The 72089-nt window shown below is 40.4% G+C and overlaps 3 protein-coding genes across 8 annotated transcripts; 2 read left to right on the top strand and 1 right to left on the bottom strand.

Moving 5' to 3' along the window:
• Window positions 1-3942: 3942 nt before the first annotated feature.
• LOC146502453 (5-hydroxytryptamine receptor 3A-like) lies at window positions 3943-8391 on the top strand (the record flags this gene model as incomplete). The annotated part of the gene is made up of 8 exons (XM_085133357.1): window positions 3943-4125; window positions 4288-4332; window positions 4452-4561; window positions 5138-5307; window positions 5871-6031; window positions 6535-6745; window positions 6915-7202; window positions 7444-8391. Coding segments are annotated over 8 exons (1386 nt in total), but the record flags the coding sequence as incomplete, so codon positions are not given.
• A 24458-nt stretch (window positions 8392-32849) lies between these two features.
• LOC146502452 (5-hydroxytryptamine receptor 3A-like) lies at window positions 32850-43136 on the top strand. 2 transcript variants are annotated; one of them, XM_085134085.1, is made up of 9 exons: window positions 32850-33098; window positions 33630-33790; window positions 33895-33939; window positions 34289-34395; window positions 35459-35628; window positions 36729-36889; window positions 37172-37382; window positions 37860-38069; window positions 41051-43136. In XM_085134085.1, exons 1-9 carry the CDS (start codon window positions 33044-33046, stop codon window positions 41365-41367), a joined length of 1437 nt encoding a protein of 478 aa, XP_084990211.1. In that variant the 5' UTR covers window positions 32850-33043; the 3' UTR covers window positions 41368-43136. The 2 variants fall into 2 exon arrangements, with proteins under 2 accessions (XP_084990211.1, XP_084990212.1); XM_085134086.1 differs by lacking the exon at window positions 33895-33939.
• Window positions 42822-71084, bottom strand: rubcn (rubicon autophagy regulator). Of its 5 annotated transcripts, none has more exons than XM_085134073.1 (22): window positions 70660-71084; window positions 68664-68817; window positions 67036-67119; window positions 64646-64805; window positions 64425-64531; window positions 64004-64229; window positions 62475-62906; window positions 61822-61869; window positions 59751-59846; window positions 56943-57058; window positions 56567-56762; window positions 55293-55400; window positions 53965-54039; window positions 51325-51385; window positions 49429-49564; window positions 49207-49352; window positions 48824-48888; window positions 48490-48728; window positions 48128-48189; window positions 47885-48038; window positions 47685-47778; window positions 42822-44927 (listed from the first exon to the last, which is right to left on the bottom strand). In XM_085134073.1, the coding sequence occupies exons 1-22, from the start codon at window positions 70695-70697 to the stop codon at window positions 44791-44793; spliced, it is 2934 nt and encodes a 977-aa protein (XP_084990199.1). In that variant the 5' UTR covers window positions 70698-71084; the 3' UTR covers window positions 42822-44790. The 5 variants fall into 5 exon arrangements, with proteins under 5 accessions (XP_084990199.1, XP_084990200.1, XP_084990203.1 ...); XM_085134074.1 differs by having other exon boundaries at window positions 49429-49561; XM_085134077.1 differs by lacking the exon at window positions 53965-54039 and having other exon boundaries at window positions 70660-71083.
• Between the last annotated feature and the right edge of the window lie 1005 nt (window positions 71085-72089).

The following is a 72089-nucleotide window of genomic DNA, read 5'->3' as shown; positions in this document are numbered from 1 at the left end:
GTAAATGAGAGCAGAAACACGGATTCTGCACAAAGACATAAACACACAGCGCGGATTCACCCGACGGCACGGACCCGCGGATCAGAATCAGTGAGATGTTGCCTTTCTCACCCGACGGCACGGACACGGTCGCGGCTGAAACTTTTCCTGTTCCCACAGCTCTCTCTCTCTCTGTACTTCAAGAACAGTTTCCCGTCTAAAAATCTGTTTTCTGCATTATTTGCTTGCTTGTTACGCACAAGTCTACCGTTGTTTACAGCCTGTCGGACGCTGTTTGTTTCCTTTCACTTACTTCCGAAAAGTAAGCCTCATTTCTGCCGTTCAATACTGAACAATTTTAAACTTTTTAAAATTATGCAAAATGCAAAACGCTTAGCCGTGTCTCTAATAAAACCGCTGTAACTTCAGAGGTAATGTTCATATGTTGATTAATGGTTTTCTTTCGTTTTTGATGTACTGCAGAATATTTTTATAAAATCCCAGGCCAGGAAAATCACCTTCATGTTTTTCTGTGTTTTATCTTCAGCTACTTTGACACAAAGGCATCTGCTGTGATGCTCGCACCTGTGATAAAGTCTTGGTGTGTCAGCTTCCTTTTTATAGATACAAAAATATGTAAATGTACTGATCTGAATTATAATATTTCTGACTGTCAAAATTTCCCAGATTCGAATCGAATCGAATCGTGGATTGAATCGATTCGGGACCTTGTGAATCCGAATCGAATCGATTCTAGAAACCAGTGACGATACCCAGCCCTAGATGCAAACTTCATTCAAGCTTGAAGGTGTGAGTTTTGAAGTAGGGGTGTCTTTCCTGATCGGTACCTTGGGTCCTTGTTCTTGTCTTTGTTTATGACAAAATGTACAATTTAAGAATCATACATTTTAAGCTATGTATCAGGGTCAGAGCCTGTCATAGGTTTTCAAAAAAGCATAAATCCAAAAATAATTGTGTGGATCATTAGCACAGTTCACACCGAAGGGTATCGGAAAAGACTGCTACTCCCACAGGTGGAGGTGCTGAAAAACAAAATGGGTGAACGGTTACTGTAGGTGTGAAAAACAAGTTCTGTGCTACCCTGTATGTGTTTGTGACACATTGCATAGACCACAGTTTTCTATTTACTGCTATTTTTGTTGGTGATTTTTGGATTTTTTGTTTTTTAATCTATTCACGAGGCCTCAGTGACCTCAAACAGACTGAAATAATCTGCCATTGTGACTGTTTGCATAATAAAACGTGTTAAAGGGTCCTGAAAGTTTGACAGGTATGCACAACAGAGTTCTAGCACATATATTGTTTTGTTTATTATTTTTGTTGTTCTTTTTTAGTGAAATCTGTTATTTGTGAGACTCTATTTATAAAATGTGTATAAAACATTGATGATTTAAACAATAGAGTCTTTATTAGTCTTAAGATTGCTGTTTTGTTCGGGGTAAGGCAGGTAGTGGCTGTGGTTAAGGAGGCGCTAAATCTCCAGAGGTTCATCATTACAATATTTCTTTAAGAGACAAAAACAAGTATGTGTGTGTGTGTGTGTATTATCAGGAGGAGCTTTTCACTGCACATTATTAAAAGGTGATGGTGGAGAAAGTTTAGTCTATCAAAAGCTTTCAGCATGAGCCCGTCTCAGCAGAGAATCAACTTCCTCACAGGATTACTCTTAATGTCAGGTAATGATAACACCTCTATTTCCTACTTAAGTGTTCATACTTTATTTTCTAAACCTAAGCAGGTTTTCATCTGCAACAAATGTTTTTAATAATAACGATAAGCATGACTGTTATTATTTTAATTATTGCTAATCTGTCAGGTTCAGGTTAAAATCGGTCTTACTGTGCAAATATATTTGTTTCTTTTCCCTTTTGTACATTTAGTTTATGTCACTGTGGTATGCTAGAATCACACTTTCTAAGTATAAGTACTGCAAAGACGTTTGTTTTTTTTACTGCTATAAATATTTTTTGTTATCTCATCTTCTAGTTGGCAACTGTTGTTATTGTTTAATGGCTTTTAATGAATAACATTTGATTAGACATTTGATGAATAACATTTGAATACAGCAGATCTCTTTCTAAAAGTGCTATAAATAAGTTCAATCATCCCCCCCCCCCCCCCCCCTTATCTTATGTGCAATACCACTGATTTCCTTTCTGATCTGATAATACAGTAAAATTCAGGCAGCAATACTGATCCAATACCGATACTTTGAACAAAAACTTGATGTGTTTGGATTAAAAATGAGAGTATTTCAAACTATACCTTTATAATGAATACAGGACATTAGACTCTTGTTCTTATTGTTTAAATATGAAAAATTATCATACAGTGTTAGTACATACATTTTAAAATATTCAGTTAAGAATCAAAACAAATCTGGCTGATTGAAAATGATAGAACTAAGTAACATTTTGTACATACACATTATTATCTGTCTTGATCCAATACCGATACTTTGTCGGTATTGGATAAAGTCTACAATCAGAAGCTTAGTGTAACTCATAAACACACATCTGAAAGCAGATAAGCTGTAAATTGGAGAGGAAAAGTCATCTCACTAATTTAGAAGACGCTTATTTAGTTTAAGAAAAAAGTTTGTTGCGCTTTAAAAACAAAAAATTAAAAACTCCTCGGTGAAACTAGGGCACTTATTATTCATTGCTGAAAAAAGAGAATAGAACCATAAGGTTTCTTTTCAACACTATAACCAAGCTGACAAACAGTCAGAGCACTGCTGAATCAAGTTTTTCTTTAATCGAAACAACCAATGACTTAATATTTTCTCAAAATACATTTAAACCATCAGAGAATAAATTAGTCATCACCATCTCACAGCTAATATTATGTACAGCTACTTGCACTACTACTGATATTTGTTTAGTACAATTCTCTCCAATGACCTTTCTGAATCATATCTACTGTATTTTTCACACTATAAGGCGCACTTAAAATCCTTGAATTTTCTCAAAAAACGACAATGCGCCTTATAATCCGGTGTGCTTTATGTATGAATTCTGGTTGTGCTTACTGACCTCGAACTGATTCTATGTGGTACACAGCGCTCAAAAAACTGTCAAAAATGTTTTAGTACGACTTTTGCTATGAAGCCGCACTGCTTGATGGTTTGTTGGAGCATTATGGCTACCGTAGTCAGGAGCCTCGCGGAGTAATCTGGGTCCAAAAATCCATCCGCCTCGGGTCTCAAAGTCAAATCAACGCTGCGGCATCAATGAGAGGTAAAAACTGTCTAAATTCTTTCATCTTTAATAAAATGATCAGCGTTGCTGCTTTACCAGATGTAACAATTACGTTTAACATCCAGGCAGCCGTGAAAACAGGATTTATTAAATGTAACAGAGTTAGAAGTTAGCCGTAAGTTAGCTCGCTAGCTTCCACCTAAACATGATATAGCATGTTCTGACTGAGAGATTTCTGAAACAATTCAAACGTACAGCTCTGCGATCACTTCCAACATAAATGAAGACAGAAAACTAAACAGCAGTGATGTTTGTAGGGTTGCTGAAGTTGGGCTAGCTGGTATATAATGATGTGCTCCGTGATCGCTAGCAGCACAGCTATATTAGCATAGCATAGCATAGCATAAACAGTGAAGCTGGAGGATGAATGCTAATGCTTGTTTTGCTTAATGCGCCTTATAATTCGGTGTGCCTTATGTATAAAAAAACAGACCCGTTCATCGACAGTGCGCCTTATAATCCGTGTGCCTTATAATCAGAAAAATACAGTAATTAATAGATTTCAATTTATTGTGCTTGCTCCAAGGGGGTCATTATTTTAGGGGTTTTATCTTACAATATAAAGTACCTTGAGGTGACCCTCTTGGTCACCCCATCTAAGCTGACACTGTAAGTAAAAATCCATAAAGGCAAAAACTCAAAAGCAAAGTTTCTTCTTTGTGTTTGGTTGTTTTTATGAAATACATTTTCTTTGTGGTCAGTGTCTGTATGTTACAGTATACTGTCTTGTAAAAATGGCCACAGTGGCCCAACACACGAGTCCTTGCAGGCTGTCTTTGACCTCCAACCCTTCAGGCCAGCCATTAACCTCAGCAATCCCACCATAGCCAACATCTCCTTCACTTTGTATGCTGTCCTCGGTGTGGTGAGTTTCCTTATTACCACTTTAAGAAATGCACCAAGACTTCTTAAGGAATTTCTCTAAAACCACATATTATTATCATACCTATTCTAATTTAATGGTGTTTTAACTCTAATTGAGTGGTACCAGTCAACAACAGGTTTACTCATATTCACTGTATTTCAGAATGAGAAAACTCAGATACTCACTACCTTCTTGTGGCTGAGACTAGTAAGTACTCAATAAATGTCAAACTTATAGTAAGTATAACCATGGACACTGTAAAAAGCTGCTCGCATATTTAAATGTTACACTGGAGGTTTAAAATCAATGCATTACTTCTGTGGCAGTACTGGCACAATGAGTTCCTGGTCTGGGACCCCAAGGAGTGTGATGGTGTCACGAAGATTTCTCTACCTGTGAAGGAGCTCTGGTTACCGGACATCATTGTTTATGAGTTGTGAGCACTTCAAATAAAACATTTTTTAAAATAATATCATTTATGCATTTAATCAGTTCAGCAAAATGAACCTGTAAGCACGAAACCACACATGCATAGTTTCCTTATGTACAGAGTGATTACCACGAGATGATCTGAAGAAGATATTTTTGTGAACAGGCTTGGACTCAGCCAAAGATCCTGAAGTCCAGTTACAAAATAGAAACCATGTGGATATGCTAAGATGTCATCTGCAGCTACATTATCGACCCTTTCACACAAACATTTTAGCTTGTCACAGTGGAGGAACCACAGGTGTAATAAGGATGGATACAGACCTCTTATGGTCCTAGTATTGTGTGTACTTGACTACTGTAATTACTTACAGAGGCACTTATAAAACTATGGAGTTATAAAAAAAATGCCGGTACTTGTATTTATTGCTATTTTTACTTTACACTGCCTCAAAACATATGTCTATTGTGTCTCAAACATATGTATCCACAGTGGGACTGATATAAATACTATCTCTCTTTTTTGTCATTGTTTTTGTTTAATATTATACTATTTCCTAATTTCCCCACCTCCCCCTGCCAGTGTGGATGACGATGTCTCCCAGGCATGTCCTTACGTCTACGTTAACCACACGGGTCACATCCGCTGGGACAGGATGATGCGTCTCGTCTCATCCTGCAATCTGGAGATCTTCAGTTTTCCTTTTGATGTGCAGAACTGCACATTTACATTTGGCTCTTACATGCACACCAGTAAGAATGGGCTGCTTTTAGCTTTAATTCAGAGGGTTTAACAAAAAAAATTGCATCAGCTGTTTAGGAATTACAGCCAATTTTATACATAGTTCACATCTTCAGTGGCTAAATAATAATAATAGGACAAAGTAACATAATTTTAAATATAATAATTGTTTTTAATACTGGGATACAAATTCTCTGACTGCCTGAAGTGCAGAAGCCATCTAACCAAATACTGTTTCCTCCCTTTCCTCCCTGCTAGGGTTTTACTGAAGCCACCTTCAGTTGCTGTTTGTTTGTGGGTCTTTTGGGGTTGTAATAAATAAATAAAAAACACGTTTGTTTGGGTTGAGATTAGGTGACTGCTATGAGACTGACTCCAATTAATTTGAAGGACTATGTTTGAAAATGTGTGTATTTCCTAAAGGGTTAATTGAATACCTTTAATAAACAACTTAAATGAAAGCCAAATATCTTCATTTCAATCACACAACTATCATACATTGTGTGCAAATTACAAAATTACTTTTGCATGTATACCTAACAGTGTATTGTGTTGCTGTGGTTTTCTTACATAGTACGGGATGTGAGGGTTAGTCCAGCTCTGACTTTTAAGGAGATGTCTCTAAACTCAAAACGATACCTGGAAACAAGTGGCGAGTGGGAACTGGTGGACATACTGGGAGAGACCTCCATACTTAAATTTGGAATCGACGAATGGGACATCATCACCTTCTGGGTCAGAGAACCACACTTTCACTGAATTTCCTACTTTTAAATAAAACAAATATAACAGACTGAAACTAATTTGGGCATCAGAGACTCCACAGCACAGCAACAATGGGACTGATGCTTACTTAATGCTATTTACCTCTAGTGTCTGTATGGCAAATATACAATGTAAGCCAGCAGTTATAGTTTAGCTCAACACAGAGTCTGCAAGCCAATGCATCACTGTAGGCCTTTAAAGTGAATTTTAGCTAACTGTTTCCTTTCTTACTTCTCCTATACAAACTTTTTGAACTGCAATAGGCAGATGGTTTTGTACATTCTCATCCCCAAACAGGAGTCGGTGAACAGTATTTTAGAATTTAGCATTTAATAATTCAGTATCTATCAGTTTATAGAAACCAAAAAAGAACCAACAGAAAGTAAATGCAAAATTAAAAACTCACTTTTCTGAATACAGAAGTCACACCTGTGAAGATGCATCTAAACTGCATGTGCTTTCTTGTTCACTAGGTGGTCGTAAAGCGGAGCCCAGTGCTCTACGTGGTCAACCTTCTGATCCCAAGCTCTTTCCTCATGCTCATTGACATCCTGTCCTTCTACCTGCCTCCCCATAGCGTCGACCGTGCCTCCTTCAAAATGACCCTCATCCTGGGCTACACAGTCTTCCTGCTCATCATGAACGACCTGCTACCAAGTACAGCAAATGGCACTCCCATCATAGGTGCATACTATTATAAACCACCTTATAGATAAGTAGAAGAAAATGGTTGGAAGGCTTATAGGTCCCAAATTTAGCTGCCTGTTAAAAGTACTGATAAACAACACAGCCAACATCTTAAAAGTTAAATGTATGACTGCTTTAATGTGTGTCCTTTGATTCTTCAATCTAGGTATCTATTTCTCAGTGTGTCTTGCCCTCATGGTTATCAGTCTACTGGAAACAGTCATCATTACCAACGTCCTCCACCATAACTCCTTGAAATATCGGGAGGTTCCAAAGTGGGTTAGGGTTGTTGTGCTCAAACATATAGCAAACCTCATCTGCTACCGCTGGCCAGAAGATATCCAGCTGCCTTCTACACCACAGAAGGATAAACCTGAAAACTCCAATGGCAGTTCTGGTCCTTGGATCATTCAACCAGCCAGCCGGGCACCTGACCAGCACCCAGTTAGTAACGGTAGCCAAACCTACATAATGCTCTGTCATTACTGCCATTGACCAATTGGTGCTGAAAAATCTTGTGACCTTAAAAGTATTTGAGAAAACATACTGGCAGGCATCATTTGGTTCACTCAGATACAAAAAGTTTACATGGGCAAATGTTCAATTCTGTATTAAATCAAAAGATGATATCTGTGGTGTTAAATATATTATGGAGTGCTCCTTATTTGACTTTTTAATCTCCACTTTTCTGCCAGGTACATCTGCTCTGCCTGAACTGCAACAGATCTGTCAGTACCTTGCTGAACTTCGTGCCCACCTCGTCTCTCTGCAGAAGGAAAGCCAGCTGTTGGACCAGTGGTGCCATGTAGGATATGTCCTTGACTTCCTGCTCTTTCGTATCTATCTACTGATCATCAGCTGCTATGCTATGGTTATTGTCACAATGTGGTGCATTTGGATCGCTCAAAACTAAATGAATATTGATATGATCCAGGATGGATGTCTTGTATAAACAATTAGAAAACGTGAATGCATGACAAGGACTGTCCAAACACATGCATGTTAGGTTAGGTTAACGGGTGATTGTAAACTGGCTGTGCATTTGGGGATAGATCATATTGCTTACGATGTGGTTTGAGTTTTGCATGATCAGTAAGATTTTCAAAGTGCTAATATATATATAGCATGCCTTTAGATTTACAGCTTGCTTTTTACTATTAATCCTGTACAGCAGTAGCTTCTTTTATTAACCTACCAGTTACAATTTATTTTAAATTAACCCAAGATCTGACGACAGAAAACAGTAATATAATAACTGAAGTGAACTATAACAATGCAATTTTCTTGTCTTTATGTGTGAAATCAGCTGAAGAAGAGTCGCGTGGTAATAAATTCTCAGACGCATTACATTTTTAATCCATTTTAAACACACACACATATATTTATTACTTTTATTTTGTCAAAGAAAGAAATTTTAATGAAAATAAAATCTTAATTAGTAATTCTGAAAATAAAAACAGTGATGCTTATCATTATTTTTAAATCAAAGACACAAGTCACAGAGGAAAATCTACTTGAGAAAAAGTATGAACAATAAAGTAGGAAATAAAAATTTGTTATCGTTACCTGATATTAAGAATAAGCCATTAATAAAGTTGATCCTGGGCTGAGATGGACCCACAAAGCTTTTGATGGACTATTTATTCGCCATCACCACCTTTTAATAACATCCAGGATTTTTTTTTTTTTAAACAAAAACGGAAAATCTCCATTTTCAAAAATACCTGTGTACGTGTGGACGTAGCCCAAAGAAACAGCTAAGAAATACTGACCACTGTCAGTCCGGAAAGGGTTACAAAGGCATTTCAAACACTTTGGGACTTGAACTGACCGACCTACTAAAATTTCTCCAAGGCTACGTCCACACGTACACGGGTATTTTTGAAAATGGAATTGTTTTAAAAAGAAAATCCTGTTCAGCCGTGCAGTTTTGAAAAAATATCTACGTCCACATGTAAATGCTAAAAACTAAATGTTGACCAATCACAAGTCTAGAAAGACCCAAACGCATAGAAAAATCTGCGTTTTCAAAAATACCCGTGTACGTGTGGACGTAGCCCATCGACGTTTCATCCAGGAGGTCACAAAAGAACTGGAAATAAAAACCTAAAGGCTTCACTTGTCTCAATTAATGCTCCCTGAAGCCTTTAGGTTTAACAGGGCAATAATCCAAAACAGAGCAGCAAGATCATCTCTGAATCGCTTAAAAAACAAAATTAAGTTTTTGGCCTATTCAAAGTGCAGATTGGATCAAATTTCCTTCACTGTAAAGGACTCATCACCAATTATTACACAATCACTTATTAGGTTTGGAAAGCAATTGCATTTTTCACACATGGTGAGGTAAAGTTAGAGAGCTTCTTTCCCTAACTAAATAAAATCATCATTTTAAAAAAAAACTATAATCTATATTTGCTCTTACTATGTTTAAATTTAAAATTTTAAACATTTAAGGGTAAAAAATATGTTAAAACTTAAGAAGTCAGGAAGGGGCAAAAAAAGCTTTGTACTAAAAAAATGGGAGCATAATATTTTTGCACTGCATTGTAAAATAAAGCAATAATGGATTTATTCACAGTTACAGAGTGGAAAGTGTGGTATCCGGTCTTTAAGTCTGACGTCACTAGCCATGTCTGGGCTTAAACTCCGCTGCAGGTCCCAAAGTCAAATGGGACCTGCAGCGGAAAACTGTCTTTCATCTTTAATAAAATGATCAGCGTTCTGCTCTACCAGGTGTAACAATTGAGTTTAACATCCAGGCATCCATGAAAACAGAATTTATGACATTTAACGGAGTTAGAAATTAGCAGGAAGTTAGCTCGCTAGCTTCTATCTAAAAACAATATAGCAGGGGTGTCCAAACTTTTTTCACTGAGGGCCACATACATAAAAATATAGGAGGGGCTGGGCCACTTACTAGAAATTAGGTATATAACCTTAACTTTAGTGTATTAAAGTTAGAAAAATCACTTACAAGTGGTCGAATATATTATATTGTTGAATATAATTAAAGACAAAACTGCCTTCATCACAGCTTTCCATAAATGGATCTTTATTGATTTATTCAGAAAAAGCTTTGGTAGCTCATTCTCAGAACAGCAGCCTCAGATTTCTTCTTAGACTGAAGATTTACAGCACAGAGAAAAAACAATAAAGGGGAAAATGGGACGGGCACATTTCAAGTTTCTTATTTAAGTTATTAGGCTTAGCAACACACCTATTAACGTTCGTTTGAAACCGTTATCAACATTAACAGACTGAACTGGACAGGAGTGCATATAATTTTAGTAAATTATTCTGGTGAGTATCAGCTGCGCTGGGTATGTAAATCGGGACATCCAGCCGCGGTGCTGATCGCCACTCGTGCCAAAAATCCAGACAAATGTCACTTGATCAAGGAGCAAATCTGCATCAGATGAGATCAGCTGACTTTGCGTGTACGTGGGCAGTGCACAGCGGTGTGTACTCTGTGTGTTAACAAGAAAAGCGCATATAAGAAAGTGGTGTGCAAAAGCAGGGTAGTGACAGAATTGATGCGCATTATTGATATTTGAAGCATGTGTACCTGCACATTAACACACGGGTACTGTGGAATATATTTTTTACTCACCTAAAGTGCTCGTCCACTCCCCGCAAAAAAATAGCAGCTGTGCGGTGTCTGTGGCATCAGTGCTCTCATCGCATGCGATGGAGTAAAGATCAAAAGCACAGCTTTATCAGACAGTTGCAGTTTAATGTTGGCTGACAAGTCTTCAACAACTGGATTTCTGGACATGCTGACGCTGTTGACGGGTGCATTATTTCGGTGACTTTAACGAGGCCGTGTTTTATGAGGTCTCCATCTGAAAAAGGCTTGCCATGTCTTGCGATGAGTTGGGCGACCTCATAGCTGGCTATTGTAGCCTTTTCCTGGACAAATTACTGTTGCTGACCCCGCAGGAGAGCTACCCTTTGCTTTAATTTCTGCTCTCGCTCAGCACCAGTGTAGGATGCATAGGCCTGATGTTTGGTTTCATAATGACGTCGTACATTATACTCTTTCATAACTGCCATAATTTCAGTGCAGATCAAACAGACACACTTCCCCTTGAATTCTTTGAAGAAATATTCACTCTCCCACCATGTCTGAAATTTTCTGCATTCACTTTCTACCTTTCGCTTCTTTGGTTCTGCCATGTTTAGTAACTAACTTGGGCTAAATTTCTTCTGTGATTGTCCTTTTTGGTGGAGCAACTGTCTCGATCGACAGTAGCTCCCCCTGGTGTTAAAACTAAGAAGTGCAATACACTCAAGCAAAAGTTGAAGTGCGGGCCATATTCGATTCTATTCATAAAATTACTTGCGGGCCAATTAAAAATGGATCGTGGGCCGCAGTTGGCCCGCGGGCCGGAGTTTGGACACCCCTGCAATATAGCATGTCCTGACTGAGGGATTTTGGAAACAAATTAAAACATACAGCTCTGCTATCACTTCCAACATAAATGAAGACAGAAAACTAAACAGCAGTGACGTTTGTAGGGTTACTGAAGTTTGGCTAGCTGGTATATAATGATGTGCTATGTGACCGCTAGCGACACAGCTATGTGAGCATAATATAAACACGCTAACTTTTTTCCACTCGATAAAAGTTAACATGAGGATTCTCGGTGGTCAGGATGCTGTAAACAGACCAAACTTCAGCCAGGAGAACAACTGAGATAATCCATCCACAATACGAGGTTAGTCATTCAGTCTGCTGCATGGGCTGGGCTGTAGCTACAACGCGAGGTTTTAAAAACTGAGCTTAAATAAATAATTAGCGGTAATAAAAGCTGAGGGAGGTCAACAGTGATCACTGACTGTTTTTAGGAGCTTTTTGAGATTAAATAGAAGAAAATACAACACATTAAACATGTTAGCAACATAAAAGCCATATTAAACGCAGACTACTTTAGGCCCGGAAGCAGGATTTGTCATGTCATCACTTAAAGACCGGATTGTTTTACATAACACTTGTCATGGGCCAGTGTAAGGGGAAATCAAATTTGGGGGTCCGGTCCCCAAAGGGGGCTCCCATGCACTGGCCATACCTGCTCCCATCTCAGGTGTCCAGGTCCCCTGCAGCAGGCGCCAAAGAGTGTTGAGTGCAGATCCTGTGAAATCTCAGTAAGTGGGATTTAATTATCCCTGCAAATGTGTGTTTTGGGTGAAAACTAGATCTGAACAACAAGGCATGTGTATCTGTAGGTTTTGACTTTAATATCCAATTTGTGGTCATTCAGGAAATTTGGGCCCTTAAATGTGGTTGTGTCTAAAAAATCAATTGAGGATTTGTTAATGGTGGATTTCAGTTTGATGGAAGCATTATGGTCATTGAGAGTCCTCAAAAACTCCTCAAAGTCTTGCTCAGGATGTTGCCAAATACCCCAGATATCATCCAAGAATCGATAATAATATAATGGCTTTTTAGCACATTTCTCCAATGCAGAGGTCTCCCACTCTGCCATGAAAATGTTGGCATAGGCTGGGGCAAACTTTTTCCCCATAGCCGTACCCTTAATCTGTAAATAGAATTCCCCGTTGAACTCAAAATCATTCCTCATGAGATTTATTTCCAACAATTGTAGCAATTCTTTATCTGGTCTTCTCTTATCTGGATATTTTTGAAAGATTCTTCTAATGGAGTTAATTCCTTCTCTAATGTCTATGTTTGTATAGAGGCTGTCGATATCAATGGAGAATAAAAAGGCATCAACGGGGACTTCTATTCGTTTCCCTTTCTCTACAAAATCATACGTATCTTTAATATAGCTTGCATGCCTAATAGACAGAGGGTTCAGAAAATGATCCAAATATTCAGCTGTGTAATACGACTCACTGTCACAGTCCAAAACAATAGGCCTTCCTGGAAGAACCTGGAAAGGAATGCTCCATTTGGCAGGATCCTTATGGATCTTGGGCAGCATGTAAAAGAGCCGTCCCCTTGGTTCAGCGGAACCCAGTAAATAGTTCCTTTGTTTTATGTTAATGAATTTCTTTTGGTGGAAATTGTTAATGATTTTTTCCACCATTGGCACTGTTTCTAAATAAATCGGTTTATTTAATTTCAAATAATATGTTTTATCCTTTAATTGTCTGTAGCCTTCCTCCAAATACTGTTCTCTATCAAGGATCACCACAGCACTTCCTTTATCCTCCGGTTTGATGATGATTTGTTTGTTTTCTTTCAGTTCTGTTAAAGCTTTCAATTCGTCTGTTGTCAAATCGGGTTTAATATGGTCTATATGGAATTGGTTTTGGAAGTACTCATTCGGTATAGAAAAAAACCTCCCACATTTGCTGCAGGTCCCAAGTCATCTTCTTTTCTCACAGCAAAGCTCACACTGCTTCCTGCCCTTGGGTTGTATCAATCGAGAAGGGCCTGCAGCAGCAGCTGCTTGCACAGCTGTAACTATTCCTGCAGCGGCTGATGAGTGGGGATGGCGCCCTCTTTTCATTATGTGAGGCTTGACTATCATCTCTCCCACCTCTTCGATGTACAGCCTCCTCCTGTGCGGTTCCTGCTGCCAGGATGGATCTACTGACGTCCACAGCACATAGGCGTTGTACAGAGAAACATCTATCAGGTTGTGAAAGAGGGCCATTGACCACCGATTTGTCCGCCTCCTGCACAAGTAGGTGCCAACAACCCTAACAAAAACAACAGCAACAACCCCCCCACCCCACCCCCCTCGCCAGGCGGTGCGTCCACATGTCCCATACCTGGCGTAAGGCAGCCAATTTGGTATTATGGCGTCGGGGTCGGGAGAGCTTGTCGTCAAACCGCAGCGCCCTGGAGATGTGACAAAATCTCTTGTGGGACATTGTAGCCCGAAAAATGCTCCGTCCCGATTTTTCACTCCAGAGGCTGATGGTGGGTTCGTGTTTTGACCAGTAAACACCGGCCAAAATAAGCAGCCCCACATAAGCCCGGAGTTCCTCATTGTCCAAATCTCGCCAGGCTGGGATTGTGCGTCTCCCATGCAGGTTGGTCATGGCAACAATATGCTGCACGATCTCATCCATCAGGAACAACGCAAAGCTGGAGATTGGGTCAGTTATTTGGGCGGTGGCGTAGTGAGTAGGTCCCAGAATAAGCCCTGTGGCTGCTGGGACGTAGCGCAGCGTCTCGGTACTTGTGGGGGACCATATTATCTTGCCATTTTTTGATGTCCATCCCGCTGCTTCGTCATGCATCTCCCCTTCGCTCTCATCTCCAGAAGACAAATCAGATGATTTCAAAGAGGACCCCAGCTGATCAGTGTACAGCGACCAATCCTCCACGTCAATCCCGGAACCGTTGGCGGGTGACGAGGAGAGATCCTCTCTCTCAGAGTGCATTAGCATATCCACAACTTCCTCGGTGTTGTAATAGCGTGCCATCGTGAAAATGCCTACTCCCGCGCTACAGCTTATTCTTATAACCTCTGCTGCAGTGCACCTGCATAAACACGCTGAGCTTGAAGACAAAATTTGTCTAATTTGGTTTTTGTTCTTACTTTTATGTTAGATTTGTTTGTATTGCAGTGTGGACTTCAAAGAGAAAAGACTCAAACATACTTTTTTCTAAAGTTAGAAACAGACACAGTGCTTTAAAAGTGAAAAAAATGGCGCCACTATAACTCAGTTACTTCAAGTTACTTGTTACTTTCAAAGTAACTAGTTACTAGGGAAAGTAACTTTGGTTTTACTCAGAATTATCTTATTAATGTGTTGCTTTCCCAGCAAGGATGCCAGTCTTCTAGCTTGCTTACATTTTAGCACTATCATGCCACAGGTGCACTGTGCCACCTACCAACAGAAAGGAAAAAATAATGTGCATTTCCACGAGAGAAATCCCACGCCTGGACCGTTGTCGACTGCCGCCATGATTCTAGCCTACCTATCTACGTCACAGCATCATGTGCGCTTTTTACGTCCAACACGGAAACTGCAGTCGTGGTGCTTTCAATTGTACTCGGAACTCGGAAATTGTGCCTTCCAAGTAGGAAGATGTAGGTAACTCCAGACTGCAGATGAGCTGCATATGTGTTTAGTAGTAATTTGTTTTTGTACAGGCCTAGCAAAACAATATGGTGAGGGCGTCGCCATATTGGAATCCCGACTTCTCTGACGAGGCTAACCAGAACACGGTTTACTCGAGTGTGACTTCATTCCCAGGTCCGTGTTCCGATTTCCGAGGCAAGTCGGACGCAACACACGAAGTAACGAATAACGACGCTATGTAAATTACGATTAACATATTCCTGATTTTAGCATAATAACTAGTTATCGCGCTCGTTACCACAATAATAACGTAGTTACTGTAACGCGTTACTTAATAACGCCCTACACTGAATACTGGTAGTTTAGCTGTAGCATTTGTAGCTGAGGGCTTCACCTTCCAGGTAACAAGGAAATAACGTAATTCACGTAGATTACTGATTCGCAGCGCTAACTTGAAATTTCGAGTTACTCTTCACAAAATTTCGAGTTAATGAGTCAAAATTTTGAGAAAGATAACTTGAAATTTTGAGTTATGGATACTTTTTTTTTTTAGGGGTGGAAATATTATGCTGTACAATCACACAAAGAATAAAAGAATACAAAAATAAAAGACGGTACGTTACGGGCAAATTTACAAGATAAGAAAAAAATGAGAAATGTGACATCGATACAGATTACACTAATTTGAAAAAAATTACAGACTGTTAATTATATTTCTGCATCAAAAAGCAAATGACTATTAATACGAAATAGAAAATATGGGTGAACTTGCCAGTGTTTTTATTTCAGGAGTTTAGGTATGATTCAGGTGTGTTGACCAAGGGTCATATCTAAAACATGCAGGACACCAGCCCTTTGTCCACCACTGATATAAACAGACACTGTAGGGCTTTTGTCAGTGTAAATTGCCTCATTATGTTAAACCTTGAGGATTGACAGTGAGAAAATAATATTAATGTTTGTTTAACATCCACAGACATAAGAAAAGAAACAGGCAAAATGTAGTCTCATCAAGTTATGACAGTTTTATTTGCGTATTTCAGTAGATGTATTCAGAATAGAGTTTTTAAAAAAACAAACAAATGTCCTAAAGAAAGTTTGTGGGGATTTGGGGTGAGGGTAAAGAAGATGAGAGAGAAGAGAGAGAGATTTGATTTTTAAAAACACATTTATTCACTTAAAAGTGAACCATGCAAAATACAGCTCAAATCAACACATTCCTAAATAAAAGTTCAGAATTTGTTAAAGAAAACAGACTACCTTCATAGTCCCAAAGATTTCGAAAAACATCCAACTCATCCATTTTGAAATAATACTTATATTCTAACATCACTCTTGCTCTTAACATACTCTGGAAAAGCTGTATACAATCAGTATTTCGTCCATTATCAATCTTATATCAATCTATCTTATATTTTCTACTCGAATAAATTGCCACCTTTGCTTGACCCCGGATAAAATTCATCAATCGCTCCTTCTTCTTTCTTTTGTCATATGAGAAACAAAAAATAAAACATTGTTTTGTAAAACATTCTCCAAATGATTCCCAAATACCACTAAGTACTGAAAATAAATCCATTGGGGGGCGATCGTGGCTCAAGAGTTGGGAGTTCGCCTTGTAATCGGAAGGTTGCCGGTTCGAGCCCCGGCTCGGACAGTCTCGGTCGTTGTGTCCTTGGGCAAGACACTTTACCCTACCGCCTACTGGTGTTGGCCAGAAGGGCCGATGGCGCGATATGCCTCGCTTCTGTCAGTCTGCCCCAGGGCAGCTGTGGCTACAACTGTAGCTTGCCTCCACCAGTGTGTGAATGTGAGAGTGAATGGGTGGATGACTGGACGTGTAAAAGCGCTTTGGGGTCCCTAGGCGGGACTAGTAAAAGCGCTATACAAATACAGGCCATTTACCATTTACCATTAATCTGAAACACTGCACAAAACAATGAAAAATAGTTTCTCTCATTGAACAAAAAGGACATTTGTCTGCAAACCACAGGCTTAATGATGGACACAAAAGCATTAACCAAGAGAGAGAGATAGAGAAGAAGAAGGATAGGGTGAAAGAAAGGGGGAAAGAGGGGGAAGTTCAAGTTCAAATTTTATTCGCCACATGCAGTGGCAGGTTGCCCTGCAGTGGAATGAACCCACCCCCAACCTTACACACACAACACAGACAATCACATGGGGATACAAGTCAGAGAACGGTTGCATTACAGAAAAAACACTGAAATGTACACTACAATGGGAAAGTATAAGAGGAAAAAAATAGACCTCTACTCATGCTGGGCTAGGAGGACAGCATGAGAACAGGAAACAAAAAAAAAAAACTCCTCTGCACAGAAAGCACATAAATGTCCACAGTACAACATTATAGAGCATGTGACCAGCAACAGGGTTGGGTAGGAGATGAGGAGTAATCCCAGGCAACATAAGGAAGAAGAAACTATTGTTCGTCCTTTGTGGATCCATCATTCTCCTTAAACTTGGTGCTGCTGGGTCAATTTTTCCTCGGCAGTGCTCCAGAATCCGCTCCTATCCTTGGCTTTCTTTTCTTTCTCTTTTGCCTTCAGCTCTTTGAAGGTTTTGTTTAGCTGCTCCTCGGCGTCTTTAACTTTTTCTTTAGCTACTGTTTGGCCAGTTTTACTTTCTGTTTGAGGAGCTCTTTAGCTTCTTTTTTCTGCTTTTGTAGTTCTTTCATTGCATTTTTACAGTTCTTCTTGGTCACTTCAGTACCTGTCATTTCTTTCTGGAATCCCTTCACCTCAATTTTCTCCTCTGCAACTTCCTCTTGCACTTTCATCTGTTCCTTCTTAAGATTTTCACTTTCCTGTTTTGCCTCCCATTTTCCACGTGTTTTTTTTTTTAGTGCTGCCTGTGCTTCCAGCAACAACTTCTTCATGTTTTTGTGTAACTCTTTGTATCTTCCAATTCCTTCTTTGTTTCCTGTGTTTTAACACGAACACTGCCCTCTGTAAGGCAACGGAGAACAAAGGAGAAGGTGGAGGAGCAGATGACGATGATGAGAAGTTGGTGTTGGGTCACTCCAAACCCCAAGGTTTGCCATCGTAACTTACGAGTGTGGGTTGGGGTGGCGAAATACCCCATCGAGATTACTAAGGGGTCACAGAGTACCCACGGAGCACAGAGCGTCCCCGGTCCTCACGGAGCCCAGTTTATGCGTAACCCGGGGTCCACCCGGCTAAGTGCTCGCCAGCGAGGTGCAGGAGAACCAAGGAGAAGGAGGACGAGAAGGAGACGATGATGATGATGTGAAGTTGAGAGTTGTTTGCCCCGGCGCTTGGGGGTCCCTCCAGACCCCAATGTTTGACATCGTAACTTACGAGGGTGTGTTGAGGTGGCAAAATACCCCATCGCGATTACTAAGGGGTCACAGAGTACCCACCGAGCACGGAGGGTCCGAGGTCCTTGCGCATAACCCGGGGCTGATCCAGCTAAGTGCTCACTAGAGAGGCGCAGGAGAACCAAGGCGAAGGAGCAAGGAGGACGAGGAGGCACGGAGAGTCCAAGTTCCTCATGGAGGGGAAGTTACACGAAAACTGCCCTCTGTAAAGCAACGGAGAACGAAGGAGAAGGTGGAGGAGCAGGAGATGATGATGATGAGAAGTTATTGTTGGGTCACTCCAGACCCCAAGGTTTGCCATCGTAATTTACAAGTGTGGGTTGGGGTGGTGGGTTATGCATAACCCATGGAGGACTGAGGAGAAGGAGGTCGAGGAGGAATGGAGAGTCCGAGCTCCTCGAGGAGGCCGATTTACGCATTACCTGCGGCACATCCGGCTAAGCACCTGGAGGCGCAGGAGAACCGAGGAGAAGGAGGTAGGACTTTTTACGCGTAACCCACTGATCCGGCTAAGAACAACGACGACGATCATGACGATAATGATGATGATGATGATGTGAAGTTGGCAACAACTTGTGAAGTTTAGGGGTCCCGGCGCTTAGGGGTCCCTCCAGACCCCAAGGTTTGCCATTGTAACTTACGAGTTTGGGTTGGGGTGACGAAATACCCCCCCATCCCGACTACCCCTTGGTAGTCGGGATGGGGCAATCTCTCCCTAACAAGTCCACTTTATTGCGTGCTCATTTTCTCTCATTAGTGGCTCATACGTATCTACCTAGTCTAACCCTATCTTGGGAGCTTTTCAAGGATGACAGACTCCACTTTCTCTGCAGCAAGACAGCTCATAACTTTCTTACAGTGTGTCCCTGTCCTCATACTTCTATATATTCTTCTTTAATAAATAACTATACACTATCATTGCAATCAATCTACACTACAGCTCAACAGTTTGAAGTCAATTTTCACCTGGTTTATAACCATGTGATCTGTCCACACAGGAGCGATTTTTACTAAAAATGGGCCCATGTATAACTGTGTAGACATTTCCTAATGCATCATGGGTGATTTAACGTAAATGATTCATTAAACACATCTGTAAAAACATTTCTGATAAATTTCATGTAATATTATGTTAAAGTAAATGTAAATTATTAATGAAAAGACGACTGTTTGAATCTGACCACAAACGTTTGAGCAGTAGTGTGTGTTGTATGCATGTGTCTGTCTGTATCTGATCAGGATTTTGTCATCAGTGTCAACAAAACGCTCATTTTTTTAGCTGTGTCTATCATCAAAATTGAGTTGGAGTGTTTTAACTCTGACGGCAATCTCTCCCTAACAAGTCCACTTTATTGCGTGCTCATTTTCTCCTATTAGTAGCTCACAGGAGTCTAACTAATGCACTTTATGCATGTTTCCTAATCTGTCACGCTCATCAGTGGCTCATGGTTGCTTAAGGCCTATGTCTGTACTTGACCACAGAGGCAGAGCATCATTCAATCCTACCAGCTGCCTATCTTAGGAGCTTTTCAAGGATGACAGACTCCACTTTCTCTGCAGCAAGACAGCTCATAACTTTCTTACAGTGTCTCCCTGTCCTCATACTTCTATATATTCTTCTTTAATAAATAACTATACACTATCATTGCAATCAATCTACACTACAGCTCAACAGTTTGAAGTCAGTTTTCACCTGGTTTATAACCATGTGATCTGTCCACACAAGAGCGATTTTTACTAAAAATGGGCCCATGTATAACTGTGTAGACATTTCCTAATGCATCATGGGTGATTTGACGTAAATGATTCATTAAACACTAGGGGTGCAACGGTTCGGTTCGGTTCGATACTTTGGTGTCACGGTTCGATATTTTTTCAATACAAAAAAAATGTTCATGCTTTTTAATTTGTCATTTATTAAAATTATAAATATATATTTTAACTCAAAAGTACAGTTTTTAAATTTAATATTGCTGAAACAACAAAGTAATAAAAAATATATATATATATATTTATATAGCTCATAACCTTCTTACAGTGTCTCCCTGTCCTCATACGTCTATATATCTGATCGAGAAATCACTCATCTTTGGAAAACAGAGTTTATTACAGAGAAATGTCTCTTTCCAAAATAAAAGCTATACTATACGCTTCTTCTGGGCTATATTCTCAGCAGCATATTAAACATATCAGGTCCCCATAAGGAGAATCATGTGCTAACGGCTGTCTAAATGACTCGGGTAAAGTTTGTAGCATGTGTGCTTGTTGTTTTTGTCTGCTTCCACTTGTCTTTGCACTAGGATGATGTCGGAGTAAATGTGCAGTCATATTTGTTGTGTTCCCACTAGTGCTGTCAGCGTTAATCTGAAATGACGTTAACGCCACAACACGGCAAATCTCCGTCAACGAGCTACCCTGGATCGCCCCGTGCGTGGGGCTGGACGGCGTCAACACGTTAACGAGCTAACTGCGCTAACACACTAGTTCCCACCCATGTAATTGAGCATTGCGTGGCACATCCGACATACTGTTTTACTTTAGTCCATGACGCGCTTACCTTCAGGGTCATACTTCACATGAAAACCAAAATAGTTCCAAAGGCCAGATCTGAATGAGGGTGGGGGAGGTTCAATTTGCCATGTTGCAACGAGCTTAGCTTCTGTCTCGCTAGCTTGCCCTGTGCTCAGTGAATCTGCGTTCGACTACTCCGCCTAGGCTGCACTGTCGAGCGCAGATCCACTGAGCGCTCAACACAGACAGCATCGTCAGAAGGAAAGTTGATAAAATAAATTAAAAATTTTGTATTGTTCGATACATATGCGTACCGAACCGAAAGCACTGTATCGCACGGTTCAATATCGATACGAGTATCGTTGCACCCCTATTAAACACACATCTGTGAAAACATTTCTGATAAATTTCATGTAATATTATCTTAAAGTAAATGTACATTAATGAAAAGACGACTGTTTGAATCTGACCACAAACGTTTGAGCAGTAGTGTGTGTTGTATGCATGTGTCTGTCTGTAACTGATCAGGATTTTGTCATCAGTGTCAACAAAACGCTCATTTTTTTTAGCTGTGTCTATCATCAAAATTGAGTTGGAGTGTTTTAACTCTGACGGAAATCTCTCCCTAACAAGTCCACTTTATTGCGTGCTCATTTTCTCCTATTAGTGGCTCACAGGAGTCTAACTAATGCACTTTATGCATGTTTCCTAATCTGTCACGCTTATCAGTGGCTCATGGTTGCTTAAGGCCTATGTCTGTACTTGACCCCAGAGGCAGAGCATCATTCAATCCTACCAGCTGCCTATCTTGGAGCTTTTCAAGGATGACAGACTCCACTTTCTCTGCAGCAAGACAGCTCATAACTCTCTTACAGTGTCTCCCTGTCCTCATACTTCTATATATATATATACTTCTAAAAAAAAACAAGATTCATTTTTATATTTTGTAAATTAGTTGGGAATGCAAATAAATATTATTGCTTAAAACTTGCATTGATCACCAATTATGATTGATGTTTGATAAAATATTAATTGGTGTGTGGATTCAACAATAATAGTGAGTGTGTAGATTATATTACCTCTCCTCAGTTTATCACATTAAATCTCAGCTTACTAGTGACCCAGCATTTTTCCAAGTACAGCAGCGCTAACCAACATCCTTTTTTCAAGTAATATAAAATCAATTTTATATATTACCTTTTTAAACATCCCATTTTTCTTTCTAATGTCATTAAAACAGGTTTGCACGTGTGTATAACAACAGTTGGACCTCCAGATCTTTTAAGCTTTCAGTTTTTTTCTCAGTGTCACACATAGATTCGTTTTCGTCTCTTTCAATGAGAAAGTCAAATCTTCAAACCACAAAGCAATCTTTGTTTCTTTTAATTATTCCAATATTTTTCATCTCCTGTGATATAATTGCAGTTAACCAGGGCTTAGCTACTCTGATCTACAGTGATTTTGGGGGTGTGGATACCTATTTTTTTTTCACGGGTGCAGAGCCTTTTTCTACAAAATTACGAATAAACTGCATTTTTTTAAAATTACCATTAACACTAATGTAGACTGACAAGTACCTCAACATTTAACACAGTGATCAGTAGAGAAGAAAGAAAATAACCCATTTCAAAATTTCTATTTCAGATCAAAATTATTGTTCTGATTAAGGAAACAGTAAATCTGGTCACATCATTGTCCTGATCCTCCAATTTTCCCTTTCTAATGTGACTAAATAAAATTCAACTTTGAAAAAAAATAAAATAAAACCAGATGCACACTCGGATATTTCTTACAGTAAGAATCCTCCAACAACCTTTCAAAAGAAACATTTTTTTGTCTTTCCTCAATTTTGAGACCAACTGAACCCACACGCCTGAAGCTGCAGACCCCAAACTAACCAAATTTAATGTTTCCTTAATCAGCACAGTAATTTTTAAGTCTTTATGTGTTATGTTTACTCACAGTTTTGATGCTTGCTTCTTCGACTTGATCCACGATTAGCTCTGCACCATCGCTCTGCTGTTTCCTCTCTCCTCATGCTTCTCCTTCATGCGTCCTGTCCTCAGACATAATCCAACCTGCCTCCTTGTTTCCTCCTTGACTTGTATTCGCAAAATTTCCAGTTAAATTAAAAGAAATCCAGAAAAGTTTTCCTGCTTCAAAAGCTCTTCCAGTTGCCTGTCTTCTTGTCCTCCTTTAAATGTGCATTTTTTATATTTGTATTTATTTGACTTCATATTGCCATGACAACATAACACAGAGCATCATGGTAGATTAAGGCAGGGAGTTCTGTCCTGTGCAGAAATGCTGGTGTTCCATAGTGATGTAAAAGTATGTTAATAATCTTTAAACAGACACTCACTGATCCTGTAAGAGCAGGAATTTAACTACAAACCCTCACAGTCCCCATCAGTATCATTCATTCTGCTCTGCCGCAATGGTCACAGTGACTAGTTTAAGTACGTTTGCCCCATAGAAATCCACTGATGTTCAGTGAGTCCCTTTGATACATATTTAGACCTTCATAATTTTCAGGGTGCACGAGTTTTATATCTCCATCTCATCCTAAAGCTTTTCAAGGATGACAGACTCCACTTTCTCTGCAGCAAAACAGCTCGTAACTTTCTTACAGTGTCTCCCTGTCCTCATACTTCTTCTTTAATAAATAACTATACACTATCATTGCAATCAATCTACTCTACAGCTCAACAGTTTGAAGTAAATTTTCACCTGGTTTATAACCATGTGATCTGTCCACACAGGAGTGATTGTTACTAAAAATGGGCCCATGTATAACTGTGTAGACATTTCCTAATGCATCATGGGTGATTTAACGTAAATGATTCATTAAACACTAGGGGTGCAACGATACACAAAATTCACGGTTCAGTTCGGTTCAATACTTTGGTGTCACGGTTCGATATTTTTTCGATACAAAAAAAATGTTCATGCTTTTTAATTTGTCATTTATTAAAATTATAAATATATATTTTAACTCAAAAGTACAGTTTTTAAATTTAATGTTGCTGAAACAACAAAGTAATAAAAAATATATATATTTATATAGCTCATAACTTTCTTACAGTGTCTCCCTGTCCTCACACTTCTATATATCTGATCGAGAAATCACTCATCTTTGGAAAACAGAGTTCATTACAGAGAAATGTCTCTTTCCAAAATCAAAGCTATACTATACGCTTCTTCTGGGCTATATTCTCAGCAGCATATTAAACATATCAGGTCCCCATAAGGAGAATCATGTGCTAACGGCTGTCTAAATGACTCTGGTAAAGTTTGTAGCATGCGTGCTTGTTGTTTTTGTCTGCTTCCACTTGTCTTTGCACTAGGATGCTGTCGGAGTAAATGTGCAGTCATATTCGTTGTGTTCCCACTAGTGCTTTCAGCGTTAATATCGTTGAAATGACGTTAACGCCACAACACGGCAAATCTCCGTTAACGAGCTACCGCGCATCGCCCCGTGCGTGGGGCTGGACGGCGTCAACACGTTAACGAGCTAACTGCGCTAACGCAGTAGTTCCCACCAATGTAATTGAGCATTGCGTGGCACATCCGACATACTGTTTTACTTTTGTCCATGACGCGCTTACCTTCAGGGTCATACGTCACATGAAAACCAAGATAGTTCCAAAGGCCAGATCTGAATGAGGGTGGGGGAGGTTCAATTTGCCATGTTGCAACAGAGAGCTTAACTTCTGTCTCGCTAGCTTGCCCTGCGCTCAGTGAATCTGTGTTCGACTACTCCGCCTAGGCTGCACTGTCGAGCGCAGATCCACTGAGCGCTCAACACAGACAGCATCGTCAGAAGGAAAGTTGATCAAATAAATTAAAAATTTTGTATTGTTCGATACATATGCGTACCGAACCAAAAGCACTGTATCGAACGGTTCAATATCGATAGGAGTATCGTTGCACCCCTATTAAACACACATCTGTGAAAACATTTCTGATAAATTTCATGTAATATTATCTTAAAGTAAATGTACATTAATGAAAAGACGACTGTTTGAATCTGACCACAAACTTTTGAGCAGTAGTGTGTGTTGTATGCATGTGTCTGTCTGTAACTGATCAGGATTTTGTCATCAGTGTCAACAAAAGGCTCATTTTTTTTAGCTGTGTCTATCATCAAAATTGAGTTGGAGTGTTTTAACTCTGACGGCAATCTCTCCCTAACAAGTCCACTTTATTGCGTGTTCATTCTAACTAATGCACTTTATGTATGTTTCCTAATCTGTCACGCTCATCAGTGGCTCATGGTTGCTTAAGGCCTATGTCTGTACTTGACCACAGAGGCAGAGCATCATTCAATCCTACCAGCTGCCTATCTTGGGAGCTTTTCAAGGATGACAGACTCCACTTTCTCTGCAGCAAGACAGCTCATAACTTTCTTACAGTGTCTCCCTGTCCTCATACTTCTACATATTCTTCTTTAATAAATAACTATACGCTATCATTGCAATCAACACTACAGCTCAAAAGTTTGAAGTCAGTTAGAAACGTCTTTTTTTCTTAAAAAAACAAGATTAATTTATATATTTTGTAAATTAGTTGGGAATGCAAATAAATATTATGGCTTAAAATTTGCATTTGATAAAATATTAATTGGTGTATGGATTCAACAATAATAGCGAGTGTGTAGATTATATTACCTTTCCTCAGTTTATCACATTAAATCTCAGCTTACTAGTCACCCAGCATTTTTCCAAGTACAGTAGCGCTAACCAACATCCTTTTTTCAAGTAATATAAAAATCTATTTTATATATTACCTTTTTAAACATCCCATTTTTCTTTCTAATGTCAGTAAAACAGGTTTGCACATGTGTATAAGAACAGTTGAACCTCCAGATCTTTTAAGCTTTCATGTTTTTTTCTCAGTGTCACACATAGATTAGTTTTCATTTCTTTCAATGAGAAAGTCAAATCTTCAAACTCCAAAGCAATCTTTGTTTCTTTTAATTATTCCAATATTTTTCATCTCCTGTGATATAATTGCAGTTAACCAGAGCTTAGCTACTCTGATCTGCAGTGATTTTGGGGGTGTGGATACCTTTTTTTTTTTTTACGGGTGCAGAGCCTTTTTCTACAAAATTACGAATAAACTGCATTTTTTAAAATTACCATTAACACTAATGTAGACTGACAAGTACCTCAACATTTAACACAGTGATCAGTAGAGAAGAAAGAAAATAACCCATTTCAAAATTTCTATTTCAGATCAAAATTATTGTTCTGATTAAGGAAACAGTAAATCTGGTCACATTATTGTCCTGATCCTCCAATGTGACTAAATAAAATTCAACTTTGAAAAAAAAATAAAATAAAAGCAGATGCACACTCAGATATTTCTTACAGGAAGAATCCTCCAACAACCTTTCAAAAGAAACATTTTTGTCTTTCCTCAATTTTGAGACCAACTGAACCCACACGCCTGAAGCTGCAGACCCCAAACTAACCAAATTTAATGTTTCCTTAATCAGCACAGTAATTTTTAAGTCTTTATGTGTTATGTTTACTCGCAGTTTTGATGCTTGCTTCTTCGACTTGATCCACGATTAGCTCTGCACCATCGCTCTGCTGTTTCCTCTCTCCTCATGCTTCTCCTTCATGCGTCCTGTCCTCACATATAATCCAACCTGCCTCCTTGTTTCCTCCTTGACTTGTATTCGCAAAATTTCCAGTTAAATTAAGAGAAATACAGAAAAGTTTTTCTGCTTCAAAAGCTCTTCCAGTTGCCTGTCTTCTTGTCCTCCTTTAAATGTGCATTTTTTATATTTGTATTTATGTGACTTCATATTGCCATGACAACACAACACAGAGCATCATGGTAGATTAAGGCAGGGAGTTCTGTTCTCTGCAGAAATGCTGGTGTTCCATAGTGATGTAAAACTATGTTAATAATCTTTAAACAGACACTCACTGATCCTGTAAGAGCAGGAATTTAACTACAAACCCTCATAGTTCCCATCAGTATCATTCATTCTGCTCTGCCGCAATGGTCACAGTGGCTAGTTTAAGTACGTTTGCCCCATAGAAATCCACTGATGTTCAGTGAGTCCCTTTGATACATATTTAGACCTTCATAATTTTCAGGGTGCACGAGTTTTATATCTCCGTCTCATCCTAAACATTTTACCAACATGCAAAAGGCATACGTCCACAAGATTTTGATTTCTTTCATTTTAATTGAAACTTGTTTCATGCTGAATAAATGTGTGAGATGGCCCTCAGGCCTCTAAATCCACGTCCAGGTTTGGGTGACTGCTTGGATTAGGGGAGTATTATTTAGAGCAATGTTTGTCACTTTGGTTAATTGCTCAACTCGGGCTGTTTTTGTTCAGTCTTTTTCTAACTGAACTTTCACATTTAACATGCTAACTGAAGCCTGTAGAGTCTGAGATGTAGCTCTTTTATTGTCTGTATTGTACAGTCTGACTTAGGGGTGAATTTTCTGGGATTGGTGACTGTGTTGCATGTTTTGAATAATCTTCTTCAGACTTTTGGTGTAAGCTGATAGTGAATGAAGCAAAACTATAAAAAGCTGCTGTGGTTTTAATTTTCCAAGAGAGGTAATGCACATAATGCAGAGACAAGCGCACATATTTAAATTCTAGGAAGGCAGCCTGCTGCCGTACACAGGCGCATTCGTCTCAGTCATAGTTCTGCGTGTTGTGTTGCATTGTCTGATAGTGTGTAAACACCTCTAGAGGCCACTGTTGTATAGCTGCTGCAAACTGAATGTGCCCGTACCAGAGGTTATACTTAAAATGGCAGCTGCCAGGAAGTCTCTTTGGAAATTTGTGTTCGCCCTTTATGAAATATGTTGTATTACAAGGTACTAATGCACCCTGGCATTGGTAAAATAAATTCTACTAGAATAGCTGATACTCCCTCACAGAAGATTTATTGAAAGATTTATTTATTTAAAGAAGACTTTCTGAAGTCTTCTTTAAAATTTAGAAAATAAAATGAAAACAGGCATATCAAAACAAACCTACTACAAACACTACTCTGCATTACATCCTAACACTCGGCTAAATCCTAATATGTAATTGTGGTTTAATAGTTTATTACACTAAATGTGATTATGCACTGGAAAAAAAAAACATGTTGGGTTTACATAATTCAATAGTGGACATTGGTTGCACACAGATGTTTTGCTTTGGCAGGAGCTTAAACAACTGAGTTGAATTAACACAAGTTATTCATATTCAATAAACCTGTGCAATTTGTGTTGATAAAATATGATTGAAACATGTTTTGGTGAAGTAATTTGAGCTCTTGGAATATTTTAATCCTTCACAATTTTCACACTTTATTCCAACACTATTCAGTGACAAACAAACAAAACACTACATTTTCTTTGTTTGTTTTTATACTACTTGAACACTAAAGTGACCCTCCAATGTGATGACAGTGCCAGCAGTGGCCCACAGCTCATTTAACGCTTTCTCCTGATTGGCTCATAACAGTCTCTCATATGTATGAACTATGTAGGCTATCTCTATTTTAAAATAATGAGTGGGCAATGAGAGCATCTCCTCACTGTGTACTTTACTGACAACAGGGAATACAGAGAACTGACTGAGGACTTTGTCAACTGGTGCCAGCAGAACCACTTCCAGATCAACACTCTGAAAACCAAGGAGCAGGTAGTGGACTCCACCTACACCAGTGAACATCCAGAGAATGGGCATTGAGATAGCTGACTCATATAAGTGATCTGACCAATAAACTGATCTGGAGTAACAACAGAGAGTCCATCTACACAAAAGGATTGAGATGGTTGTATTTGCAACAGAGAAGTCCTTTGGAAGGGAGCAGGGAGAGCTCCTGAAGACCTTCTAGGACTCTGTGGTGGTATTGTCCATGTTTTATGGTGTGGTCTGCTGGGGATAGGAAGAAACTGAACAGGCTGATCAGGAAATCTAGCTCTGTTCTGGGATGCCCTCTTGACCCAGTGGAGGTAGTTATCTCTGTCAGATAACAGCTCCCACCCCATACAGGTCACCCTGACAACACTAAGCAGTCCCTTCAGCGACAGGCTGCTGCACCCACAGTGTGCAAAGGGGACATTTTGGAGGCCTTTCCCTCCAGCTGCTGTCAGACTGTACACTGCACAACAGCAGTGAATGTACACCACATATGCACACTGGGCTCTTTACATATATCAGTGTGCAATACTAAATACCTGCTACTATTAACACCCAAACACTGCACTATGAAATATTTCATTCTTCTAATAGTAATCTGTATTATTGCATCATATATATGTATATGTATATATAAAGATAGATGGATATAGATATAGCTATATAGACTTACATATATAAGTACATATCCATTTCTTAATCTATATTTCTTCTATTTTTGCGTAGCATTATTGCTGTTAGGTATGCTGCATGTGTTCATTTGTTCCTGCCTTGTGTCCTCTGCTGCAGTAACAATTTGAATTTCCCAACTCTGGGACTAACAAAGGTCATCTTATCTGAAATGTATCTAAACCCAGCTGATATCTGGCTACATTTTCTGGTGAGCATCCAAATCACACTGGACTGAAGTTTACACACTGTGTAAGGCCTGATTTCTTGTAAACATTTAACGATGGCCTTGTGAAATATATATTGATAAAATGTTTACCAGGCCACAGTGAACAATGAAAATAAAATTAAAACAAATAATTAAAAACACTGAAAAACACTCACAAATATATTTTTTTTAGAGATGACGCATTTGTCTTAACCTGGTTATGCTGTACCTGTCATGGGCTGGGTCGTGTGACCCAGTGTTTGAGTTTTATGTATTTTTGCATCCATTTTTGATCTAGTTAATTTCTTAGTTGTTTCTGTCATCTCCCCCTGTACTCAGTCTCCCTGATTCGTGCGACTACCTGTCATGTTTCATGTCTGTGTGGTTATGTTAAGGTCATGTCATGATTTATCTTCATGTCTCTGGGTTTCCTGTTTTATTTTGAAAGCGTCTGGTGTTCTTTGTTCACTGCATTTAGGTTTACTCTCCCCTGTGCGGTAATTATGTTTCATTCTAGTCAGCTGTGTCCTCATGTGTCTCCACTTCCCCTGATCACCTCATGTGTGTATTTAGTCCTCAGTCTTGCTGTGTTCAGGGTCGTCTGTGTTCTCACCTCCATGTTTTCACGGTCAGTCTTTGCAGTGATCATCATAGTCTCTGAGTCTTCTTAGTTTGTCACAGTATTAGTTTTCCCAGTTTAGTTATAGTCTAGTTTAGTCACGCTATCCCTGCTTTGTTTGTACACTTTGTCTTCAGCCATAATAAAGGCTCGCTTTCTGTTAAGTTCACTCCCGTCTACTCACTTGTGTACGCACCTGGGTCCATCACACACACCACCGCACGGCCTGTCTCCGCAGACCGTGACTGTATCATCCAGATGAAGACATGAGCCAAAGATCCTTTAAGTTTCATTTAATGAACGTACCTTTTCCTACATATGATAAATGATTTGGTGTGAAGTAAGTCAGGTTTTGTATATCAGTAGCCTCAGATGAGTATGAAATTTCATTTTTGACCTGCTTAACAGCAGTCTCATATATTAAAGTCTTGGTGTTACAAAGTCAATTAACAAATGCAGCAACTGAAATATTCAATTCAATTTTATTTATATAGCGCCAAATCACAACAAAAGTCGCTTCATAGATACAGAGAAAACCCCAACAATCATATGACCCCCTATGAGCAAGCACTTTGCAGGGTGGTATTGTATTTAATAATACAATATAGAATTGCATTATGTAATTATAATAATAATATAATAATATAGCTTCACAATGATTACAGGACATCAGACTACTTGTTCTTATTGCTTAATGATGCAGAATAATCATATAGAAATAAAAAACCTGACGTTGTGCTATTTGAACACGTTGCCTGCCTGCAGCACTAAAGGACTCCGTGAGAGACGTCTGTCTCGCCGCACCTGTCCTTCTCCTCCTCTTCAGTTCGCCTCAACATAAGCTCGTCATATTCTGTGATATGATTTACTCTGAGGTGTTTGACGAGGGTTAGTGGTGTTGCCACAACACCTCACTGTCTTGCCACATTTATCGCAAACCGCGTCTTGGCTGTTTGTGGAGGTAAAATATGTGTACACACGACTTCATTTACGCTCAGCCATTGTTGTGAGTGCGCACGCCAGGTACAGTGTTGCCAACTTAGTGACTTTGTCACTATATTTAGCGAGTTTTCAGAGCCCCTTAGCAATATTTTTTTCTAAAAAGCGACTAGCGACAACTCTGGTGACTTTTCTGGTGTTATTGGAGACTTATTTATGACGACTTTTTGACGTGAAAGCGCGTATCGCTCTTCTCATCAAGCGGCGGGTGGTGCTGTGGGCACCTCGCCCGTGCCAAAGCGCTCACGGGCAGAGGATAGTCCTCCCCCAGCTGCTATCAGGGCAGGAGATGTTCCCACCTCCAACTGTGGAGGAAATGTGGTCTCAAAGAAGACAATCACTTGAACCCTGCACAGGAATGGAATGCAAGATTGCAAACCAAGAAAAACTCAACTTCTGCAAAAGAGACACCTTCACAGCAGACTGAAGTAGGGGAGACCGGGAATAGTTGTAACATTTTTGACATTTCTGTCTGTAAATTGGAGCTCTTTTAAGGTAGTGGATTCAAAATGTAATGCAAAGTATTTACATGTCTCGGCTATTAAATAGTGCAGCTATTTTCTCTGCAGCACAATTACCCATTGCATGGCATGGTCTCAAACACAAAGAGTGAAATGTTACAATTAACCCCATAGTCTGGGTTAGTTGTAACATATCCTGGGGTGAAATGTAACACAATGAAATAAGGGTACTAACAAAACAATAACATGTAATCTTTTTTATTCAGCACATGAATGCACTTAGAGCCATTTATGTAACTATGTGTGTGTGTGACAGAATGCAGAAATTTAGCTTTTGAACATATTCCAACCCCCCAAAAAAGACAAATTATGGAATTTTCTGCAACTGAATATTTCATTAATTTTGGTTGGTCTTCCTTGAGTTTGGCCTCATTGGCTCAGTGGGCATTGTAACCTACAACGCTTGCACCAATTTTGAACATAACAATGAAGCTGAAAAAATGTAGTTGTTCACCAGCATCGCAATTCCATTACTTTTTATCACGGCTTACCTTGGTGTGGTTTGCAAAGTGCTTCAGAAAGATGAGGAAATCTGTTTCTTGCACCCATCCTGATTTATTTCCATTACCAATACTTCCTACTGGTCCATCTCTGACACAGTGGTCTGCATAATGTATGTGTGGGAACACAAACAGTGGGGGAATTGTGTTGCCAATGGCATTAACCGCATATACAAAAGTGACCAGTGAACCTCTCTCTGCTGATGTCGTTGCCCCAACTTGTTTAATATAAGTTAAAGTAATAGTGTGGTAAGTTGTAACATCTGCATTATTGTTACAACTGACCCAGACTCCTATAGCCATGAACTAGCTAACATTACAGCCAACGGCTAAAACATTAGCACTAAAGACCTACACAGAATATATCCCCATAGACATACAAATAACATAATTTAAGTTTGATGAGTTTAACTGCAAAGCAGATAATGCTATTAGAAATTGAAATAAAGTAGAAAAACGTACTTTTTGGCATACAAATTACTTTTTTTCGTGTTAAATTGTCTGTTTGACAAAATGTGCTGATTTTTCACATGTGATAGCAGAACTGAATTGGGCATGCACAGGATGAGTCACATCATTTGAAACTTAGCCCTGATTGCAGAAATTGGAAGTGTTACAACTGACCCACATTACAACTATCCCCGGTCTCCCCTATACTAAGGACAACCTGAAGAAAGATTATGCACACTAGAAGTGCGTCCTTTAGTCAGACGAGACAAAACTAGAGCTCTCTGGCAATGGAGAGGCTGCTTGCTATCCATTAATCTCTATCAAACCAGCTCTGGGACTAATAAAGGTTATCTTATCTTATCTTAATTGGTCTGTAAAAACTATTTGCCAGTTAAAATCTTCACTGATCTCCTAATATCACACCACAAATTATAATTGCATAACTATGTCACATCACTGGAAACTGAAAGCAGCAGAGTCTGTTGCAAAAAAAAGCTGTCACAACAGTCATCATGTGATTGACTCATACAGAACAAATCCAAGTGAAGATGATGAGTGATAAAAACCTGCTTTCAATCCAAACACTACAACAATGTGTGGATGGACGCGTGCATCAGGTACATGTGTCACACTGCAAAGTCAATATTAGTTTCTGAAGGTGGTTACTGGTTTCACCTGCGCATCCTCGCAGCTTTATCTGTATGTGACGGCACCCGAGCTGTTGTAGTTTAGAGTATCAGCCACTTGTCATGTTTATAAGGGCTAAATAAAGCTGAGACAGAAAATGGCCGGTGTGAAAGCTGCTGAGCTGATCGTCATGTGTTTCATGCTGCTACAAGGTAAGGCAAACATTTTATCAACACATTTCACAACAGAGAAAGCAACAGCAATGTGTTGATTCACTTCCTCCACAGTCGTAACACCTTACACATATTTACTAATGTATGAAGGATTTATTAAAATTTAGCATTAAAACTTCCTGTAAGAAAAACAAACCTAACTTGGAGACTAAAGTTAAATAAAGTATTACCTTCATTTATACATGATATACATGCAGATTAATACATAACAGAGAAGCTAAATGGTTAAAGGTTTAAAAACTTTCCCATCGCTATTAGTTTTGTCATTAATTTTTAAACAAATGAGGTCATTCAGTTACATCTATCTCAATAAAAGGCAGCACTGGATCTGCTTTTATTTTTTAGTGTTTTCAGTACAATAACCACGTGTTTACCTGCTGTAATAAAATAAGCATCTGCTACACCAAAAAAATAAAAAATACAAATGGAAGAACTGAGCCTGCGTGTTTTCATGTTCAAGCATTTAACATAGTTGTACGTTTTCTTTGCTTGTTCTCTTCTTGATCTCAGGCTTTGTGGCGGCTTTGAACTGCACCAGCCCAACTCCTGCCGCCCTGTTCGATGAACTCGCAAAACATTTGTTCTCTAACAAACTGCTGCGTCCCGTCGAAACCTTTGCAAAGCCAATAAACATAACCATCAGCATAACAGTGGCAGGAATTTTAGGAGTGGTGAGTCTACACAGCTTATACACAAAATATTAACATCATGTCATCTATGTGGAACTAATAATACTCATGACTCTAATATACTTTCTAATGTTACTCATCTTTAGAATGAAAAAACCCAAACACTGTCTTCAGTCTTATGGCAGGTCCTGGTATGTTTTGAACAGCTCTCAGAACTAAAACAATAATGTCACATTTCTTATATGATTATACTGACATTTTGTAAATGTTGCAGCTATTTGTATTTTCAGCACAATGAACCAATCCAGAGCGATTATAAGAATGAATCAAAATGTTTAGCCACTGAATTAATACATAACTTGTTATTTTAGATTTCCTTAAGTCTGTAACAGTAATTTCATATGTTTATTATCACTTGGGAACTTTTTCTTATAGTCTAACATGACTTAATGCCAGATGCTAGCATGCTAACTGTTTCAGCAGTTAGCATGCTAGCTGTAGTGCTGTGGAACATTTTTGCTGTTGTTCTGTTTAATGTAGGAGTGGGATATCGAAGGACTGAACTGGGATGAGAAGGAATGTGCAGCTAACAGAGTTTCGGTTCCTCGGGACAACCTTTGGGTCCCAGACATTCACTTACAACAGCTGTAAGTTTAATGAATTTTGTAAATCAAGTTGAAGAAACGAACTTTTAATTAAAACACTAAAAATGTCAGAAATGACAAAGCAGTCGTGAGAGACATCGCCGTCCACAACTGAGCTGGAAGACTAACACTTGCACTGTAAACAGAAAGTGGAAGAGCAGGTTTTCTTTGCTAAGGAAGCTTACGTCCTTCCACATGTGGTATAATGATGCATATTTTCTATCACTTACTTCTGATGAGTGCAGTGTACTTTGCTGTGGTCTGCTGGGGGAGCAGGAGATAAATAAACTAATCAGGAACCCCGACCACCCTCTGCACCACCTACTGGACAGGCTGAGACATTTATTTTCAGTGTTGTTCAATTTTATTTATACAGCGCCAAATCACGCTTTATATTGCAAGGTAGACCCTGCAATAATACATACAGAGAAAAACCCAACAATCATATGACCCCCTATGAGCAAACACTTTGGCGACAGTGGGAAGGAAAAACTCCCTTTTAACAGGAAGAAACCTCCGGCAGAACCAGGCTCAGGGAGGGGCGGGGCCATCTGCTGTGACCTGTTGGGGTGAGAGAAGGAAGACAGGATAAAGACATGCTGTGGAAGAGAGACAGAGATTAATAACAGATATGATTCAATGCAGAGAGGTCAGTTAATACATAGTGAGTGAGAAAGGTGACTGAAAAGGAAAAACTCAATGCATCATGGGAATCCACCAGCAGCCTGCGTCTATTGCAGCATAACTAAGGGAGGATTCAGGGTCACCTGGTCCAGCACTAACTATATGCTTTAGCAAAAAGGAAAGTTTGAAGCCTAATCTTAAAAGTAGAGATAGTGTCTGTCTCCTGAATCCAACAGGAGAAATATGCTCTCTCTTTCTAGTCCCTGTCAGGACTCTTGCTGCAGCATTTTGGATTAGCTGAAGGCTTTTCAGGGAGTTTTTAGGACATTATGATAATAATGAATTATTGTTCTCTTACACTCATCATGTTACCTGATTTGAATATATTGTTTTTCATATATATTTTTTCAATGTTTTGTTATTGTATTCTGTTCTATTCCAGCCTGGACGAAACCAGCTCTACCAAAACTCCCTATGTCTACTTATATAATACAGGTCATGTATATGATGATAAGCCCATCACAGTGGTCACTTCTTGCCAATTGGGAATCTACACCTTTCCCTTTGATATCCAAAACTGCTCGTTGACCTTCGGATCATATATACACTTTGGTAAGACTGCCTGAAAATTAAAAAAATAATAATCTCAAAGAGTCTTAAAAATTATTTTTTAAACTCTAAAAACATCCCTATAGACTAGGGGTGCAACGATACACAAAATTCACGGTTCGGTTCGTTACTTTGGTGTCACGGTTCGATATTCTTTCGATACAAAAAAACAACAACAAAGTAATAAAAAATATATATATCTGATCAAGAAATAATTAATCTTTGGAAAAGAGAGTTTATTACAGAGAAATGTCTCTTTCCAAAATAAAAGCTATACTATATGCTTCTTCTGGGCTATATTCTCAGCAGCATATTAAACATATCAGGTCCCCATAAGGAGAATCATGTGCTAACGGCTGTCTAAATGACTCGGGTAAAGTTTGTAGCATGCCTGCTTGTTGTTTTTGTCTGCTTCCACTTGTCTTTGCACTAGGATGATGTCGGAGTAAATGTGCAGTCATATTCGTTGTGTTCCCACTAGTGCTGTCAGCGTAAATCTTGTTGAAATGACGTTAACGCCACAACACGGCACATCTCCGTTAACGAGCTACCGCACATCGCTCCATGCGTGGGGCTGGACGGCCAACACGTTAACTAGCTAACTGCGCTAACACACTAGCTCCCACCAATGTAATTGAGCATTGCGTGGCACATCCGACACACTGTTTTACTTTTGTCCATGACGCGCTTACCTTCAGGGTCATACTTCACATGAAAACCAAAATAGTTCCAAACGCCACATCTGAACGAGGGTGGGGGAGGTTCAATTTGCCATGTTGCGACGAGAGCTTAACTTCTGTCTCGTTAGCTTGCCTTGCGCTCAGTGAATCTGCGTTCGACTACTCCGCCTAGGCTGCACTGTCGAGCGCAGATCCACTGAGCGCTCAACACAGACAGCATCGTCAGAAGGAAAGTTGATAAAATAAATTAAAAATTTTGTATTGTTCGATACATATGCGTACTGAACCGAAAGCACTGTATCGAACGGTTCAATATCGATACGAGTATCGTTGCACCCCTACTATAGACCATCCATATTCTGATTTTAACACAAAACTATATGCTAATAAGCAAATAAGCAAAACTCTTGAATGTCACTCTAGCTACAGATATTCAGATGATTCAAGGCGCCACAGCTGAAAAGGTCCTGAAAGAGTCCCTAGATGTGATTGTAACCAATGGGGAGTGGGAGCTGGCAGATATAAATATTGCCGATTCCACCCTGCATTTAGACAGTGAAAGCTACTCTGAGATCACATACTATGTAAGCGTGTTTCTACTGACTTTTTCATCCTTCTGATAATTTATTTTGTACTGTTATAGCTGATCACACTTTATTGTTTAATAGTTCCTAATTATGGGAAGTCTTTATAAACCAGTCGCTATCATATTGAACATGTTTGTCGTGAGAATGAAAGTAACTTTAGTAGCAACAACTTGATGTAATCATTTTCTGTCAGTCACATCGCTGTAGAGGAAAAAGATTGATTGATGCATACAATCTAACAAAGATCTTACAGGTTTAATACTTTTGTCTCTTCCCAAGATCGTGCTAAGACGGAGACCAATCGCCTATGTGGTCAACCTCCTGGTCCCCAGCTGTTTCCTAATCACAGTGGACCTCTTCAGTTTTGTGCTGCCCCCACAGAGCGTGGACAGATCCTCCTTCAAGATGACACTCATCCTGGGCTACACCGTCTTCCTGCTCATAATGAATGACCTGCTGCCTGTTACCGGGGAGAAAACACCGCTCATCAGTGAGTGTACATAAATGTAGTATCGGCTGCATAGTTCTTCTTTTGAAGAAATACACTTAAGGAGGTTAGAGACAGTGTTTCTGAAAGACAACAGTCCTTTGGATTATGAAGGGTTGAATTCAAACATCTGTGGAACAGATGTCTCGAAATCAAATTTTCACCAAAACTGCCAGTTCCTAAAAAAACGAGTTTTCTAAACTCTTCATCGAAGTACATTTTGCAAAACTGGATGATCCCGATCAGTGTCAACTTGCCAAAAGGCTCCACCTACTAAAGACACATTTATTCTTGGGGTGTGTGTTTTTTTAGCTCTAGTTGTCATGTCAAAGACACACAGCGAGATAAGGCATCTATGGCTGTAATCCAGACATTTCTTAAACACGATGGTAACTAAGACTGAGAAAGAGAACATGAGCTCACATGTGAAAATGATTGAATGAAAACTGTTCTTCCTGTCTTTGGTGCTGTTTCCTGCAGATGTTTTCTTCTCCATCAGTCTGGCGCTGATGGTTGCCAGCCTGTTGGAGACGCTGTTCATCACAAACATTCAGTACAAGCCCAGCGAGTACAGTGCAGTGCCTCACTGGCTCAGTGTCCTCGTGTTACGTTATCTAGCTGTTCTTGTTTGTATCCCTCCAAAGGAAAAGAGCAACCGAGTCACAGTCTCCCTCAATCCATCTCACAAAGGTACGTTATTATTTTTATAGTCGCGTTATTAATAGAAGATTGCTGGCAATGCTGGCATTATGGCTGAGGATTGTGTGTTCCAGCTATAGGGAGATCACATTCCTGAGCCTCCCTGGGAAAGTCTATGCCAGGGTGCCGGAAAAGAGAGTCCGTTCGTTAGTCGAACCTCGAATGCAGGAGGAACAATTTGGTTCATGTTTTGGTTACGGAACATTGGACCAGCTGTTTACCCTCTCGAGGATACTCGAGGTGTATGGGAGTTTGCACAACCAGTCTACGTGTGTTTTGTGGGCTTGGAGAAGGCATTCACTCATGTCCCTTGTGAGATGTGCCTTGGAAGTATGGGGTGTCTAGCCCCGTTGATACAGGCCATTCAATCCTTATACAAATGTTGCAGGAGCTTGGTCCGCATAGCAAGCAATAAGTCGAACATGTTTCTGGTGCGTTGGACGCCGACAGTGCTGCCCTTTGTCACTGAATCTGTTCATAATTTTTATGGACATAATATTTAGGCATAGCCAAGTGGCAGAAGGCTTCCACTTGGGTGGCCTCAGAATTTCATCTCTGCCTTTTGCAGATGATGTGGTTCTGTTGGCTTCATAAGGTGACGGCCTCCAGCTGGCACTGGAGTGGTTTGCAGTTGAGTGTGAAGAGGCAGGATTCAGAATCAGCACTTCCAAATCTGAGGCCATGGTCCTCAGCCAGAAAAAAGGAGTGCCCACTGAGGGTCAGGGACGAGTTCCTGCACCAAATGAAGGAGTTTAAGTACACTCTAAAATAAAAGCATAGTACAAATAAGCAATTGGAGTTTTAAAAAACAGGATGGAATCAATTTCTTTTATGCAACGCAATGATGGCTGCATGTGTTTCTTTGCAGGTAACCAATGATTTCAAAAATGACCCTCGTTTTAACAAATCCAGTCCACTATTTTAACTCAATAAATGAGTAATAATAATGATCTCCAGCCTTGTGCTCATCAACATTCTCATCTGAGTCAACAAGAAGATTATGGAAATGATGTCAGCAGATCCTTTTATGAAATGCAGTGGAAATGCAGGTTTTTGGAATGACGTTTATTTTCATGGCAAAAAGGACTTTGCAATTCATCTGATCACTCTTCATAACCTTCTGAAGTATTCGCAAATTGCTATCATAAAAACTGAAGCAGCAAACTTTGTAAAAAACATTATTTGTGTAATTTTCAAAACTTTTGGCCACGACTGTATCTCGTGGTCTTGTTCATGAGTGAGAGGAGAGGGAAGTTGGAGATCTACAGACAGATTGGCGCTGCGACTGTAGTGATGCAGAGGCTGTACATCATGTTGAAGAAAGAGCTGAGCGTAAAAGCGAAGCTTTCAGTTTATCCATCGGTGTACGTTCCCACCGAAAGAACAAGATACAAGTGGCAGAAATTAGCTTTCTCCAAAGGGTGGCTGGTGTCTCCCTTCGAGATAGGGTGAGGAGTTCGGCTCAGTGTATTTATATGGATACACCGTAATAAAATGGGAATGGTTGGTGATATTAAAGTCCTGTTTGTGGCACATTAGTATATGTGAGGGGGCAAACTCCTCAAGATGGGTGATGACCATGGTGGCCATTTAGAAGTCGGCCATCTTGGATACAACTTTTGTTTTTCCAATAGGAAGAGGGCCATGTGACACATCAAACTTATTGGTAACGTCACAAGAAAAACAATGGTGTGCTTGGTTTCAACGTAACTTTATTCTTTCATGAGTTATTTACAAGTTTCTGACCACTTATAAAATGTGTTCAATGTGCTGCCCATTGTGTTGGATTGTCAATGCAACCCTCTTCTCCCACTCTTCACACACTGATAGCAACACCGCAGAAGAAATACCAGCACAGGTGTCCAGTATCCGTAATTTCAGGTGCTACACATCTCGTAACTCATGAAAGAATAAAGTTACGTTGAAACCAAGCACACCATTGTTTTTCTTGTGACATTACCAATAAGTTTGATGTGTCACATGGCCCTCTTCCTATTGAAAAAACAAAAGCTGTATCCAAGATGGCCGACTTCTAAATGGCCACCATTGTCACCACCCATCTGGAGGAGTTTGCCCCCTCACATATACTAATGTGCCACAAACAGGACTTTAATATCACCAACCATTCCCATTTTATTACAATGTATCCATATAAATGGCCCACCCTGTAGAACCACTTCTCTTCTACTTTGAAAGGAGCCAGTTGAGGTGGTTTGGGCATCTGACAAGGATGCCTTCTGGGCGAGGTGTCCCACTGTCCCACTGGGAGGAGGCCCTGGGGCAGATCCAGGACACGCTGGAGAGATTATATCTGTCAGCTGGCCTGGGAACGCCTTGCTGTTTCTCTGGACAAGCTGGAGGAGGGGCCGGGCAGGAGGAGGTCTGGGCTTCTCTGCTTAGGCTGCTGCCACCGTGACCCGGCCCCGGATAAGTTGAAAACCATGGATGGAGGGATGCAAGAAGAATAAACGAGTTCAAAGTTTCTCCTTCACTGAATTATATTAACTTGTACCAGTGAGCCAAACCACTGAGAGCTTTAAGAACTAATAGAAGGATTTTTAAGGCAAATCTGTGTGTGTGTGCTGTGAGCCAGTGAAGTGACAAACGCTTGGGCAATGGTTATATTTGCCTATATGTAAGAACTCTGATGATGGTGATAATCCTGCAAACAGAGTGTTACAACAGTCTGACCCGTTCGATGTGAACGCATGAATCATTTTCTCGCAGTCAGTTTGAGGTACCAATTTTTTTAAAACTCGTAAACCAATTTGATCCTGATGAATCTGGACATGTAAACTTTAGGTCACAACTCTCCACAGTCATGCCACGTATCTCTCAGCTGAAAAGTACGTTATGCTTATCCTTATTTAAGCGGGTAGTAATATAGTCACGTCAATTTTAATCACCACCTGCGACTTAAGAAAAACCAACCACTATTTGTGGTCTCAGGGTGTTTTGTTTGTGTTTCACAGCACCATCAGCGAACACCAGCGCCACAGACCTCTCAGACCATCAGAGCATCTCAGATGTTACACTTTCAGCTTCTCTGGACTCTCCGGACCCAGTTCTGAAACAACTGAGGATGTTAGGCAGAGAGCTCACAGCCATCCGAGTTCAGATGGACAAATACTGTCAAGGGACCAAAGCCACGCAGGAGTGGGAAATGATCGGGACAGTGATCGATCGTCTGCTGTTTGGCTTGTACATCATCTTCATTTTTGTGAGCTTTTTCACAATAATAAGCATCTGGATATGGAATCATTCATTTGCTACACGATTAGATCAATAACTGCATCACATGGATTAGTGCCATGGCAATAATGCCCTGCTTCTGTTGTCTGCATTTCATTCCTGTAATCAAAATAGCATCAGTTAATGAGCATTTGTCTGTAAGGTAGCTGGCTTTGGCAAACTCTGCATTTTACAGTCACAAACATGACTGTGGTTTACTGTATCCTAACACTATTTACTGGAGCTTTTTTTTGTTTTTAACATATCAGTAGCCAGAGAAAAATAATGAAAGAGGGACACATTCATAAACTTACAGGCCTGGGCTTACATCCATGAACACATTTAGACTCTAATGCCATTAATAGAAGTTGTACTTGTCTTTAAGATTCATTAGCAATTAAAAACTATTACGACTATTATTGTATTGTTTTTAAATTTCACGGGTTGTGGTTTACCTGCATAATCATAAACAGCAATTTGTGACAAAGAAAATAAATACGTGAGACATCAGCTTCTGTGACAATGAAATGTAAGCGATGGTCTCAGCTCTGCTACTTAAACAGCTTGGCATCTAAACAGAGTAACCAAAAATTAAATTTTACGACAATTAAAGCTGCTTCAGTTTGAGGTTATACCGCCACCTCGAGCACTCCAGATGTTCGGTTGGGCCGGGCCTGATTAGTACCTGTATGGGAGACCACTGGGTAATGTAAGCTTGGGCAGCTCTAGTTCAAGATTTAGAGCAGGGTTTCCACCAATCAGGTTTGATTTGCAAACCACTTCAGTATTGAACCCCAAATTTGCTCCAAATACATTCATCAGTGTGACCGGATATCACCAACGGCAATCATTTCCAATCACCACACCAGCAGAACATGAAGACTTTCAGCTGGGTTTTCATTCATTTTGATGTTCTGATGACTTGATTCTTCATTAACAGCTTCACTTTTGGAAATTATTTTATTTTATTTTTATTTTTTATTTTTAAATTAGATCAATAGACAATAGTATATCAAAAATGAAAGTAGCCCCCCCCAAAAAAACAAAACAAAAGCGATTAATTTTTACTGATTATTTATTCATTTTTAAAATAACTTGGCTTTATTTTATTAGTTCAGTTTCTTTTCCATGGAAACACTCCAAAATGATCATAATCAGAGTTTTTAAACAGAAAAATCTTATCAGATTTCCAATGATGTTTTCCTATAGACTCTTATGGAAACCAAAATGATAATCGTTTGATTCACCGTATAAATAGGATTATGGCGTATTAAAGGTTCAGACGTGCAACATTAAAAATTATACATTCTCTTTTATTTAAACTGCATACAAATTACATGTATGAAGGAAATGTTCAAAATGGGTTATTGTTAATGATCTCCTATAGTCGATCTGAAGTACCTTCATGGCCCACCAGGGGGCGCCAGCCTGTAGTTTTGCAATCACACAAAAACAAAACAAGCAAACAAAAAACTGATGTATTAAATACTAATTATGAACATACACAGCAGAAACTTCCAAGACTTCCGTTTTATTAACCAAGAAAAGTTCTTCAAGTGAAGAATGACACTTATTAACAGTCTAGCCAGTCATTTATTATTAACATGATTACAGAACCAAAGCAAATGAACACACAATATTAATCATAATAATTAACTTTTTAATAGCATACATTTGGATCTGTAGTGCACTGTAAGGCTCCTTCGCTCGTCCATGTTAAAGGCAACAAAACCAATACTAATAATCATCTAAATGGAGGTTTGTCAGTAGAGCTGAGCAGTCACTTTGTTCAGCGTTTCTTCTAAAAAGCATCTCAAAATTCAAAAATCAGTCTCTCTGGCAGTTTTAAATAAAGATATTTTATCCTTATGTGCCCAAAACCTCAACAACTCAAATCTACAGATGGGATACATACACTGGAGTTTTATCTAGTCTATCAAAGGACTTCAGGACTTCAAATGTGATCAATTCAGCTCACAACAGAGCCAATAATCAGACATTTCTATTCCTCTGTGCAATACTGGGGTTGCAAAAAAGTCATCAAAATAAAACGATCAGAGTTGTAAAGATATTTTTTGGTTCAACTACTGAAATTACTCATCTGCTACGGGTGATAACAGCACTCTCATACGTGGTCAGAACCTACAGCCCGTTACGGTCAGTTTAAACAGTTAAAGGAGACTCCAAGCTAGCAGTCCCATTGGAAAAAAACTGCTTTCGCACACAACTCTGTGTTCAAACAGTGAACTGTCGTGTTTACACTTTCAAACTGCTGGAAGAAAAAACATAAAATTTAGCCCAAGAAGTGATAATGGTCTAATGGTCTCTTCTACCTTCTATATCTTCACAATGTTGAGAAACTCAAGCGGCAGGAACTTTTAAGACCGTTCAAGATCAGGGTTCATGTTCCTGACACGCATCTAAAAACTCAAAGAGTGATGTCCCACCCTCGGCCCCTCCAACAAAAACATGGGATCAGTGCAATTAACCAAACCTTCTCCAATATTCCAAAACCTACAACGAGCAGCCGTGTGCCAGTTGGGCTACACGCACAGCAGGTAGACGTGTGCGCAAATCAACACAAGCACCCACAACACACCTCTCCTCCAGTAACCAAATGCACACAAAGCAGCAGCAGCACATTTTTTATTTTTTTTAAAAATACTCAATGCTGATTTGAAACACCTCCTCTAACGTCCAGTGTTTTTGAATGCAGCTTTGTCCAAGAGCCACACAAATGTGTGTAAAATAGCTAAAAACGGGACAGTAAGGAGCGAGGAAGAGAGCACTCCTGGGTTATTTAAATACACCGTCTTAACTGGGAAACTGATCAGCTCTTCAAATCTAACAGTTTGCAATCCCAATTTAAAGATTTAAAAGAGAAAAATGGGGACTTTCTGACAGGTCGAGAATCTTTGGCTGTTTTCACACATGAAACTACAACATGAGAGCATCAAACATCTGTAAGGCAGCACGTTTTCTCATCCACACACACGGAGCAATTTTATTAATTCAGGAATGATTCAGCACAGCTGAAGCAAGAAAGGTGCCCTATTGTAAAACTCCCTTTGGAGCAACAGAAGCACTACCATACGGAGATGCTGGCAAGAATATTCAGTTCATATTTACAAGGAAATTTAAATAAAGTCATCAGCAAAGGACAGACAAATCTAATCCAATTGCCAAATCAGGGAGCTGATTTCTAAAAATCACTACCATTCTAGCAGGACGCATTCTTAGAGTAAAGTGCATGTCTAAAAGAGATTCATAGGAAAAATCAACACCAGCCTTGGTCCTCTTTCTGAGTGATGCAGCTGCCCTGATGTAGTAAAACCTGCATGTGAGGCAATCAGCTGTTTGCGAAGGCCATCTCCCCGGGTTACAAAGGCTGGAACTGAACGAGAGATGGTCGGCCACTACAATCATCGTCGTGTTGTGCTTCTCCTCCTCCTCTTTCTCTGAGGTTCCCCTGTTGCCAGCTTTAAGGCCCGCCTCCCTCATCTTCTTGCTCCTCCATGTTTTTGCGTGCCATCCTCTCTCTCCGGTCTGCCAGCCGCTGGCAGCGAGGACAATCTTTACCTGTGCGGAAGCAGGTGCGGTGGTAACACGCGTGGCAGTCTGGAAAAAAGCGGAGAGAAAACATTTTTTAAAAAGGAAGCCAGTTTGGCTGAGCTTGTGTGTCAACACCTGCGCAGTGTAAACCAGTTTAACTAGTTTCATGTTTGGACTGCACAAACAGCAGCCAATCACAATTAGAGCTGAGGGACAATGGGTGGAGCGGGGAAGGTATAAAAGCTGCAGAAGAAAAAGGGAGAAAGCCACAGGGAGCAGGTATGTCAGGCAAGTCATATCCCGGGATAAGCACAGCTCAAGGAAACTTGTCCAGACATGTCCCGTTTCATTACTCAGCCTCATTCCCATAAGATGCTCTAACGGGGAATCTCTTTTTTTCTGTTGATGATGGACTCATGAAAAAACAGGCAACTCAAATTCAAAAACAATGTTTATTTTATGAGGACATAAAATAAAAACCAGCTTAAATAATAGCAATCAGAAGCAGAAGCTACTAAAAAGCAAATTACACATTCAATCGGATTCATGTCGTCACCTCCGCACGTTAAAGTAGTTCCTTCGACAAAAGCCTAAATACTAAAATAAAAGGGTTTAAAAACACAGACAGGCAGCGTAGCAACAACAGCAGCAGAGTCCAGATTTACTTGACTCTTCTTCAGCCGACACACACACGAACAAAGGGAATGAAATCACCAGCTCAGGTGGAACACGTGCGAGAAAACGACTCCGACAAACACAAACACCCACCGAAACGAAGCATGCAGAAATGTAAACGTTTCAGAGCGACGCACCGCTACCGTACAGTTGCCACCCGTTCCCAGAAAAGATCTTAAGCAGAATAAAAGCAGCAACTACAAGGAGCAGCGTCTCTTTCACAGTGACACACACCAACAACACGGAAGCAGCTCAGAGCTCAGAGAGAAAGATGGGAACGTAGAGCACCAACACCTCCACAACCTCAGCCAAAAGAGATCCACCGCAAAAAAACATCGACCCTCCACCAGCACCGTAACAACAGAAACACACCAGACCAAAGGGAAAAAGATGGCTGAAATATGAAGCTACAACATCCAATAATAATTTAACACACAAGACATATTACAACACCTAAAGGGACAGTTCAGCATGTCCTGTGCAGTTAGAGAACACCACTCTTATGTCTGCAAGGTAACGTTAAAACTACATATTTAACACTGGATGTAAACACATGAGGCCCAACTCGTGCATCTGCAAAGTTTAGAGACGTTTATAGGCCATTGTTTTACCTTTAACAGGCAAATATAAGAGTGGTATCGATATCATCATCATCATACTCTTGGCAATAAGGATTGTCCAACTTGGTTTCTGTAAGACTTTCTGGTTTTGGTAAACATTAATGCACAGCTACACAAGCGTTAACTGCCAGAAATGTGCGTTTGGGGTAGTAACATTTTAAATATCAAGACTGAACACTGTAAAAAACATGCACCTCAAGGGTAGAAAAACTGAAATCACTGTAAAATAACTGCTCGATAGTCAAAGGATAAATAACCGTGAGGCCCTTTGGTTGACTGCAACCAGAAATCCATCAATATTCTGGACAAACAGGAGCTAGTTTTAATCCAGCAAATGAATCAAATTAAACTGTGTTTGCTGTGAGCCGATTCCAGTTTTACTCAGGTTTCCTAATCCTTGGTGATCCCAGGACACAGCCCTCCTTACTCGTGTCCTCCCCCTGCATCATGATCTATGTCGCCTCCCCTCTTGTCTTATTTTTCTCCATGCCTTCCCTCATCTTCCTGCCTCTGGTTATTTTCCTGCCTTTGCGAGTTTTAAGTTTTCTCCAGTTACTCCGCGTCACAATTCTTGATTCTTCTTGGCCTTCCTCCTCAGGGTTTCTTCCTCCATCACTTTCCCCACTTCCACTACTCTCCTCCTTCTCCTTGCTTCTCCCTCTGGAGACATCAGTTGTCAGCTGATGAGATTCTAGTCTCATAACGGGATGTTTGTCAGCCACAGATTCAGTTTTCCCCGTTCTCCCAGCTTGGGCCCCATCTTTCTTTTCATCTGCCGTTCCCCGTGCTTCCTCTGAGGATCTTTTTTTAAACTCTTCATTTCTGTCTTCCTCTTTCACTTCTGGTTTCCGCTCATCCTCCACGTCCGTTTCTGAAGAACCTTTGACTCGACTTCCTAGCACTGATGCCTTGCCACCTCCCTTCCCCTCTTTTCCAATTTCATTTAAACTTTCCACACTGCTGCCTATTTCTCTGTCGCTGTCCCTTTTGTCTCCTTTTAAGATGCTTTTCTTTAATCTGTCCATCTGAAAAACCTTCAAGAAGTTCCTTTTTTCCTTTCTTGTATGTCTGGCCTCCTTTTCCTTGCTCTGCTCCCCCTCACTGCTCTCCACCCCACCGTGCTGACCAACGCTTCCGTTGTCATCATGCTCCATCTGTTCCTTCCTCTCCGAATCCCCCCCTCTTGTCATTACCTGCTCCTCCTCATTAAGCCTATTCCGGGAAAAAGCTTTAACCAGTTTTCCAGCAGTAAAACCTTGAAATAGTCCCCCTTTCTCATGTCTCACTTGTGCTGTGTCTCTTGATGCTTGTCGCACTTCCTCCTGCTCCTTTTGCTCTCCACTCCACACCTCATCTACTCTCATCCCTAAATCCTCCTCCCCACCCACCCCCTCTTTCATGCCCACCGCGAGGGCCTTTGCCAGGCTACGAGGCTTGGGAATCTTCCAATCTGGCCAGGTAAACTGAACGGAGAGGTGGGAGAAGGGCCTTGCACCACCCAGGCCTGCCACCAGCAGAGAGGGCTCACCTTCGCAACGCTGGCACTTGCTCAGGTGGAAAGGGAAGATGATGTCTTTGTCGTTCCCGCAGAACTCGCAAACAAAGCCTTTTGCTTGGCACAGCTGAGGATAAGATGAGGGAAAAGGAAATAAGGAAAGCATTGTATTTGTTGATGTTATTATCCAAAAGCCCATTTTAATTTATAGAGGAACCTGACTCTCATCTTACCACACAGCTGGCTACGTGCATGGTACCAAGTTTCAGCAGCTCTTTCATTCGGGAACCCAGTTCCCCGTTGCGCACAGCAGTGAGGTCGTTGAGGGAGAAGAGGTGAAAGTCCTCTGTCAGGTGACCCGGCAGGCTGTCGAACTTGTCCAACAAGCTGAGGAGAGAGACATACACAATCGAATTAAGTTTGTTACCAAGCTTTGTGAAATGATCGTAAACTACGAGAAAGCAGAGATCTCTTACTCTTTAGCGAGGCGACACGTCTTGAAGAGATTTTTCATGTGAAAAAGCTGCATCCTTAAAACCTGAATACCACATTAGAAAATTATGTTTACTTCACCGTGCATGAGAAAAATAAACATGACTTGTAAGGCTGTGTTACTGTATGGTGCAAAAGTCTCAAGTCAACCATCATCTCTTTATATTTTCCAGGAAAATCAGAAGTATGTGCAGTAATTCATTGAAGCACTTGCAAAAATAAATTCAAATACAGGATATAAGATAAAGACAGAGTGTGAATTATTTTGCAACACTCTTTCTTAATGATATTGCATGTTGGTGATGTTAGTCTGATCTGATAATGTCACTGCTGCCTCTGAACTCACTCGAACAGTCTCCAGAGATTTGTTTTTCTTGTACAGCTCGCTGTTGATATCGTTGAGGTTGAAAAGCGGATCTCCAGAAATCTTGCTCAGCAGGTCCCGGGCAAAGTTGCTGACATAGTATTTGCTGAAGTCCCACTTCCTCAGCACCCGGCCGGGAACCACCGCCTGAGAGTTTTCATGACAGCACTGGCAGAAGTACCGGCCGAGGTATTCGCAGTAACGTAGCCGCTTAATGTAGTCTGAGACAGGGACAGGCAACAAAAACACAGGGAGGTAAGGTAAGGATGTGCACGCAGAACAATTCCTTTAGCTTTTATGTTGTTGTTGGTTATACCTGGGTCAATGCGGGTGCCACAGCCAGCACAGCGGTAGTTCTGTTTAGCCACTATTATCTTCCTCCTGAAAGACAAGAATTAGTTTAAAAATGCAAACTGCAAACAGATCTCTTACTTGATCAGTGCATGTCTGAAATGATTAATAAATATAAGCATATCTTTAAATTTCCTGTGAAAGAGCCCACAGTCATCACCATTATTCCTGAAAAATCTAAATTAAGTTCATTGGTGCTAACAGAACCCTAATTTAGACTCCTTCTCTCCACCTACTGTATCCACTTTAATCCCTGTAGTATACTTTTATTTATTTTTCATACATACATTTATTTATTTATTTAAATTTATTTTCACAAAGATCATGATACATATGATGTGGACTCACTTGGGTGCAGGATGAATGTTGAAGATGATCTGTGGTCGCGGCGGCGCCCACTCGAGGTTACCTCTGACCCGAATCCTTAACTTGTAGATGTCTGCGTGCTCGCCGTCATCAGGAGAGATCGGCAGAGAGTCTGGGATGGGCAACAACTGGGAGACAGCATGATCAACTGAGTACAATGTTCAGTGCCGTGTTTGGAAAACTGCAAGCGGCAGGGATATGTACCTTCTGAGGGGCATCCTGTTCTGGGACCAGCCAGTCGAGCTCAGAAGCTGCAGGAAGCTGCATGCCCTCAAACTGCCTGAGTAAACCCATGGCTACTGACTCAGCTGAGTTAGACTGGAGGAAGGAGGGGGTGCTGCTACACACAGGAAAGCAAGACATTTAAAAAAAGGGACAGTAAAATCCACAATCTGATTCATTTTAATGATCAAATTTGGAATTCAACTGATTGATTAAACTAACTAAATAAAGTCAATGGAGTGTAGGAAACCTAAAGCACGCTTTGTTTTGTTTTGTTTAAGTGACTTCAACTCTGGTCTTCAACTCCTTGTCCTTGTGTATTATCAGTAAGTTATTAGTATGACAATAACAGTAAGAGCAATGGTGCATGGGCACGTAGAGGAAATACTTTTGGCCTATTTCACCTAGCACCTACTTGGCTCAACTTGACTTAGTTGTAATGAAAAAGTGACCTGAGTACCGTCCAATGTACATGAGATTGTTACAGCAATCCAGCTGAAAGTCCAGGGACGTCATTTGCATGCAACATGAACACCACAACAATGGAGGACATCGAGGTGACGGTATACCTGCTACTCAGTGTACGGCACTTTGTCAGCCTCGGGAACCATTGCGTTTTGTGGGTAGTCATAGGGCTGGGCGATATGACCCAAAATTCATATCTCGATATTTTTTAGCTTTAAAATGTAAACTAACAGACGCTGAGCATAATAACAAAGACAGATTTCACAGCTGCTCTGTTCCCAACTTCTACTGCGTGACTGACAGCCTTGAGTTTGAAATCCTCTTTGTAACCATGTCTCTGAACAGGTGCCATTTATGGCCCTTATACACACACAATACGGTAATATTATGTTGAAGCACAGTACGTATCACTCCGCGAGGCTCCAGACTACGGTAGCCGTAATGCTCCGACAATCCATCAAGCGCTGCAGCTCCGTAGCTTACCAAAGTCGTACTAAAACATTTTTTGACAGATTGCTGAGCGCCGTGTACCACCTAAAATCGGTTCATACATAAGGCGCGCTGTCAACTTTTGAGAAAATGAAAGGATTTTAGGCCGTGCAGCCCCTGTGGGCTGCATGTCGTTAGCGCGGTTAGCTCGCTAACACGTTGACGCCGTCCAGCCCCACAACTCGCTAACGGAGATTTGCCGTTTCCATCTTGTCGCTGCCTGCAGGTGAAGCTATGGGGGAGGAGGGGGAGTTGTGTTCAGTGAAGGAGAGGCGAGGCCGAGTAACGTTGCGTAGAGACAAAAGTGGATGAAAGAGAGGCAAACTTGTGGCTCCACAAGTATAATTATAACGTAACATAGACTACATCGATATAAAGGATATTGTCACATCTTATATCTCGTATGAAAATATATCGATATTTTTTAAAAACTTGATATATCGCCCAGCCCTAGGTAGTCATTTCCCTCTTGCCAGGTTTCTGTGGAGACACTCATGACTCATCAAGTGACGCCACTGAGTGTCAAATTGGTGGCATGCAGTCTGTTGATGTCAAATTTTCCAATTGCTTTAGATTGTCTGGAACCCCGGCTCAGTAGGTAATAAAAAAGGTATCTGGTATCAGGTACTGCCACCTAACAGAAAACCTGAAAAACCGAGTCAAGTCGAGCTGAGCTGCCCCCAGTAAGTACTAGAGGAAAAGGGCTATTTGAAAATGCCTGTGGTTGGGCCAGTGGCTATTATAAAGGGGGTCAGGAGACTCTCTGTCCTTGCAGTGATTGGTCTGTCTAGAACGACGATGTGGTAGTGGAGCTTCCATGATTTGTCGAGCCAGGGGGCTGTTCCTTAGTGAGGTACTGAGCCAGTTTTTAAAGTAAAACCGACAAAATTATGATGTAAAGAGAAATGAGAAAAATTTACTTACATTGAATCTGAGCTGAGAAAAGATCTGCCGCTGGAGCTCACACTGTGCTTTATGTCTGCATCTAGAAGACACGGCAAAAAGTTAAAGGAGATTTGGCCAAGTGAAAACAAACAGTAACAGGACTCATTTTTAAGAGAGGGCTTCCAAAGGCTTGCAAGCAACTGGCGAGTGGATGGTGTTTCGTTGGTTTGTTGCCACTATTTGCTACAGCAAAGCAGAGTTAAAAATAAATAATAATAAAAAATTAATCAAAGAGGTTGAAGATTAAAAAGTGAAACAAATCGAGGAAGATAAATTTGACCAAAATATCATCTCTTCTCTTCTAATTCAAGCTAATTTTAAAATCACTTAAGCAGAAAACATGCAGTGAAAGCTAAACCGTTTCAATATCATCACTAAAACGTGTTCTTAAAAAAAAACAGGAAAGAAAAGAAACTAGCGAGCAAAGACAAAAGCAGCACAGGTTTGGCAGAACAGGAGACCGCCTGCATGGATTTACCAGTTTCTTTCAGGATCAACATTCCTGTTTGCTCATACGAGTGCAGGTTACAGCCAAAATTTCAGGATTGCAGGCAATTAAAGTTGGTGCAGAACAGATAAGATGGATTTTAAAAATCGTTTGATTATGTGTGTTATGAATAGCTTCTACTAACAAACTCAAGACCTACAGATACTGGTTGGTCTGACTGGTTGCATTTGTTCTGATTAAAAATCATTGTGTGAATGTGGAATTTTCAATTAGTGGCACAACGTAAATCATGTGTTCATAGAAGCTCTGACAATTGATCTTTTTGATCAGTCTGTGTTCAGAGGAGTGAGTTGCAATTACAGCACAGTTAGAAAGCTGTTAGATTTGTTGGGATATTGTAGTCAGTGGTGTTAGCCAATTTCTTTGCCTTCTCTTTAAACGGTGCATTTTCAGGAAAATGCTACGAGAAAATTAAAGCTGTGATGTCTAAACAAAATCCCCCTAAGAGATAACCACTTCTTTGTTATTCCTCCTGAAGTGTACCTAATCAGGAATAATCCTAGCACCATTCTGGTTACTGAGCTAACTTCTTTAAATATGAACACATGGTGGAAGGACGCATGTGTGACAACACCAGATGGTCATTGGACACATGTTGGAAGTAATGAATAATGACTGGGATGAATGGATGGATGGATGGATGGATGAATACGTGATAACCTCAAATGTACAACAGCCACATGATGCAACTGGTTAACTCCCTCGTCTCCTCCCGAGAGCCTCTTTAAACCCCGACAGGTACAGGCACATTCGTCTTCCTGCACCACCAAAACCCCGGAGCATTGAGCAACAAGCACTAACACAAAAAGCCAAGAGCACAGTTTCACTGAGGTGAGGAGGTAGGTGGCTCATCTCCAAACTGACAAGTTCTTGTAAAGAGATTAGATACTGGACACAACAAGGAAAATAAAATAACCGAGTGAGTATGAGACTCAGCCGATAGCGTCACAACTGTGTTTGGTTTTTAGTTATGGAAGGAAACTGCTAAGAGTGGTTATTCATCACTCTATCATTTGCAATGCAAATTTCATAAACTCGCATTTTATTCTTAATAGAACAAAACACACCAAGTGCTTAAACTGAGACATATTATACACATAAATATTAACTTGTTTTGATTTGATGGCAGCAACATCTCAAAAAAGTTTGGACACAAGAAACAAAAGGCTGAAGCCTAAGTGTTTCTAACCTATTTTGTCCACATGACCAAACACAAGATGGAAACCATCCAGCGTGTTATCAGCACTCACTTCAAACAATGTTATACGAGTACATTATTGCCTATGGAATTAGCAGCTTGTACATCAGCCATCAGACCTGGAAGGTATATACAGGTTTTAGAGCAGCATATGCGCCTATCAGGATGACATGTTTGTCAGAGAACACCTTGAATATTTCAGCTAGATGTTGCAGACTCCTGTTCTGAACTGGCCTGTCGGCAGTGCAGATCTTGGAGCGCAATGAAACAAATGAAAAACTAAATAAAAGTACAACAAAGTCAACTGAGGACTGGAGAGCAGCTATTGTGAAATAATGAAGGGATGCTATGCTCTGGTAAAATTTAAAATGAGCTTAAAATGTTACATAATGTCAGTTTAAACGTTTGACATGTTGGCCAAGTTTTTTTGTAAATAAGACAAATCTGTACATTCTCTTTAATATACAGTCTTAATATAGTCTTAATATACATTTTACACAGATTCCAACTTTTTTATAATTTGGTTGCAAATTAAACCCAGAAATGTATCATCAATTTTTAATGCCTTTGGTGCACAGCTTGCACAATTAAATACTTAAACACTATAAAAGCAGGTAAAGATAAGATATTATTGCAAAACCTTATATGCACAATAGTATAAAAATTAGTGGAGAGAGCTGGGTGAAATGGAAGTTTAAAAAAAAAAAAAAAAAAAAAGTATTACTATGAAACCAAAACACTAACTAGCACGGCAATTATGCAGGACCCACATCCAGCACAGTTACAGCGATTAATGAAAGAAGGTTTTTCAGTTTGGAGTAGAACCACCAGCTTCCTCTCAGAGGAGCACAGCCACAGTAAACTGCCTGTAAGTAGCTGTGGAGCCACGCCCACCACTCCAGCCCGCAGATACCTGAGAAGAGGGAGGCGAGTGACAGGGAGAGGCCGTTCTGAGACATCGCCAACAGGGACTGACCCTCACAGCCATCTGAGAGACACAAACTGTCACCACATGCATACATTTTTACACTCCACAGAGTGTGTGTCAGTGCCACACTGCGCTGCCGCATCCAGAGGAGCATGTACATGTGGAAGTCATGCAGGTACAAGGGCGAAAACATCTTCTCCTCTGACCTCTGGTATCAACAAGGCTTCTTAACCTGGAGAATAGCCACGCACTGGATATTTTCTCCTTTTTAGACCAGTTTCAGTAAACCCCACACATGGTTATGTGTAAAGATAACAAGTTAGCAGTTTCTCCTAAACACCTTTCTTCCCTTCTGATGCTTGGTTTGAACTTGAACACAGTATTACAACTAACCAACTTAATATTTTAATTAATAAGTAATTTAACAGGTATACTGAATTAAATGGCTGTTGAGTTCATATACTGAGGAAACAGTAAAATATTTTAGTTCTAGGTAAGAAAGTTACCAGTAACACCACACAATAAAAAACAACAAAAAAAAACTGCTGCTTCATTATTGCAAAAGCAGGAATACATCTGAATGTATTGCAACAACCAGTAAAGAGAGTCTGTAACAAGCACCAGTGCTAAAGGACTAAAGTAAAGACGAGTTGTAAATGATATCAGGTCGACAGATGAACGACTAAAAATCAGCTTCACAGCATCTGTCCATGGTTGTAACTTCCTGAGAACTTTTGGGTCAAAGTTTCTTTCCCCCCTACCAACCAACCTAACCAATTATCCTCTGCTAACATTTAGTTAAATGTTAGAGGACAGCCCTACTGTTAGCAGAAACCCCAAAGATGTTCATTTCCAAGTACACTTAAATACATGTATATACATTCATACATAAAACCCACCAAGACATGAGAAAAACCACAACCCTTATTAGCAGAATCAAAGCAATTCATAGACTACTGTTGTTTGTAGTATGAGAAATACTTCCTAGAATAGCTACGCCTTTCAAGACGAGTATCAATATATAAATCCTTAGCGTGTGTGATCACATGACTTTAACAGCTAGATATAAATGGCAACAGCAGAAATGGCTAGTATTATGTGAACTCTGCGCTCGGACATTCATATTTAGAGTCTTCGGTGAAATGTGACATGCTTGGTGAGCAGACAGGCTGATGAAGAGGTTATGAATTATGACCAGAAAGTGAATTAATCAAATCAATGATGAATTATAAAATCTAGAAATGAAACTAATAATTATTCCAAAATATATATATTTGATTATTTAGCCCCCCACCCCACAGTTCCCTCTCTACCTCGCAGTTCACACTCCTCCACCTCCTCCGCTGAGCCCGAGTCAGACAGGCCCTGGTAGGAGTCCTGAGAGCTCCTCCTGGAGCCTCCACTGTCAGTGGAGTGAAAAGCTGCACAGAAGAAAGGACACGGAAATAAACAACATGTGCAATAAAAAAAATAAAAAAAAGTAAAGTTTATTTATATAGCACCTTTCACAGACGTGTGTCACAAAGTGCTTTACAAGGTAAAAACACAATACAGTTATAACTACATCATAAAAACCCTGGTCTAATTAAAAGCTTTTTGAAATAAAAATGTCTATAGCAAATCAAAATTGAATCAAATCAGCAATATTGGGGGGGGGGGGGGGGGGGGGGGGGTGTTTCATTTTGCATATGAAACCGGAGGAATTGTACTTACATCTTATGCCATCAGCTTGTCCTCGGTCACAGTTTCCTTCCACATAAAGCTTTGCAAAAACTGCATAAAAAGCGCTTGCAGCAACAAAAACACAATATTCCAGAAACACACTTTGCCGATGCGACTTTATGACTTTCTGTGTCGTTTCTGGGATGCTTAGGACTCATATTGCACTGCTGGAAATACTTTTTAAATTGCACTTTTTTGCAATTTATGTAATTACTATGCACTTAATGTATACATATTATTACAAGCTGGGCTATAATGGTTGTATTGATGTATAGCAACTTGAAATGCTCCCAAAAATGGCTCTACAGCATGTAAAAATATAATATAAACTCTGGCAGACTTGGTTCTATGGTAGGTCTTAAAGGGTTAAAACTAGAATTTTAAAATTGAACCTAAATCTGACTGGTAGCCAGTGCAGCGACTTTAAAACAGGGGTCATATGAGCTCCCTTGTTCGAGCTGATCAGTAGCCTCGCTGCAGAGTTTTGAACAACCTGTAGACGAGCTAGCCCTTTCTTGTTTAGACAAGTAAACAGGCTGTTACAGCAGTCAAGTCTAGTAGAGACAAAAGCATGTTTGATCATCTCGAGTTCACTTGTTGACACGATGGATTTAATTTTAGAAATGTTCCTCAAGTGAAAAAAGCAGGTTCTTACTATCTGATTTAAATGTGAGGATCTATTAAAAGCTGATACTTATTTTAAAGATCTGTGCATCAGTGAAAGCTACTTTAATTACACAGACACGTTGTTTTTGAAGAATGACAACTAAAAAACTCTCTCTCTACTGAGAGACCTAGAATCACATGAAGTACTGTGTCTGTGTACAGATGACAAAAGGATTTCATGTAACTGATGTTTGCGCACCGTGTTGGGAGTTTGCTGATGGCGGCAGACGGCTGCGTCTGATCTGCTGCCTCCGCAGGCGAATCTTCTGCTTCAGCTGCTGAATCTCGTTGTCACTGTCTCCTTCCTCCTCGCCCTCCTCCTGGCGCCGCATGTTGTACTTCATCAGCTCGATGGCAGCAATAAGCGACTCGGAGATGCTGAAATGGGCATTTTCCTGCAGCACACAGAGGTAATTAAAAAGAAGAATATAATAGAATAATAATTTAATTGTCCCACAAGGGGAAATTTGGTTGTAACTATCATCATATCTTCACCCATAATTTCTACATTTTTCTCCATTTTATTATGTTTGCACTGAGATTCAATTTACATTTGCAATGAATTAAGCCCTGACCTTCTCAAGGTCTGCACAGCTGCCAAAGTCCTGCTCTGACAGGTAGCTGATGAGGCTCTGCCCCTCTGACGGCCTCCTGAACATCCCCTCTGAGGTACTGCTGTGCTGGGACCCATCTGAAGTAAACAAAGCATACACAGACACACAAAGCCATAAAAACAGAAATTTACACACTGCACTGGAATTTAAGTGCCGTAATGTTGCCTACAAATCAAAAGGTTCTGATTTTTGGCTGGCAGAAGAAACACTCTATAATTGAGGTGTTGGTCAAGACAGATTTACTTTTATCCATTTTACATAATCTTGGACAACAGAGATTGAAAATGTGACTTCCGGAGTAAAACCGCAAAGGATTGTAGGTACAAGTGGCAGCACGCGCGGGCTATTACAAGACAACAGTCACACAGAGATAAACTGAGACATAAAGAATGGCAAGAAGCTGTTGTATTATTAACGGCCATAGGCGGTCACATGACAGCCACGGGAAGCCGACGGGTAAAGAGATGGGTTTTTATCGGATTCCTTCGTGGAAGAAAAATTGTTCAAGTCATGTTTCCGAAGTCACGGCGTGGATTACAGCTATTCCAAGACCAAATGTAACGTTCCAGAACACTCCAGCTCACATGTTAGTCTGCTCCAAGCATTTCCACAAAGGTAAGTCTTTTGTTGTACTTAACACGTAATTTATCATAACATAATTGTTGATGTAGGTTACAAATAAGTCTCATATGGATTTGAACTGAATTTGTTGCGCTTTGCTGCTTTGTTCACTGTGGCTTTGCGGGCTAATGTTTGTTGTGTTTTGCAGGAAAACCAGCCTACAAAATGCTGCGATCCAGACTGGGCACCCTCTATCGACCTGGGTCAGACAGAGTTTAAAGCTGCTACCACTAAGAGGGAGAGCAAGATCAAAACAGCCACGAAAAGTCCGACATATATGTGCCCAAGGGTTGTATTGAAGCAATCAAGTGATGAATAACTGTTTTCCAGTATGTTGTTTTGATATGTTTTTGTTTGTTTTTCACCAAAGCAGCTAATAAAGCATAATCTATTTAATTTTGCCTCTTTCTTGTAAGATTCTATAATAGAATGAAACAATAATGCCAGTTATAAATAAATACAATAAATTGAATGAATTATGAAACACTTATTTTATTTCTATTGGATCTGAAAATGTGTAAAACTACAACCTGAAAAGACAAATAGATTGCGTTGGCCTGTACAGGAGAAAATGGAAAAATTTTAACGACAGCTATAAAATGAAATAGTCCAAATCAGAAAATAGACACACCAAAGTAAACTGGACCTGGGCTTGTTGCAGGGATCTGAAGTTACGAAACATTTCGTGAGTGTATGCACTCACACTTAGGACTAGGGATGGGTATCGTTTAGGTTTTATCCGATACCAGTGCCAAACCGGTACTTTTGAAACGGTGCCGGTGCTTAAACGGTGCTCAAACCGGTGCTTAAAGAATGGAGAACACAAAATTGGTCCAAAAACCTCTCATGTTCAGCTGTTTTTTTTGTAAAAAGATAACAATGTTAGCCTTTTCTGCAGCTATGGAGCATATATGGTATCACTCTTGGCTGGAAGCAGTGCTTAAACAATGGAAAAAACACAAACTTTGTCCAGAAACCTCTCATGTTTAACTGTTTTCCACTTTTTCTTTGGTCATTTTAGCCTTTTTGGCCAGGGTGAAGGGAGTATCTGCCATCAAACAAGAAGACAGCTGCATGTAGCTATGATGATGTTTGCTAGTTCACCTTACATGCATTAATATAATAACGTGGTTAGCCTACTCAACGTAAATTACACACGAACAACATTAAGCTACTCACGCAGAGAAGAACGGCTGCTGCTGCATCATCATCCTCATCATTTCTGCTACACTGGCAGGGCTAGGGGTTTTTGTTTTTTGTTGCCAACTCCGGTCCGATAACAGGCACCACACCCACAGTAGATGTGCTCTGTGTGAGGTCTCACAGCAAGCTATCAAATACGGCGCATTCGCCAGGTGTTTCATCGGATTTGAAGTGTTACCTCCTTTGACAGTATCACAGTATCAGCCTAAAGCACTTGTTGCAGGCTGCTGAGTTTGCATCTTTTGCTGTGAAGTACAGCCAGACTTTGACCGCTTCGCCTTGGGCGTTTTTAACCTGTAGCTCTGCTCTAAAAGAACGTACGTACCTGGGCCCGCCTACTATCCTCGGAAATGTAAAATGATTGGCTAGAATCTAAAGTGTATCAAATCTCAGGAAAAAAAAAAAGCACCGAAATAAAGCACCGAAATGTGCGCTGCTTTTCGGTCTGGTTACTACCGTTTATGTCAGAACCGGTGCCATCATGGCACCGGATACCGGTACCCATCCCTACTTAGGACCATATAATTCTAAATATGAGTGTGATGAAAGTTGGGCAGCACGCCAACGTCTTTAGCCCACTCTGCGCTCGTATGGGTCTGACCCTTTCACTCCTTTGATTTTTTCCACGTACTATTTTTTGCCTTTTCCTCAAGTCTGTCTTCGTACGGACCTGCCGTGTTCTTCTTCGTTTTGTACATAACTGTTTTGGGGGCAAATAAAATGCAAGTAGAGATTAAAACCGCAGAATGAATGATTACCGGTGCTGGAAATGCTAGCGCCTGATGCAGTGTTTTGATTTTGCTGCCATTCGTACCTACAATGCAATGCGCGAAAGTCACATGGTCTGTCGATCTCTATTTAATGACCTAATTGCATTTTGAATAAACAAAACTCATCAAGACGTTAGCTGACATATGCGTGTCAGTATTCACACAGAAAACTCACAAGACTCCATGTAAAGAGAGCTGGATGTGCTGGTATCACTGTGCTGAGGTGAGAACGGGCTGTAGTCTTTCATGCAGCAGTCCTCGCCTGCTGATTCTGAGACACACACACACACAAAAAGGATGTGTGTTAACACCTTTTTATCATCGAGAGTCATTCACCTCATTACAGTACTCTTTTGAAAGAAATGGATGCAAACATGCTTGAGTGCAGGAAAAGCAGCTGGTTAAATGCTTTGTGTTGGACAATGACGTCTAAGGCTATTGTGTAGTGTATGGCTACACTGAAACAAACGTGGCTTTGAGTGCCAACCAGCCTAACTGCAGAGTGAAACAGAGGTAGTCTATCACTCAGTGACTAGGGATGGGTATTGATAAGATTTTCACGATTCCGATTCCATTTTCGATTCTGTTTAACGATTCGATTCTTTATCGATTCTCTTATCGATTCTTATTTTTAAAAAAGGAGAACATTAAGGTCGATTAGCTTAGAACTTTGTTTTATATCTTCTCTTTGAACAAGATAGAAATTTAGGAGTAATATGGCCTTACAAACCCAACAGTGAGATCTTAAGAGATCCACAGCCTACAGCTCTTCAATGGGGCATCACAGGGTCCCCGGAAAAAAAATTTGTAAATGTAAAATAATAAAATGAATATTCTTCTGTAGCAATAACAAAGTATAACATAAATTATTCTGTAGCAATTACACAAGAATATCCAGTAATGTCCCTGCCTACAATTAAACACATTCACTTACTGAAAATCATCTGCTGTGGCAAATGGGTGCAAGCCTTTGACCACAAACTGAGTCACTGCTCTGTGACATTCGTCTATCCTGGCCTGAAAGGAGACGCTACCGGTAGACTGCAGCGAGAACTGCCAGCATCTGAGCCAGACTCTGTCTCTCTCATCATGGTCACCTAAACGCACAGTAATGGCAGGTTTTGTAATAATGTAGATTGCGCTAACATAATATGCACTGTTAGTTGATTATTTACCTGCCGCATTAACGGGAGAGGACGTGCAAACGTTACCGCTGCTGCTGGGTTGAGATTCACGAGTCGAGCGGAATTAAAAACACGACATTCATTTAAGGTTATCTCGTGTTTTGTGAGCAAATGCTTTTGCATATTCGTAGTGTTTCCTTCCTTAAATGAAATATCTACTTTGCAAGTATTGCAAGTTGCCCTGTTGTCATCCGTTCTTGTAAAGTATAACCAAAGTTTTGAGCGTTTGAGCCGCTTACGCGCCGTGTTTCCTGCAGGGTAAATGACGCTCCGCAACGTGGTGACGTCATTCGGGGCGACTGGAATCGATAAGGGAATCGTTTGCAAAAATGGCAAACAATTAAAAGGAATTGAAACAGTGGGAACCGGTTCTCAACAAGAACCGGTTTTCGATACCCATCCCTATCAGTGACCCACTTTTACTTAAAGACCGCAAACTTACAGTATTGTTTACACTGTCATTGCTTTGCAAGTGTAAACAACACTGCATTAAAGTTATGTTTTGCATTGGGAATCTTCCTCTCTGTGAGCTCCAGAATTTATATTGAAACTTCAAAACATCAGAAGAAAAGACAAGACTACATGATTCTTTGAATACAATACTGACACGTAGTCTTAGGGAACCTTCATGGTTGCCGGTCACCCCCATCACACTTCAGTTAAAGGCAATGTTGCTTTTTGGGTTCTCAAATAGACGGGACACTCCCAGGTATTTAACCTGTAATGGGGCTGTAACACTGACACTTTAGAGAGCCACCTCATTGTCATGCAAGTCGTAAGGGTCACATGAGCCAAGGTGTGAATTGTAATAGAGTCCCAGAACAAAAGAAAACAAAGTGATAAAGTGACTTTTTCACACCAATCTGATTTGGTTTAAATAAACAAATAATAAGAAAACAGTCCTTAAAATCCAAAACACAAATAATGGGCTGAAGACAAGAGTGAAAAATAAGAGGGATGGAGTTCTTCACCATGCACACAAAGAACTTTTTTTTTTTTTTTTTTAAAGGGAGGGGAGATGAGAAGTCATGTGATGGAGTACAGTGAAACTGCACCGCCAACCTGCTACCGGGTCCTCTATTATTATGGTGATTTTTCTGTGGCCCCCTCCTTTGTGCAAACAGTAGAAGGAAGAGATAAGAGAAGGACAGAGCAGAAGAAGAGATGATTAATTCAAGCCAAGAAAGGGGAAACAGTCTGAGCAAACAGAGCCGATATTAACTGGGTGAAAGCTTTAAAACCTCAGACAGGAAGCGTGCGAGAACATGGCTTAACCGCATATCAGAGAGCTGTGAAAAAACACACATACTATGCAGGTAGAACTACAGCTAAACCTCACCCACCTACATTTCTGCTACTTACAGTAAAATTAGGGTTAGTTTAATTCTAAAAATGACCTAAACTCATGAGAAATGTACAAACTCGCTCCAGAGAAACACGCCAGACAATTACAAATAAATACCACAAGTACTACAGGCCATGTTGTGATCTATGAACATGCAACACAAAGTGACTAAGCAAGAAGTGAACTGGCTACTAGCTGAGGCTGAACTTCACCACTTTAGGAAGTATTACAATCAATTTTGAAGTACAAGTTTATCTTTAAATGTTTCTCATAGGAAAGAGAGGCTCCTTAATTAAACAGAAAATTGCTATACGCTGTAATTTAAATAAATAAAACAATCCCTTCCAAACTCTTGAAATCTCCTACTCACCATTCCTGAGTTTCTGATTGACCCCCGTGTCAGAGAATGATCGAGTGTGTCCTTTGAGCCCCCTCCCCGGCCCCCTCTGGCCCTCTGAAAAAGATGAACGCCTCTGCGGGGCCTGTGTAGTAGAACGCTGCAGGGATTGGTCCGTGTTCCCCCCCCGCTCGCTGCTGTGGGTGGAGCTTTGGGAATTGCGTCGATCGTTGCGTTGCCCGAGGTTACCGATGGCCAAATACTCTGGACCATCGTCAGAGTCACCGCCGCCACCGTACTCGTCAGCCTCGGGCTGAAGGAAGGAGGGCGTCGAGTTGGTGTCCGTTAATGAGATTGAAGGGATGGACGCTGAGCCAGGTGGGGGTGTCGCACCTCGTGCGTTCTCCCCCGGACTGGTGACAACCACCCATTCAGATTCCAGGCTGCTGGTTTGAGAGGTAGTGTCTGCAAGACAAATGGGACAGATTAAGATTCGTACTCAGATTTTGCTTATGGGTTTTTGGTTTTTCGCATATTCTAATTTTACTCCCAGAATTTTCTGCCCCACGAGGGCTTGCGTATGTACACAAGCCGTCGTGCATGTCTGTTTTTGTTTATACAAACTGACTGTCTAAAAATGGTGACGCGCTGCAGAGATTTTAAATCCACTTAAGCTATTTTTTAACCACCCTTGTCCATTTCAGTGAGCACATTCAGCTCAGGACACTGACTTCGCCAACTGCATTAACACATTCTTCACCAATTGGCTTTGCCCACAAACAATCAGGCCTCTGTACAGTTAACTCAGCCTGCCTATTCACATACAAACTGTAGTGTATTCATAGCGCCTTACCACAAATCCACCCGAGAGGGGACATTCCCCAACTCTCTGTGAATGATACTCATGACCATTGATCAACGGTTCTTGATCAATGGTCATGAGAATTTGCATAATTATGATGAAGGAACTGACCTCCCAGCCCATTGTTCCTTCACTGGGCTGGTTTCAGTCATTATGCAAATGTCCTGTTTATAACAGCGGTCCCCAACCTTTTTTGCGCCACGGACTGGTTTATGCCCGACAATATTTTCATGGACCGGCCTTTAAGGTGTCGCGGATAAATACAACAAAATAAAACTAGTATCAGTACCGAAAAAAAGAAGATTTATTCATAACACACGTGAAAAGACTCAGGAAAACCGAGTTAACGATAAAAACAATAACAAAATAACGCTGAAAACCGATAAAAACCCTGAAAACCACACATTTCAGACCTGAGCCTCAACTCTCGCGGCCCGGTACCAAACGACTCACGGACCGGTACCGGTCCGAGGCCCGGGGGTTGGGGACCGCTGGTTTATAAGATCGGGGAAAACTATAGTCAGCTGAGACTGAAGAAGTCACTTGGATGACAAAACGTTTCTCCCAATGAGAACGCTACGTCCAGATGAACAGAATCAACTTTTGGAGATTTACTTACCTGGATGATTGAGCATGCATCAAGACACTTAAGTATAAGAAAAAATAAAAAATAAATCCACAACCCAGCCTCTTTTCTCACTTGTGCTGTTGCTGTTTGAGGATCCAGCTGCTGTAGTGCTTGCAGAGTTTTGGCTGGTGGCGGCTGCTTCTCGCAGAGAGCAGTTGGAGGTGGTGAGTCTGCGGCTTAGAGATTCTCTACTGGGAGCCTTGTCGGCGTTTCTCCAGGCCCCACCAGATCCGGGCAAGACACACAGACTCTGGCTCTTCAGTAGTCCCAGGCAAGGTGGGCCCTTCAGAGGGGACAGCTGGGCAACGGAAAGAAAGATTTTTAATAAAAGTAAAAGTAGTTTCTTTTGTTTGAAAAATTAAATCACTTTAACAACTGAATGATGTGTTTACAGTGTGGTCAAACTTGAGTGAAACAGCAATGAAAAACATTTGCACAAGTGACCTTTTCATGAATAAACAGGTGATATGTGCAAAGATGTCAGAAAACCCACCCCAACAGTGTCTACTTGGGCGAGCAGTTTGGGATTATTCTGCTCCACAGCTTCCACGCACTGGAACATGGCGGTCACGTGAGGCTCGCTCAGCAGAAAAGCATCATCTGAAAGACGGACCCAGCATGAGAGAGGGGGGGAAATGAAGTTAACACAACTTATACACCACAGCAATCTCTAATACAAGTATATCAACCTGGGCTGTTATTAACGTGGCTCACCATTGTAGTATTTACGCGTGTGTCCCAGATGCTTGAGCAAAGGTCGGAGCTGCGATGACAGCATGTGAACCTGTAAGCTGTGAAGCAGCCAACGCTCAGCCTTGTAGCTTTCACCAGCACTCTTCATCCCAGTGCTTAGCACCGGCTCCAGGTGCCTGAACTGAGGATGGACAGAGAACAAATGGGAAAGTGTTGGCACAGGCTAAAACTTTTATATGTCTGTAAAAGCACATTTCCATCTCTAATTATGTGATCAATCTTGTAAAACAAAGAAAAAATTCGGCTGATGAGGCCATAAACATTTCCTTAACTGGATTTTGTTTTTGTGACCATTCAGCAGGTGGTGCTGGCTTTGGCTTTGGAGTTCATCCTTGGCAGTTAATTGTTTCTAACACCTACCCAGATCTTCTTCTGTATATTTCAAACTAGTTTCTATTGTTAAAAGAAACATTAAGCCAACACTGAGTCAACCTAACTGCTCCTCTTATGAGTTTTCCTGCAAACATTCCCCATAAGCGTTTCCCACCTGTTGGTCTAAAGCTACGAGGAGGGTTTCGGAAGAAGAGACAGAAATAGACACCAGGCTTGAAAAGAGAGAAAAACAAGTGGAATGTCAGGTGATAAAAAGCAGCACAATACTAGAGGACGGCGGCTCAGATATGAACAACAAACAATCCTCACATGGTGATTGCATTATGCCCGAGTGAGCCCTGCTGGTCTGTAACACCAGGGGAATAATGAGGATAACTAGATTACTCCAAGTCCATTAGCTCTTATACAACTCCATTACCCCTGACAGACAGGACTGGGGTTAAAGGCAGACCGTTTTCCACAACACACTAGGAAGCAAAAAGTCAGCAATTTAAGCAAGTGTAGTGGCTCTACCCAGGCCATCAGATCATGTGAGCTTGTGGGGGGATTTTTTAAAGAAATTTATTATAAGGCCCGTGTTATTTTTCTCAAACACATTCTAACATCACTTTATGGGGATTTTCCACAAAAGGGAGGCAGTTCCAGCAAATCTAGCACTTCAGGCTTGATAGGACAAGAGCACATTACAGGTTAAAACAAAGTAAACTATCATTTTTCCTCCAGAACAGATAAATCCTCCAAATCCAACAGTGTTGTGTTCTTAAATGGAACCTTCACACTAAAGATGTGTTTGGTTTGTAGTAAACAAATGCTTCTTCTGAGCCTAAATTATGTAATTGCTTACTCTTTGCTTTTGCAGCTCTCTCAGGAAACTTGCTATACTTTCAAAACTAAAACACACAGCAACAACATCATGCATTTATTACTTCCAGGCTGGACTACTGCAATTCATTGTTATCAGGATGTCCAAAAAACTCACTGAAAAGCCTTCAGCTAATCCAAAATGCTGCAGCAAGAGTTTTCTCACTCACTATGTATTAATAGACCTCTCTGCATTGAATCATCTCTGTTATTAACCTCTGTCTCTTTTCCACAGCATGTCTTTATCCTGTCTTCCTTCTCTCACTCCAACCAATCACAGCAGATGGCCCCGCCCCTCCCTGAGCCTGGTTCTGCCGGAGGTTTCTTCCTGTTAAAAGGGAGTTTTTCCTTCCCACTGTCACCAAAGTGCTGCTCATAGGGGGTCATATGATTGTTGGGTTTTTCTCTGTATCTATGAAGCGCCTTGAGGCGACTTTTGTTGTGATTTGGCGCTATATAAATAAAATTGAATTGAAAAAGATATAAACATGCATGTGTGCATCCCTGGTAGCTGTGAACAAGGATTGGAGAACTGAAACATTAGCTCTTTTTACAGGTTCCACATTTATAGTAAACAACCACCACCACCACCACCACTGTTTAAAGCTTTGAACAAGACGACTCAGAAGTAGGAAACGAAGCGACCCCCGATGGGGAAGATACTGATTTAGAAATGAAAACCACATTAGCAACCAATGTAACGTAAATAAACCACACATCACACTTAGTGTTAAATCATAGTAGCATATTTTTCTCAAACACTGCTAAACAGCAACTATTAATTATTTAGTTAAGGAGAACCGGAGCCAAAAGAGTGTATACTGTATTTTCAAAATATACATTTTGCCACATTATTTAGGGGAAAAAAATGTAAAAACTTGTAGTGTTTGATTAAATAAAGATGCTTTTTAATTTATTTCTTTTTGAACTGCTGTTCCAAATCTCTGTAAAGGCCAGCCAATCAGAAGAAAGCCGGCTTAAAGTGGGTGAGCGCTAAAGCAGCTTGTTTCAGCCAATAAGAATTGGCTGAAACAATAAGAATTTTTCGAATAAGAAAGAAATTGAATCATGCACAGAAAGTCTAGTAGAAATATTTATGTGTCAGGAAAGTTTAAAAGAAAAAAGTTACATCCCAGCTTTAACATGGCTGGGCATACCTGTTCAACGTGGGAGGCGAGTTGTGGGCTGATGTAGCGAACACACCAAACAAACGGCCAATAGTTTCTCTGCTTGTAGTACACCTGCAACACAAGGCCAAAGGCTTGTATGACCCAGTTTCTAAAGTATCAGCTTCGACCAATACAGTAAGTCATTATGAAGAATGAGAGTTGTGTTTCATATCATATTTTCCTTAAATTTTAGAATTTAATTCGCCCTTAGTAACAATAAGTTATGATTTTCTGTTTAACTTTATTAGTCTCTCACATTGCTGTGGAGCAGCTTCTCTACAACACCACTTTAGTTCATTTGCGGGCATTTGTTCATACACAGCTCTCACGGCTCCACCACAGCATTTCAATCAGGCTGAGATCTGGACTTTGACTGGGCGGCTGCACTACTGCGATTCTTTTTGTTTTCAGCCATTCTGTTGTGCTTGGGATTATGTTCATGCTGCATTATATAATTTTGACCAGGCTTTAACTGTCGGACCAACAGCTTCACATTTGACTCAAAAATACTTTGATATGCAGAAGAGTTTAACAACTGCAAGATGTCCCGATTCATGTGGCTGCAAAATAAGCCCAAATCATCACGTCTCAACTACATTTCTTGACAGCTGGTATGAGGTGTTTGCACTGGTATACTGCGTTTGATTTTTACCAGACATGATGCTGTGCACTATGGACAAAACTCTCCAAAGTGCTCTCATCTGTCCAAAAGACATTGTTCCAGAAGTCTTATGATTTGTTCAGATGTGGTTTTGCAAGCCTAAGGCCTGTTGCCATGTTCATTTTAGAGAGAAGAGTCTTCTCCTGGTAACGCTGTCAAACAAGCCAAACCTGTTGTTCTGTTGTTTTTTCCCCCTATTATACCATCATTTAGCACTTAACATGCTAACTGATGATCAAACCACCAAAACGTTTGCTTCTACAGGAGGTCCTCACACTTCCTGATGATCTGTTAATCAAATACATTTGCACTTTCCTGCGTCTTATCCTCCTAATTCACAGACGTAAGGGTGTATTTAGATTTCACAAGACTGCACAGTCCTGTGAAAACTTCTTTTTTTCCCCCCCACATGACTGTAAACCACCTGATAAAAATCACACGCTTCCATCCCGGCGAGATTTATTATGGTTTTATTTGTTCCTGATTAGTTCACATTTGTGTTTCACTTTTGTTTTTAATTTAATATGAAGGCAGGTGGTTAAGCAGGTACTCCCATTGCCATGATATGTAGAGTATCTGTCAGATCAGAACAGGTTTTTCAATACAAACACAGCACTTCTGTCAATATCACTCACATAAACATCCCAAGTCTCAATACATGCATGCACCAAAACCTCATCAGGCATGCTGTGTTGATCAGGTTGATCAGGGTAAATGCACCTTCAGTACAACACAAAGTGTTTTTGTCTTCATACCAGAATCAGATGGCACAGACACAGCACGGGTAATAAGATACAAAACACACAGGACGTATCTAGCAAAATCAGCATTCTTTATTTTCCCCCAAGCATGCGAATATGCTGGTGTTATTTTAGTAAATGCCATCCTTGTTCTGTTAAAACAAAAACAAAAAAAAGGTTTGTTGTTGTGACCGATATAGGCTTCGTGTGCTGACCTGCTCATTCCTCAGTCCATGGCTGAGGATGTTGTTCATGTCCTTGTGCAGCCGCTGCAAGCCACCATACCGCGACCACACGTTAGGGTTGTTGGTGGACAAGAGGCCCTCCACTGTGGTCTTCAGGCTGGACAGCAGCTTCCAGTGCTCCTTTCTGGAAGGTAACAGGGAAGCAAGAAGACGTTTAACAAAGAGGGAGGAGGTACAGAGTTTCTGGTATTGGCAATGCAGCTGATTAATCCATTAATCATCTAAACCAAAATTCTTTTCTCAGAAATAATCAGAAATTCAATGACGTATTGGAAATGCTGAGCATTACTGAATGTGTGAGCAGTGTCATTACATCCCAACATGAACATGTGGACTTTTCCTGATAGCCAAGAGTCTGGAAAGGTCAGTACGTTTGAACCCATTATTGATGTTCATGACGTTCTATCATGAACATCAATATTTTGTGTACAAATGTAAATAAAAGGCAGATCCTGAACCTAGTGAGAGCCCACTTGAATTCTACAAGTACCTTCATGAACTATACTGCAAAACAAATACAGTCATTGACATGTACCCGCTGAGCACTGAATCAACGCTTATCTTTAGGATACAGTCAGCAGTGGAAGGTTGCTCAGATACTAGATATTAGACACTCCCCAAGAGCCATAAATTGCTGGCTCACAGGACTTCCTCATTCCCCCTCAGTTCAGCAAGTCAAACTTCACCAGCAGCACACAAATGAAAAAAATTAAACAAAGAACCCTTCACGTTAACAACTGAGGGTGAACTCCTTGATTATAGGAGAACTTAACTGGACATGTGCTCCATGGTGTTAAATAAATCCAGTGGATAATATAAAAACACAACTGCAACAAAATACAGAAGATTATGTGTTGTAAGGCTGTGAAACCAGACTTAAGAGTTCTTTGATCTAGGCTGACATGGCCAAAGACAATCACAACAATTTATTTTCCTAATAGATCAAAAACAGTATCTCAGGCAGAGACAGTGTGTTAAAGTATATCGGCCAGCTAGAAAAGTCAATAAAACCTGGAAGAAGCACAACAGTGAACACAAGGTCTTTTCTTAGGCATCAGCAGAATTTCTGAGCAGCAGCAGGATCACGAGTTAAGACACAGAGCCAACTAATCAAATCACATAATACGTGTAACACAGGAGTGTAGGGGGGGGACGAGGCCGGAGGTTAGCGAGCATTCTGCACATACTGCGGAGCGTGGTGCATCTGTGAGAGGGGTAAAGTTATGTAATTAGCACCGCCACATCCAGGGGTAAAATTCCTCTAGACTCGGAGAGATTGAGGTTTTAAGGATTACCTTCCACTCTTATCTGTGCGTGTTCATGTACGAGAAACCCTGGGCTGTGCACAGAGGATCTGCAAACATGCATCCTTCTAATATGCTAGGGAAAACACTTGGAAATCCTTGAACTTCCCAAAAGTCTTCCAGTACTTGCACTGTCAGTAATTCTGCTGATCTTCAGTAAACCTTCATAAAAATAACCACCTGCTTAGCTTGCTGACATAACCCATATTTTAATCTTATTAGACAACAGTTACTTTATGTGGTCAGTTTAGCTGTTAGCACAATCTCACTGTATGACAGCTAACAGCTCTAATAACGCTAACGAATACAAGCCTTCCCCTCATCTTCCAAATGTGCATTCTAACAACGCCATATTTTTTACAACACAGTAAATGATAAACCAGAAGACTTTGGGATAGAGCCATTAGCTCCAGCCTGTCAAACCTTACCATGTCAGGTTAGCCTAGCCTAGCTTAACGGGTAATACTGGTATTAGTTCTTCACTAGTGTTCAAACCTACTTAGGCTCGCATTTTTTACAGTTGGCTCAGCTTAAATGTGTTCACTGCTGGTCATCTTTTTAAACAAAGCTCACAGGTAACCAGTAACATAACTCTTTAGTTGCCTTGTTTATGAAACCATGGGTGTTAGCCGTATACCAACGCTGCACAACCTGTCACTCACCTGCGCTCCTCCGATTCTCCCTCTGCCCTGATCTCCATGTCCTCAGGGAGGAACCGAGTGCCGTACAAAGCCGCCAGCTTCTCGGAGAATATCCCGCCCTGTTAGGTACAATAGAGATGTATCGCAGTAGCAGGGTTGTTTGAAAGAGTCACCCGGACTTAAAGTCTTCCGCCATCTCTACCCTGTCTGTCAGAGCCGTGGATCAAAACAGTGGAGGCCGCATGACCTGCTACAATCATCAGTGGGCGGTGGTGTTCTGCGTAGCTCTGCCCACTATTTAACGTAACGGTGCTTACTTTAAAATAACACCAGATAATACCGCCCTCAGTTAAATAATTTAAAAATAAAGGGCTCGGTTGTGTTTTAGAAATAAGTTTATAAAGAGTTAAGGCTTTTAGGCGGCGGGTGAGGAAAGAGCTTTCTAGAAGACTAGATAGAAACCCGGTCCATGTCGCCACCTGTTGTTACAGAGTAGTACTGCAGGTCTATATTTACAAGCTGAAACTTTAAAATATTAGCAAAGATTAAACCCATAGCCACAGCAAGGGAATTACTACCGACCGTTATAATTTTACACTGCAGTAGACTGAAACCTTTACTCAAAAAAGAAATTATTATGATTACAAAGGACAGCCTGATATAATAAATGAGGGAATTAATCTGAAAATCTACTTGTAACTACAGTGGACTGTAAAATTGTACTAATGCTCACTACACATCTCTCTCTCTCTCTCTCTTTAAACTGTTTAAAGAGTCGTATCTATGCCTTCAATATGCCTATATATCTATAGATATATAGATATATTGAAGGCATAGGTACGACTCTTTAAACAGCGTGAAAAAATACAAATAATAATAATTATTATTACTTATCGCTGTGGCAGTGGTCCCACTTGACCAGTATGCACAATAATAACAATAGGAGAATCTCTTCCGGTTTCAATTCTGAAAGATCTTTTTACTTTAGTAAAAAATGTGTTCACAACGAGACAAGAATAGAATAGAAAGAATAAATAGCAACCAGAAGAGTCAGTCAAAAGGATTATAATGCAGAAATGACATTTTTTCACTCTCTGACCACTTTATTAGGTACTAGTACCGGCTTGAACCCCCCATTTTCCCTTCAGAAATGGCACAGACCTTGGTTACAGCCAGCTGTTAACGGAGTTAAATATGAGTGTCGATGAGCGGTTGTGCAGGTGTACCTAATAAAGTGGCCGCTTCTGCGCTTCTGCTTCTGCGCTCCCCACATGATGGCGCCACAGTCTTACACTGTGTGTCTGCACGAGGCCGTACGACTGTGCTGTGACGCCTGATGGCAGTGGAGAGTCAGCGGAGTACAGTGTTTCCCTGTAACAGCAAACTTTCATCCTCAGTAACTGCCAGGCGTGGTTACAAATGACTGCATGGTGAGTAATTGTCCTTGCATA

This window comes from Neolamprologus multifasciatus, chromosome 15 (genome assembly GCF_963576455.1).
Source record: "Neolamprologus multifasciatus chromosome 15, fNeoMul1.2, whole genome shotgun sequence".
Taxonomy (NCBI): domain Eukaryota; kingdom Metazoa; phylum Chordata; class Actinopteri; order Cichliformes; family Cichlidae; genus Neolamprologus; species Neolamprologus multifasciatus.
The sequence above is the reverse complement of the archived record's forward strand: the minus strand, read 5'-3'. Positions and strand labels throughout refer to the sequence as shown.

Bases quoted from the DNA above. Each gene is read 5' to 3' on its own strand.
- LOC146502452 (XM_085134085.1), top strand. From the start codon at position 33,044: ATGGCCGGTGTGAAAGCTGCTGAGCTGATCGTCATGTGTTTCATGCTG. The intron at 33,791-33,894 runs GTGAGTCTACAC...ACTCATCTTTAG, and splicing joins TGGCAGGAATTTTAGGAGTG to AATGAAAAAACCCAAACACT. The intron at 35,629-36,728 runs GTAAGACTGCCT...ATGTCACTCTAG, and splicing joins CGGATCATATATACACTTTG to CTACAGATATTCAGATGATT.
- rubcn (XM_085134073.1), bottom strand. From the start codon at position 70,697: ATGGAGATCAGGGCAGAGGGAGAATCGGAGGAGCGCAG. The intron at 64,806-67,035 runs GTATGCCCAGCC...GTCCATCCTCAG, and splicing joins TCGCCTCCCACGTTGAACAG to TTCAGGCACCTGGAGCCGGT. The intron at 64,532-64,645 runs GTGAGCCACGTT...TCCGTCTTTCAG, and splicing joins CACGCGTAAATACTACAATG to ATGATGCTTTTCTGCTGAGC.